At 39.8% G+C, this 60,948-nt stretch overlaps 1 protein-coding gene across 4 annotated transcripts; it reads left to right on the forward strand.

The window, feature by feature from the left end:
• Positions 1–18,117: 18,117 nt before the first annotated feature.
• Positions 18,118–60,370, forward strand: AFTPH (aftiphilin). 4 transcript variants are annotated; one of them, XM_030235515.2, is made up of 10 exons: positions 18,118–18,345; positions 26,975–28,751; positions 38,357–38,508; positions 39,015–39,141; positions 39,457–39,513; positions 41,076–41,198; positions 47,603–47,663; positions 49,319–49,402; positions 53,274–53,397; positions 59,154–60,370. In XM_030235515.2, the coding sequence occupies exons 2-10, from the start codon at positions 26,985–26,987 to the stop codon at positions 59,296–59,298; spliced, it is 2,640 nt and encodes an 879-aa protein (XP_030091375.2). In that variant the 5' UTR covers positions 18,118–18,345; positions 26,975–26,984; the 3' UTR covers positions 59,299–60,370. The 4 variants fall into 4 exon arrangements, 3 of the variants coding, with proteins under 3 accessions (XP_030091375.2, XP_030091376.2, XP_050828302.1); XM_030235516.2 differs by lacking the exon at positions 49,319–49,402; XR_003945665.2 differs by lacking the exons at positions 47,603–47,663; positions 49,319–49,402 and having other exon boundaries at positions 59,154–59,300.
• The last annotated feature ends 578 nt before the right edge of the window (positions 60,371–60,948 follow it).

Raw genomic sequence — 60,948 nt, forward strand, 5'->3', positions numbered from 1 at the left:
CCAGCTCTGCATGCTCCAAGAGGCAGCAAGGATTCTTTCCTGGCTGCTCTCTAAGAAGTTTTCTGATCAGTGGGAAAGATAATGGCTGTCTAAGAGAGATCCAGACCAAAACTAAGGACAGAATATGGCTCTAGGTAGAAAAAAACACTCTCGGGAAAGTAACAGATTACAACCAGACTACAACCTCTAGTGGAAAACAAAGTATTTCAATTTAAAAGTAAAAAGCCTGCAGCGAGGATAGAGGGGTTCCTTTTACACCCAGTTTTTGGAAGAAAGATACAATGAGCTTCAGTGATTATTAAACAGACTCTGAGGGGCAAAACTGGGAGCAGCTTTGGATTATTGTGTGAGTGCAGAACACAGATTCCACATGCATTCCCCTCTATTTCCATTGCCTTTTCTCAGGGATGGCCACTCCTCTCCCTGCAGGAGAACCGTGGCTGGAAACCCCACTGTCAGAAGAACTCTTCTGGGGCTTCAGGCCTTTATGTGTCTTCTAGCAGACACCAACCAAGGTGTACTTTATGTAGCACAGTTGTTCAGTGAGCTACACTTCATGTAGCTCACTGAACAACTTCAAAGTTGTCAGTTCTTTTGTCAGTGCTTCAAAGCACTGACAAAAATCTAAAATTAGCATTAATTCATGAATGCCCCTTGCCATTTCTAACATTATTGCTCTTATTCTATGGGCAGGGAGAGGGAAAAGCAGAGATGCAGCAGCCAGACTCAGCAGTCAGTGCTGTAATTTGGAATACACTGATTTCCATACAGTGTCTCATCACTGTGATCTTTGGCTACAACATTGAAATTCAGGATCCCAAGCCCCCTCCTTTGCTCACCTGGCAGACATTATTTGGACAAAACATACAATGGTAAGGTTGAGTAAGGCTATACACTGAGTAGCTCCTCTGGAATCAGAGGCACTATTTGTAATGCAAAATCCTTCCAAAATACAGCTTTTTATAATAGTAAAATGAATGGCATTCCGTCAGTTTTTTTTGCAGCCTCCACTGACTCACAGTGCTTTCAACTGCCATTTAAATAATGCAGAAGAGGAGATAGAACAAGATCAGGGAGTTTTCTGCACCTTAAATTTAAAAGATGGTGTGCACATGTGTTTCCCTAGACAAAATACAGCAATCACAACCTGAGTGATGCAAAATCTCTCTCAATTTAGTGGAAGTACACTGATAGCAACAGAATACCTGCTGGAGTAGGAGTTGGTCTAAGGTTCCCATAATAAACCTTACCACTTTGAGCTACTCCAAAGATGCTCTTAAGTAGAATAACAGGATTTTATCTAGCAATGGGAAGCCCATTATTGTTTTAATGCATTGTAAAGCTGAAGCTGTGATAATGCAGACTAGAAGATGATGTTTTTAAGTGAAAGGGAAATTAATTGTAATTATAATTTTTGTAGTCTTTCTGTATTGCCAGCTGTATTGATTTCCTTCTTCCTGTGTGTGACTGGCAAGTAGGGAACATGATCCATTACCTCATGCTTGTGTTGGAGAGCAGCAGAGATTGGTGTATTTTTAGAAACAAGATTCCCACTGTGTAATTGTAGCAACTGGGTGATCATACACATGCATATTAAAATACCAACAGATGAATTCCTGGACAGTACCGACAAACATTTCAGTGCTTGAGGTAGGAGGAAAGGGTGAGAATGCACAGCTCAGAAATTCAACAACTGCAAGCATAAGGGTTTTACCTCTGAGAGTGTACTCTGAGAGAAGCTGTGAAAAGGCTGAATCTTGTCTCTTTCCTTTCTAGGATGAAAAGATTTGAGGTCAGAGGGCCTATATGTCTCCTGTCTTACCTGGTCCGGTCATACATGAAATTATCTCTGTACCAGTGAAGAGAACTTATGGCCATCCCTAGGCATCCATCAAGGGCTCAGTCCTGGGTCTCAGCTACCAATGGACTGTGTTTGGGGTGCCCATGTTGCACAGCCAAGCATGGTGCAGAGGTCCCTGGCTCTCTAAACCTCACCAGGACTGCAAAAGTGCAAGGCTTATTCCTGGGAAGAAAACTGTACAGATGTGGGCAGACAGCTGGGAGGGCCAAGTTGACTGTAAGCGAAGCTGGTTGTGAGGCAAGCAGGAGCTGCCTGTGCAGGGCCAAAGTGTAGCAGGATCTGTCAGCAACTTCCAGGTCTCCAAAAGCATTTATATGTCGCATGTCAGAGAAGATGTTCCAGACTCTCTGGGAATTATATCAGCCAGGTTAACAGTCCTGACATTGTGCTGGTTTAGACAGGACTTGTACAGGACCAGAAGAGGTCTGAAACTTTCCACTGAGAGCCAACACAAGCATCTGTAAGTAGAGCAGAATATGAGTTCACTTGTGGAAGAAATAACTGAAGTACACTTAAAGCATTCAGCAGTCACTCAGTGTCAGAATGCCAGAATATCAGCAGACTGTTATTGTATCCAGTATAAATAAAGTGATGGTCACAGACCACCACAGGAGCATGGTGACTATTACACTTGATCAAAACAGGCAGAGCAAATAGCTTCCAGGCTTTGGATGAGTTAACTGGAATGTGTTTTGAAGGACAGTACATGGAATACTGTGAAAGACAGCTACAGCATAGCTGACCTCAGAAGCCCACTCAATAATCTTGAAATTTATATTTTTATCACTGCTATTGCAATTGTTCTTGGAGGCTATTTAATGCCTGACCTTTTGCAGGATCCTGTTACATTTATGCATGTGGATATTGTTCAGGAATGGGAGCATACTACATGCAAAGAAAATCCCTGTCTCCCTTCAATGTACCACTCTTTTGTCTCATTATATGCCCTTTCATCCTCTAATAGGTGGATGAATAAAGAGAAGACCATAACCTAACTTCTTAGTATCACTTAGCTTTCTTTACACTTTCATCATGTTTATTATCACCTTTTTAAAGGCACACAGACCTTTTCAACTTAATGACCAAATAACAAACTGGAAACTTTTCTAAAAGAAGTCTTCCATCCACACTGTAAGAATTAACAGTCACCAGAGTCAAAGTAAATTGCAAGTGGTGGTGAATTGCCTAACATCCTGATGTAAAGGTAAGATAAAGGCCAAATCTGGGGGTGTAGCGCAACACGAAATCCAAATGTACAGACTCTGCATATCAAGTTCTATCTTCATGTCAGAAAAGCCTCTAATTATGCTGAAATGTGTGCTTTCAAGCTTTCCTACACCTTGCCTTAAGAAAACTTTCTCCACCCCAAACTGACTGCAGTCATTGACTCCTTCCATGTCTTTCTCTCCCCACAAGGGACTTTAGACAGTGAATCTACATAGCCATGTCACCAGACCAAAAAGACCTCCACCTTCTCAGCCTGTTCCCACCTGCCTCTGGCCAGCCTCCAGATAATTTTATGTGTCCTCCTTTATGTAAAAGCCATCTTCTACCTGCAGTAGAAGGGAGCAGCCAGACCTGGACTTTCAGAGCATACTGCTCCACAGAGAACATCTTGTTCTGGAGAGGGCATGGCAGGAAGAACCATCCTTCATAACATTTGGGGTGATGTGAGCCAGGTTTCAAACAGGAGGTCACAGCTTTCACTGCCAGAGTCTGCCATCCATCTCGGGCACGGAGCAACTCCATTTGCCATCTTCTAAGCTGCTTAGTTTAGACCTCAAAGAGGGAGATCCTGGTAACCTTCACAGGTGAAATGCCATATAGGGCCATGAAGCCACATGCTGTGCTGGTTGGCTTGCAGGTCTAGATCAACGTGCCAACACCTCCACAGCAACGTGTAACCATAGACATAAATACAATTACAGACGCATTTCTTGGGAGAAGGTGGTAGAGTGACTTCAACATGTGTCAACAGCTTCCTGGGGAGAGGATTTAAAAGTGCTCTTTGGTGCAATAAAGACTGGTGCTTAATACACAACTTTCTGCAAAGAAGCACTTTTATAAATTTTTTTGCTTAGGTGAGCAGAGTGACTACATTAATGGGAAAACTGGAAGCCTTTCAAGCCTTTCAGTGGGTGAATAGTAGCTCAAACTGCAGGGGTATTTATGCCACCCTCTGCAGCATCTTATTTCAGCTGTGGTAATTCAGTCTGGTCTCTGTGGGTTCCCTATACAGGCAGTGGAAAGAGAGATGCTTCTCCAGAGGATGATTTAGCAGGGATGATTTTGATGTCCTGAATGGTTTTCCAGAGGCCTTAGCCCCAGTGATTATAAAAGAACCTGGAAGACACTAGCTTCCTTCCAAACACCTGAATGAAGATGCCTGATCTCCTTTTCACACACATACACATCCTGTGTTTGAAGTTAAAAAAGTAAATAAATCAGATATGGAAACAGTAGAACAGAGATAGGTGACTCCAGGTGTTTCCTTAAGTACCTATTAAGAAAGAAACCACAATCCTGAGAAAGTGAAAACCAGCAAAAGCATTCAGTGCTGAAGGCAGAGGGAAGGTTATGCATAACTAACAAAATAAAGAAGACACTTGCAATTTTGCTTCCAGAGGTTCACCTGTCCTGCTAGGCTTGGAAAAAGATCTGAATAAAAGGCTCTTGAAGAAGCCTAGGCACTTAGGGAGTGCCTGCACAACATTCCAGGCAGTGCAAGCATCTTCTACACACAGGAGTAATACACTCTATCAACTAAACATGCTAATGACGTGGGAAGGACTCTGTAAACATGTGACTTTTATTTACTTTCAATTCTTTTCCGTATTGCTGAGAGCAGAGTTTCTTATTGGCAAGATCCAAAGGAATTATTGGTTATGGGAACTTTGGGTGGCTTACCAGCAGGGCCTGCATTGCCAGAAACAAGTGGCAATAGGAAAGCACTGTGTGTCTCCCCTTCCACTGAAAGTAAAGCCAGATAAAGTAGAACTGTGTTTCAAGAGAATAGATGTATCACGTTTCTTAGACTGAATGGGGTAATTTTTTTTCACTGTCCTTTTTGAACTGTTCAGCACTGGCACGTGTAGGAAGACACAGAACATTACCTTCTTGGAATTCAAAATATGCTATAGCTCTTGGCTGAAGAGTTTATTTACAAACAGCACCAGAAATGACAAATGTCTCAGTATTGAGCCTTCATTCCTTGGTGGTCTCCTGCACTTGAATGTAGAGGAAACAATGCTGGTACTCCACAGATATTGAGGAGGTTACAGCAGCAAACAAATCTGATCTGAACTGTTTTGGGTTGCCAGTTTTGCATGTCACTTACCATTTTTTCATCAAACCATAGAATCATAGAATATGCTGAGTTGGAAGGAACACATCTGGATCATCAAATCCAGCTCCTGGCCCTGGACAGGTCATCCCAAGAGTCACATCCTGTGCTTGAGAGCATTGTACAAATACTTCTTGAACTCTGTCAGGCTTGGTGCTGTGACCACTGCCCTGGGGAGCCTGTTCAGTGCCCAGCCACTCTCTGGAAGAACCTTTTCCTGATATCCAAACCCGGCTTCATGCCATTTCCTCAAGTTCTGTCACTGGTCACTAGAGTGAAGAGATCAGTGCTTTCTTGCCCTTCCACTTCCCTTTGTGAGGATGTGGAAGACCCCAGCAGGGTCTCCCCTCAATCTCCTCTTCTCCAGGCTGAACAGACCAAACCACTTCAGCCATTTCTCATATGGCTTCCCCTCCAGGCCCTTCATCACTTTCACAGCCCTGCTTTGGACGCACTGTAATAGATTAATGTCTTTTTTATATTGTGGTGTCCCAAATTGCACACAGGGCTTGAGGTGAGGTCACACCAGTGCAGGGCAGAGCTGGACAATCCCCTCGATTCCAAAAGAGCTGAATGCCAGGCATGGGTGAATGATCACTACCCACACAAAGCCTGATTCAGCCTGATGGGTGTTCCAGAGTGCTTTGCCAGAATATACATATGTCAGAGATTAAGTGACGAGCTCTGGGGGAGTGGGACAGAAAGCACTTGTTGGGCTCAGTCTCAGGTCACACCAGTGCTGTGCATGCTCACCCCCCTGTAAGGCTGCAGCCTTTACAAAGGACAGGGAATGGGCAGAGTGCCTGCAAACAGAAAGGGACAGGCCTGTGGCTCTGCAGAGACAACACCCCTCCAGCTGTTTGTTTAGCTGTAGTCAGAATGCATCCTATTTTGTGAACCTGCCAGAAAAACAACAAGGGATTGAAACCCCTTGCTCAGCAGATGCAGGACACAGCCTTGTTACTTTCTAAGACAATATTATTTTTATATGCCGTCTTAGCTAGGCTTAGGAGTCCTGATATGTTCTAACCCACTCTAAGTTCCTTGTCCACTTCATCCAGGTAAAGACTGAGCAAAGATTTGGGACTGTGGACTCTCAACAGAGGGACAATGACATTTTGTTAAACCTGAAGACTTCAGACATACAACACTTAGTCTCTTCAAACATTTCTTTATTGCTAGTGGAGCTCTGGATGGTGAGGTCATTGGCACATAGAGAATCAGTGCTTGAATTTTTTTTTTCCTATTTTATAGTCTCCATATCAGGATAATTTGTTTTAATACTCCCTAGTGAAACAAGCAGAAAACCCTCAGATTCCTAATCAGGTTAGGGCTGTAGTAAACCATGGGCAAAGATCTAGGCAAGGGTGATCCTACTCATCCTACTCTGACAGAGTGGCAGCACTAAAGATGTAATTTAAAGATAATGGAAGTCAAAGAATTGGAAGTCAAAGGACTTGGACACGTTCTTCTCAGTTTTAATTGCAGCTGGCTGCTCTGCAGTATCCTTTGGAAGAATCCTCAAGGGGAGCAGCCCAGTAGCTGGGTGACAAATGACCATGCATCAAAGCCTCAGAGTAAACAATCTTCATGCAGACAAACAATATTACTCACCAAAAAACCAGGCACCTCTTTCCTTTTTGTCCTTGGCAAGAAAAATGTAAATACATACAGGCAGTCACACACAGCGTTATTCCTGATCTTCAAAATTTTTACACCAAAAGTTTTAACACCAAAGACTCCAAAGCCTATATGTGTGTAAGGTAGATATCAACACAGCTTGTTGCTTTCTACCAATAGAGCAACTTAGCACCTACAATCCCTTGGGAGATCCCTCTCATCTAGCAACCATTTTCTTGTTAAAAACAGTGATTCTGATTTTTCACAGCTGAGCAATATCAGTGCAACGAGAAGCACAATGAGAACCTTTGTGCACCAGTGAAAGTCCTGTGGTGGTCATGCTTGCTTCCTGGGAGGTGAGATGGTTGAATTCAACCTAGATCAGCCTAAAAGAATTCACAGGAATACAACTGGCACTCAATAGTTCACACAAATGCTGCAAGTTTCCCACACACTACCTGCCACAACTGCAGAGATTATTTCCTGTTCTTCATGAAACTCATTCATTCAATATCACAATTTTTGACTTCCAAGAGAAACTTGGAGACTCCTGCAGAGGCTCACCCAGGCCCAGCATTAGCCTGGGGTCCAATAAGCTCTGATCTACTCCCTCTCTTCCCAGTTCTAGTGCAGAAAAAGAAATGGCAAAATGCAGCTAGGGGTGTAACAGTCCACCCTATCCCACAAGGAACCTGACACTTTTCACACACGAAGCTTTCCCATGAGCCAGAATGAGCTTTGAAAACTATAGAGATGAGTTTATAATGCAGTGATGACTCCTTCCGTACAACCAAGAGAGCAAAACACAGACACTTAACTGCACCAGGCCCTGGGGCATGCTTGCAGCTGCGCAATGCGACCAGAACACTTTAGAAAGCAGAGTAATAACAAGGTAATAATTGTGAAAGGGGAAGAAACCTATCTGTTCCACTCTTAAAATGAATTAAAGGCACCGCAATAGTGTGCATATAACAGGGTCTGACTCAGAAGAAACTGGTCTGGCTCTGTAAAAGCAAACCAGCTCCAAGGCAAACCCGAGCATGCAGTGACTCTGTCATGTTTTGTAGGGGTTATCACCCTGGTTTTCTTCTACATAGTGCAGGGTTGTAGTTCTGTCTGCCTGCATCTCTGTCAGATCAAGAAATGGGGACTCTCCAGAGAAGTGGCCTAGCTAGTGAGGGTGTATAAATTGTCAGTCAAAACCAGAGATGTGTAACTAATCCAGGCCTCTCTGAAGGCATGGCCTGTAGGATAATTTAAGCATGTCTTGATAGCGTAGAACTACAGAGTGGAAAAAATCTTCTGAGCGCAACCTGCTGTCAAATTGCATCCAAAGACATTTATACTGAAAAAAGATCAAAGGCTCAGCAGCCACAAACACCAACCATCTCTGACTGGCTGGCCACAAGCATGAGAAGAATAGGCCAGTTTGTGACAGCTTCCTCAGCATGTTCAGTCTACATCTCCCTCACCCCTGAAGCAACTCTGCAAAGGGCCATCTGATAGTAATTGTTTTCCATCAGCACAATTCAGACAAAATGATCCCAGAAGGTACAAGAGGACATGTTGGAGGCAGTCAGGTGCTAAAACACTGACGTTGTTTTCAAACAAAAGCTGGTTCATATCCCACCACCTCCTTGAATAAGAGGAACAAGCATTTGACTGGTGGGAGATCTCTGCAGTGTTCCTGAAACTCCTTCCTGCTCCACGTGAGGATATGCACAGGAACCTTTGCTCCTCAAAAAACCTTAGTACAGGTTTTGTACCAGGATTTAATTGCTGCTCAAAGATCTGTGAGTGATCCCATAAACAGCAGCATTAGAGACAGGCTGCCAAGGAGCCAGGGGCCTGATTTTGGGACACAGCTGCATGCCTAGCAAGGGTCATGAGTCTCGGCCACTCCACAGAGGAGAAGTTGTTGCAAACTCCACCCAGCATGGAATAGGGGTATATATACCCAGTATAAGAACAGTGAGTTACTAAGGAGATGTTCTCTGCCCACAGGATGTCTTGCCAAAGAAGACAAGGCCATTTGCAGCAAAATATGGATAAATATGGATATAATATGGATTCTGGCCAAATTTGGAAATAATTATGTCTCCTTTGCTCCTACAACATTCCACAACTGGGCAATTGGCCCAATGCCATTTCCATGCAAACCAGTTGGAGGTTGCTATCAGTCATTTATTTGAATCCACTGAACTGCTGACCTACATCTGACCAAACAGACAGAAAAGACCCTGTGGCCTACATTATAAACAACTCAATAAATGCAGGGAAATTGAGACAAAAGATTCTCCATCAGAACATCAGTTTGGTGACCAGCCTGTGCTGGGAATCGAGGCTCCTTGCAAGAAGCACCAAACCCTATAAATAAATTTAAAAATTTATTATGTGTATTATACTTTTTTTCAGCTCAGTAGTTTAAAACTGAAAACTGTGAGCCAAATTCACTGCTGATGCACATCCATTGAGTTCAGTAACTTTAGAGACAGGGTAACTGCAGCTCACTGCTCCCTTGAAGTGCCACAGGCTGCCTTTACATTGCATGTTTGGTACAGAAATGCAGAGAATGGTGAGGAGACACATCCTGGCAAGGGCTCCTGCAGACCACATCAGTGACTCCACGTAAGTGTGATGAGGTTGTATTTGCTTCCCAGAACCAAGAAGCTGATTCAGAGGCATTCTTTTCCCACTGCTGAAACCCAGTTTGCCATGATTTAGAAAGAGGAGCCTAATGACCTTAAACAGATTGCTCAGGTACTTGGATTTACCTAATCTCATCTTTCCTAGCTCTTTTCATGCACACAGAGCTGGTTCAGCTGCTCTCCAGAGATCTCTGACTGATCCTGCATATAGAAAGGATGGAAGTTGGACTTTTCATCTCCTCATCTCCCCCACTGTCTGTGCTTGTCTTTGCCACCCTGCTGTTTTCCTCCCTCTTCTCCACACTCCTCTCTGCCTGCTCCTTCCCCCACTCAGCCTGTTCTTGGTACAAATGTCAGGTGTTCACTCTCTCTTCTTTCTGCTTGTGAGACAGCAATGGGATGACAGAGAGACCAACAGATTCCTCCATCTGAAGGTCTCATCCTGTCTGCTGGTGCAGCCAAAGGTTGTTGCATGCAGGACTCTGGCAGCTGGGGCTGACATTCTGTTAGCATTCAAACACATTTTATCTACTTGGAGCATGACATTTCTTCTCCTGAGTCTGTCTTCTTGTTTATGACAACAGCCTTGTCAGGTAGCTTAGGGTCAGGTACAGCCAGCTCTCACACATTTCTTGTGTAAGAGCTTTCAAGGAAGAAATGCTCTTTTTTCTGAGATCTAGCCTTCTCCTGTGCCTACATCCCAGATGCTTTGCATCTCAATGAATGTAGATCAAGAAAGCAAACCTATTACAGAAAAATATGACAGAGGATAAAATTGGAACATATGGCTCTGAAACAAGGCATCAGATATGAGCCTGAAAGACAATGAGAAGGGTTTTGACAAACAAACAAGGTAACAGATATGAGTGTGAAAGACAATGAGAAGGATTTTGATAAATACCGATAAAAGAAAGAACTTTCCTTGCATAGCAGTTGCATTTGAGACATAAGTTGTCATTAACCCAGAAAAACCTCTGCCATTTCCATTTTAAAACCTGGAACTGAATGCTACTATCACTTGTGTTTAATGGATATTTTGCCATTCACTGTAGAAAAGAAAGGACATGACCTTTGCAAAAAAAAAATCTCAAATTATTTTTATTGATAAGAATCACTGCCAGTCACACAACATTAGTTTATTAGGAAAACTTAATCAAAACATCTGAACCTGACACCTGAATTTCAGTGACTGTGTTGACATACAGAAGTGAAATGAACTTGTATGATTAAAACAGGATATTGCAGGATATTTATATCTTCTTAAATATATGGGGAAAAAAAAAAAAAAAACCAAAACCAAACAGTGGTAGAGGTAAGTTTCAGTGATCCTAAACCTCAAAAAAACCCAAACCAAACAAAATATCCCCAAACTCCAAAATGCCTTGGAAATTAAAATGTCTTCAAATAGATGTTAATGGAGAATACAGGAATGTACACTACTACCCTGCACAGGCTGCTATGCAAGAGACTGCTGTCATAGTGCCTATTACACACATATTTATTACACACATAGAGTGAATAGTTTGTACCTTGGAATTTCCTATCAGCTGATCTTCAAGGGTGTTGGAGGCTTTTGACTCCTCCCTCACAGAAAGGAACTGATGCAGCAGGGAGGAGGATGACTTTGGAAATCAGCTCACCTTTGCCCAATAAATGAATGAGACCATTAAAACAGAATAATGGTCTTAACCTCTTTTAAGCTCTTTTCATCTTAAATGTAAAAAGCTCACAAGCCATACCTCTTGAAGGCAAGGGACTGTCATGAAATGAATTGTTTTGATTTCTTTTCTTACGGGGTTTCTGCATTTAGAGCCTGCACTAAAAAAAACTCCAAAACAAAAACCAACAAGAACCAAACTAAAACAATTAGTTGCACTGGAAAGTTTTGCTGCTGTGGGCATGAGAAATCTTGCTTTCCTGCTGACAGCTGAGGTACTCAATATCATTTTATAGGAGAAGGGAGTATTGTCAAACCTGGGTTTGGTTACAGACTCTGCTGACAAGCCTCATCACCATTAATATGTATTAACAGACACTAAAATACACTTTTCACACCTTGCTGATGAGTTATGTATGCAAATATGTTGAGGCCAGGTGCACACATAGCATTGCCACACTGAAGTCATTAACTTGTGCCACTTGGAGGATGTGGTCTAGGTCACAGCAGGTAAAATGGGGCTCTTTAGACATTCCTGATCTGGTTAATCCACTGGGTAAGCCCTCAAATGGCAAGAATGTGAGTCTTCATCTTCATTAGATGCTCCCAATCAGCTGCAAATGTGGTCAAGACTCAGAAAGAACCTCTTCAAAAGAAACATACGACCAAACCAAGCCAAACCAAAAAGCCAATCCAAAACAAAACACACACACACACACACACACACACACACATACACACACAAAAAAAAAAAAGAAAGAAAGAAAGAAAGAAAGAAAGAAAGAAAGAAAGAAAGAAAGAAAGAAAAAGAAAAAAGAAAAAGAAAAAAGAAAAAAAGAAAAAAGAAAAAAACAAAAAAGAAAAAAGAAAAAAAGAAAAAAAGAAAAAAAGCACCACCTCACAAACCCCCCCACCACAAAAACCTCCCAACAAACACTGTTGAGTGTCAACAATTGCATTCTTGCCCAAATAAGCCTGAGTCAAACCCAAAAGAACCTACATTCAGATGTAAGAGACTTCTAAAACAACTGTTATTTCTGTTCTCTGTAACTACACTGGATTCTTTGTAGTTAATACATTCAGGTCTGTTTAGGGACATTTCTGAAAATTTTAATGGCTTGGTAATCACAAGAGAATGAGCTGCTGACATAGCAATGCCTTCTCACTTTTGTACTAGGACTCCAGCAAAGATATCCAGGGAGACTTGTGAAAAGTTACAACAAACTAGCAGTCCATCAAACAGAATACTTACGTGTTGCATCTAAAACATATGTTACAATAGTTTATATTTTATGCCATGGCAACTGGAACAGAATGGAAACAGTCCCTCGCTTGGGGAGCTGGAAAAAGCTAAACCACCTTTGCTGGATCCCCAAAACCAGAGAAACCAGTGCCTGGTCATTCTGCATGCCCAGAGGTCAGTGCTAAAGGGAGTAGTAGTGATGCAGAAGATGTGGGGAAGTTTGCAGACCCGGATGGGTTCTTCACAAGGGGTCTCTGATGTGTTTGGGTGGTGCCCTGGGGCCAAGAGAGGCACTCTTGGCTCCCTCAACGCTAACACAGGTGAGAGCCTGGCACTGCCCTGGGGAGGAGCCAGGCACTGTGCACTGTTTCAGGGTGGAGCTCAAAGCACCAACCACTCCCCAAAGAAACAAGTATCACTGCTCATAAATCTGTTTTATCACCTTTCCATGACAAAGGACAGTGGGGCTCAGCAACAGGCTGCTTTAGCAACAGTTCATTCTCTGCTCAGCTGCAGCTTTGTTTAACTCAGCTAGCAGTGACTGCAGAATTTTTCTTTTATTGACTGATGCCCATTTAGAAGCCAGCAGAAAGCACATATTATTCATTCAAGCAGCTTTCATAATGCCCACCTCATGAAACCACAGCCACAAAAAAACTTTCATATAAAGCTTTTGAGGCTGATTGGTGAATTCAGTCAGAAAAGACCTTTTTGCTTGATAATGCAGTTGTAGGGTTATTTCAGCTATAAGGGTCTAAAATAAATGCAGTTTTACTGAATTTAAAACATGTCAGAGAAATGTGCCAATTCAGTTTCATGTCAGAATGAGAAAAAGTCAAAACACTCTGGAAAGATGAATTGCAATGATTTCACAGAATATTAGAACCATAGAATATGCTGAGTTGGAAGGGACACATCAGGATCGTTGAGTTCCAGCTCCTGGCCCTGCACATGAAATCCCAACAACCACACAAAGTGCCTGAGAATCTTGTTCAAATCTTTCTTGAACTCTGCCAGGCTTGGTTCTGTGACCACTTTCCTGGGAGCTGTTCCAGTGCCCAACCATCCTCTGGGTGAAGAACGTTTTCCTGATATCCAACCTAAACTTCCCCCAGTTCAGTTTCAGGCTGTCTCCTCAACTCCTATTACTGGTCACCAGATTCATGTTGCCCCTGTGCTGCCCCCAGTGAGGATGTCAAAAACACCACTGAGGTATCCCTCAGGCTGAACAGACCAAGTGATCTCAGCCACTCCTCTCAGCTTCCCCTCCAGACTCTTCACCACCCTTGTGGCCTCCTTTGGACACTCTCTAATACCTCAATGTCTTTTTTATATCCTGGCACCCAAAGCTGCCCCCAGCACTGGAGGTGAGGCTGCCCCAGTGCAGAGCAGAGCAGGACAATCCCCTCCCTTGCCCAGCTGGCCATGCTGTGCCTGATGGCCCCAGGACACAGGTGGCCCTCCTGGTTGCCAGGGCATTGCTGGCTCATGTTCAGCTTGCCATGGACCAGGATCCCTATGTCCCTTTCCATGGCACTGCTCTCCACCCTCTCATTCCCCAGTCTGTACATCCAGGGCTGTACAATCCCAGGTGCAGAATCTGGAATTAGCCCTTGTTAAACTTCACATGGTTGGTGATTGCCCAGCTTTCTAATTCCTAAAGGTCTCTCTGCAGTGCCTCTCTGGCCTTGAGGGAGTCAACAGTTCATGTCAATTTAGTGACAGCAGCAAACTTAGTATTCCTTTGAGTCTTGCATCCAGGGTGTTAAAAAAGATGTTGAAGAGCACTTGGTGGAGGATGGAGCCAACAGCAGAAATGAAAATGTAAGGCATTAATGAAATTAAACCACTTGGTATCTTAAAAGACCATTTAAAGTTCATTCTATGGATAATAAAAAATCTTTAAACGTCTGATTTGACTGTGAATTAAAAAAAAAAAAAAGGAAAGCCAAGGATGATAATTTCTCAGGACACTGACTATCTAGTTTCTGATCAGCAGCGTCGCCAGACACAGCAGAGAGGGAAGAACACTGCCTGAATTTTGGAGACTTACCTAGCCTTTGATTCTAGCAAATTTCTTCCTCACTCAGTGGGGAAGCCAAAAAAGTTTGCACTGGCATGAGCCATGTTGCACTGTATGTAATTTTGAAATTAAAAAGAAAAAAAAGAAAAAAAACTGCACTATCCCCTACCAGCAGTACAACATCTTTCAGAAGATTTTCTGCATCACACTACACAATATATGGTACAGCTTATATAAATCTAAAATTTACTAAACTAAAATGCAGGAGCCATGTTGTAGTCTTCAAAATGAGAAATAAACCCTAAATTTCTTCTCTGTAAATACTACATACTCTTTTTTTTTTGAGAATTGTGAATGACGAAGTTTTATGAAAGACACGGATGCAGACCATAGCAGGCTCTTTCCGCTGGCCTCAATTCCCAAACCAGGAGGAGTGTCTGAGCCTCCAGACCACACAGGGTTTTGGGAGAACCTTTCTGAATCATTCTGACACGCCTGAGTACCTTTTTCCGTCTGAGACTTCTGGGAAGGCTGCGCCCTCTCCTGACAGTTCAGGACTCGGCAGCAGTGACTTATAAAGCCACTTAGCTGCAGTCAGCAAGTCAAGGCTCAGCGTTGGACCTACCAAGACAAGACGAGCTCGACTTAAAACCTCTGTTGCAGAAAGGCTTTACGTTGAGATGGATATATCAAAATTATAAATTTTATCACCATGCCATAGGAAAACAAATGGCTTGAAAGTATTTGCTTCAAAAACAGCTCACCATTTATTTGAAAATGAATAAAACACCATGCTAGAATCATCTCCAAATAAGACACAGTGTTTACAATCCAGGCAATTCTGTAAAGGAAACTTTCATATGTTAAAAATATAACCTTGAAATTACTGTTGTAACCCATGAATTCCATTTCACAGAGCTAATACACGATATGGCTAATGCTATTATAAAGAGTCAGTCTGCCTTCTCAAGCAAATGTAATCTCCTTCAACCAGCAAAGCTTATGCAGGAATGACTGAAGAAATCCCACACATGTTGTCAATCATTCACACTGTGCCTAAGTGAATATTAACTTCATTTTTTTGGTGTGACACGCTTACCTCTCATCTGATCTTGCATTCAAGTTAAGTGAATTTTATGGACTCACAACTGCAAACTGATTAACACTTAACACTGGTCCTGGAAACTTCTGAATTCCACCAAGAAAGAGAAGGAAATTTTCATCTCATCAGACTGGCAGGGAATATCTGGAGGAATTTTTTGCCTTTCTTTATAGCTTAAGATATGAGTCACTTCTTCAAAACATCTGAAATTTTACTTAACAAATTTCTTTCTAATCTAGAACCTGATTTCTGACACCATTTATTTTCCTGGATTTTCTTCTGAGGTACATGATTGTGTTGCAACTGTGGGCTTTTGCACAAGAAGGGCTTTACTATTTTGTTTTTCTTCAGGGTACCAGTGTTGCAAAATGTGTGACATGTACAATTTTCCTACGAAAGGGTGTTCTTTAATGTTTGGTCTTTATTTATTTTCAAGCCAAATCAATAAGAAAGGAGATTTAAACAGAGAGCAGCTAACAAGCTCTGACATACAGGTGTTAGAAAAACAAATTACTTGTGGGTAGAATTGCCTCATTAAGGTTTAGGGCTGGACTTGCTTCAATGATCTCAGACCCAGGGGGAGGTTAACCAGGCTTGGGAAGAAGGATGTACCACTGATAGTGGACACAAAGAATGCAGAATTTATGGGCCCCAAGGACATTGAGCAGAACTCCCAAGATAAGAAAGAAACCAACAAAGACAACTCAGCGACCATGCTGAATTAGCTGCGCCTGGGTAAAAGGTGATTCCAGCAGGGACCGCTCACAGTCACCAGCTGAGAGCCCACCTCAGAGCAAGAGACAGCCAGAGCATGCAGACTAATCAGCATGAGAAGTGAGAGAGTCATTAAACAACAGAGGAGAGAATACCAATTAGTGAGAGAACTCTGTAACTTGTAGCCAATGAACACGAATTCCTTTATTTGCTAAAATGTACAAATAGTAAAAAGTTTTTATAGTTGGTGTGCTTGATTTGTGGAATACCACAGAGGACCCAGGCTTGTGCAACTTCGAGATAAATAACCAATGTCTCTCTCGAGTGTGTAATTATTGGCTTCTTGCATTGGGTAAAAAATCTGATTTTTTTTTAGACAACACTGGGGCTTATGTTGCTGTCTGGGTAGTTTGCAGGCAGCATGTTTATTTCATGTATCATTGAAATGATTGGTAAGGCAGATGTAAAAGAGAAGGTAATTATTTTACCTCCTCCAATTCTATTATTCACAACAGGAAGATTAATAGTTATAGCAAATGACCACCAATTAAACACAGCTGGAATGGAAAATGAATCTTCACGAAGTAGCACCACACAATAAGGGATGCTTCGGGCCTCCGGAACTTCACGGCTACTGCCAGATGTTAGCGGGAGGGGGCGAGGAGGAAGATCTCATTTCTCTGTTGTTTTACAGCAAAGCATTTCACTGTTTTTACACGATCTTCTCTTTACCCTTAGAACTTGTAAATCACATTGTTGTACACGGGGTGAAGGTCGCTGAAGGCTAAATTACCCTATTTCCTGTTCCCTCAGGCCTCTCCTTCTGTCCTGCCGGGTCAGCACAAGCTTCACTCTGCGCTTCTGACTCTAAGCTGTAAAAAGAGAACAGCCACCAGGAGGCGAAGTAATAGAGCCTCATTAATAGTCATACAGACTCATTAATAGTCATCCATGATTATCTTCAGCTATTTTAACAGGATTCGGAACGTCACAGAAACGTTGCATTAACAATATAATTCCCCCCTGCTTCACAGAAGCCTTCTATTGCTGATTAAATTAGCAGATTAATTATAATTACCCTTAAATGCATTTGAGGTATTTTTATTCCACTAACCTATGTGAAATGTTCTGTTTTAAGCCTTTCTTATCCAAACTACTGCGTGTTTAAACATGGTGTGCCTGTATCTGGAGCCTCTGGAGGAGCACCGGCTCTGGGGTGACCTTATTGCTCCTAGACGAGGCTGCAGCCAGGTGGGGTCGGCCTCTCCTCCCAGGCCACCAGAGACAGGACAAGAGGCCATAGTTGTAAGCAAGAGAAGGTTTAGGTTGGACACTGGGAGGAATTTCTTCACAGAAAAGGTTATTAAGCCTTGGAATGAGCTGCCCGCAGAGGCGGTAGAGTCACCGTCCCGGGAGGCGTTCAAGGGAGGACGGGAAGCGGCGCTCGGTGTCCGACTGACACCGCGGGGCCGGGTCACAGGTTGGGCCCGCTGACCTCAGAGGTCTTTCCCAACCGAATTCATTCCGTGATTCCGTAACGAAGCTCTAATGTTACTCTTCGCTCGCTATTTTATTAACGCAATTCGTACCGCGTTGTGACCGCTGTACGGAGCTCAGTTAACCACGGCCCCAGGGCGAATGGCGGGCTTTGCACGCTACGTAAACGCTACTCTTTTAAACGCTATTCTTTACAATTTTAACACACACTCGCTTAGGCTTGGAACGAGCTGACGTTTAGGGTCCCTTCCAAGCCCAAGCGGCTCTAGGACGCTGGTTCCCACCGGCACAGCAGGACGCAACCGAACGCTCGGGACCGCCCTCAGCCATGAATCCGCAGGGCTGTGCACGGGGGGGAGCGGGCCAGGCCGGGCCGGACGTGACGCGCGCGGGGGCGGCGGCGCGGTGCGTGCCGGGAGCGCGGTGGGCGGTGGCGGGCGGGAGGCGGCGGCCGGAGGGGGCCGGGCCGCAGCGACGCGGTTCCTGTCGCCCACAGGGGCTCCCCTCCATGGCGGTTGCCGCGGGAGGCCGCAGATAACCGGCCGCAGCCCCTTTCCCCTTTCCCCTTCCTCCCTCCTTCCCTCCCCGCCCGCCGCCATGCCCGCCCGGGCCCCGCCGCCCCCCGCGCAGTCCGCAGGTAAGAGACGGCGGGGGGCGGCTCGTTCCCGCCGGGCCTGGCCGCGGAAGGGCGCCGGGCACCCCTCGGCGCTGCCCCCGGGGGGCGGCGGCGGTCGGGGCCTGTCGGGGCAGCGCCGTCCTTCCCGTTGGCCCGCGGGGGAGGGCGGCGGGGCCCGGGCGAGGCAGGGCAGGGGGGAAGCCCCGCGGCTCCCGGGCTCGTCCCGCCGCAGCCGGAGCGTGGGCTTCGGCTTTGTCCTGCGGCGGGGCCCGCGTTTTCCTGGGGTTCAGCGGCGCCGCGGCTGGGAGAGGGCTTAAGGATGTGGTGCAAGAAGTTAAGCTGTCCTGTGTGTTTGGCTTTTCCTGACAAGCTTTCTCTTTCGAGGGGCGTAAAGCGTATCTGTTGCTAAATGCGTCTGGACATGACAGGCTGAACAGAGTTGCGATATTTTAAGTATGGCATTTTTCTTTTTGTTTAAGAGGTAATGTCATTCTGAAATGAGGCGAAATTGCTCAAATGCTATTGGGTCCTGACGCTTCAGTTTGCTATGAGAAGTGTCTACTTGATGAACCAAAATATAATTTTTTCATAAGAGAAGACAGTGCCTTAAAAACAAAGGTTAAACCTTATGATTCCTTCAAAGTATCAGTAAATTGGCCTCTTAATAGTGACAGCCCTTCCTTCCATCTTCAGCACAGAAATGGAAACCGGCAGTTTAATGCTCCTTAAGCAAACATCTGTTCATAAATGACTGGAGTGAGTAGAGAAAGATTGCTGACAGGAGCTGCACTGGGTTGGTTTTACAAGTTTTGTTTCCATGCATGGTTTAGAGCCCAACATGCTTCATTAGAACTAATTTTTCAGCTGTTGAGCACATGGTAAAGTGAGTTTGATGGATGCTGCTTTTTAGCTGGATTGGTCCTTGGAGATTGAACAAAATTAAAAGTATTTCCTCCTTGTTTTATCCTCTGGACATATGAACTAGACTTGGAAAGGCAATTAGCCTACTTTAAAAATAAAAATGGTCTGTTGTATTGTCAGCACAGGCAGAGGTTTGCTCATGCAATGCACAGGTAGCAGTTTCTCCTCCAGAAGTTGGAGCTGTACCTGGAGGAATGTGACATTAATTATGGGAGCCTGGGAAAGACTTGGAGTACCTGTGACTACTAAGGACTTTTGTTTGTTTTAAACAGTCATGTCTGTAAGAGTAAATAGCATGAGTGTGAGAATGAGACTTAAAAATATGTAGAAAAGCTAATGGAGCTCTGGTGTTTTCATTCTGCATTGATAGTTGCATAAAGTACACATTGTATGACCTTTTAAGGTCATGTGAAAGTATGACCTCTTGTTTTTATTTCCTTAATTTGTTTATAAGTAAGCAGTTGAAGGATCTTGGCCTCATTTGTTTTTTAATGTACTTTGGTTTTGCTCAGATCGTATTTTTGTTTAGTAAGGGATTTAATAAACTGTAAAATCTAGAGTTCACACAGTGAATCATATTTGTGTTACATATTGCTGGTGATGAGGGCTCTATGTGGTCTCTACATTTCTACTTAAAAACTCCACCAGTAGATTACTAAGCTAACACAAGCCTTTTAATACCTTAATTACCCAAAGTTATATTCTGAAACTTTCAGTACTTTGAAAAGACTTGTCTTTCACAGTGGAAATAATAAAGATGGACCTCAGTCTACTCTGCCTTTTCCTCTTCAAATATTCATTGAGCTGTCCTTGCAGAGCTGTGGTATCAGTTGGAAATCCAGCGGTAAAGAAACTGATGCTCGATCGAGTTGTTTTCACTACACTCAGCAGCATAATTTTCTTGCAGATACCATTATCTATCTCGACAGAATGTTCATTCCTCTCTGTGCTATTGTGCTGTTTGACAACTTAAACTGCTTCTTTGTGAACATTTCAGTGCAATGACATGCTAACCCTTTCATGGGGATTCAAAATGCTTATAATTTTTCTGGATAGTCAGAGAAGTGCCTTAGATCCTACTCATTCCTAGGTGTTAGGAATTTTGTCTGTTAGATTTTCTCCTTTGTGCAAAAAAACCACTGAGTAAGCTGCTGCTATTGCACACACACAAACACACACACACAGAGAAGAAAAGCCTTGAAATGTGCCTTGTTTGAAAGCTGACAGTCTCATTTTCTGTAGACTTTCTTTCATGCTAATGTCTTTGGCAATTAAAGTTTTCAGTTGCAAGGAGTATTTCTGTATTGGTGCCACTTGCAAGGTAATCTAAGAAATCTGGTGTAAAGCAAGTAATTTGTTTCAAATCAAGGAGTCCTGTGTTGGGAGAACCACAGGGAAGAGCAAATCCTCTCTTCACTATAGTAGGGTGAAGGAAACATGAAACCTCAAGTTCATATGTCTGTTGATAAGCGATGGAAAATAGATTTTATTCTTTGGAGTATTAGGTGTCCCTCCTGTATTGTGTTTTCAAAATGAGGTAATGTCTGTAGGTGGGATAAATGGTGATAGGTGGGATAAGTGGTGAATAAGTAAGCCTGCTCACTGAAAAACAAGCAGTAAGTGCATTTATAGTAATGGGAAGGAGACCCATGGTTGTGTTCCTTGTGCAGCTGTATTTCCTCTGCCAGGCTGTGGGAGAAGCTGTCACAGCAGAGTGCAGCCCTGGGCAGTTCTGATCCGCTCTGTGCTGCAGTCTGTGTGAAGTTTGAAGTGTTTACATGTGATGGAGATCATACTGCTCTGTGAGGAGGTCTCTGAGAACACTTGACCCTAGGTAATCTTGTTCTAATACTTTCTAATCTAGCATCTTTTTATCCTAATTTAGAACACACTCCCAGCTAGTATGTTTGAAGGTAACATCCAGAAATAGATTTCTTGCTGAGTTAAGCACTGTTTTAAAAGGAACTTAAGAAATCAGAAGAATGAAAACATCTGTGTTATGTGTTACTTGTGACATCTGTCTTTACACATTGTGTGGCTGTGTGCTGTATGTTGGACACAAATGCTGCATTCCACAGAGCCAGATTGTAACCTGATTGACTGCCTCAGCCAGTTGTGTTTGCCCTTATGAATTTAAGATGGGCTTGTTCTTACAACATTTTCCCCACTTTCTGTTTACAGATTTATGTGCAGGCAGCATCTTCATCTGCAGCTGTTAAGGCACATCAGTAGACTTTGAGTTAAACACTTTTTTGCTTATAGTAACTTTGAGGATAACCTGGTCTTTAAGGTTTGGGGAGTAATGCTATTCTTGGTTAAAAAAGGAGTTTAATGAACCAACAGAATATTTAGATTCATATTTTCCTGCAGCTCTTCTGATTCTGCAGCTAAGCCAGAATGAAACAGGGAGAAGTGAAGCAGCACAATACTGAAAATACATGTTTGCTTCTTTATATAGTTTAACAACATTTAAAATGAAAATGCTTATATCCAATATCTGTTTAAATTTCACATTTGTGCCACCTAACTTGGTCTTCCTGCATTGTCACTGATGAAAGGAAGAGCAGCACTGTCAAAGAGGTTTGAATATTGAATAGGCTGGATTGTCAAGAGGTGCCTGGTGTTTAATGCCAGCCTGGGGAGCGCAGGAGAACAGGAAGAATGAGCTGCCTGAGATTAGTGCCAGATTCTCGGTGAAGTTGTCCTGAGTTCTGTTACTTTAACGTTCATTGTACATACAACACTTTGTAATAGAAAGTGTCCAGCAAATTTAGTGTTTGAAACCACAGTAATGTACGGTGGAATTGATTAATTCCAAATGTTTGGTAGTGAGAAATAAGGCTTAGATAGTTTGCCTTACTGGAACTGGAGAATATTGTTTTCCTCAACTCAAACATGTCCAAGAAAAGGTGCTCTGAAGCTCCTGCTTTGGGTAATGGGCCTTCTGGCTGTATAAGCATTATGTTCAAAATCGAAAACATTGATTTCTTGGAGGCTTTATGAAGTAAATATTTTCTTGCTGTATTTTGTTTGCTTGTAACTATTTCCAAAAATAAAAGTAAGCTTATAAAACCAGTTTAAGAACATACTGAGTTCAGCCTGGACAGACTCTCTCTAGAGTAGATTTGGGCTGCAGAAATGCTGTTCTAACAGACAGGCTCTCCTCATTTACAACTTCCATTCTAGAAATAGGTTCTCAGGTGCAGAAAGACTGGGAATCTGGTTTCCATTGTTCATAAGCCAAAGAAAAGGCAAAGAGATAATGGAAGAGGACAGCTTTTGCTACTGGAAGCCAACACTGTGCTGTAATAAGAAGTCTAAATCTGGTCCTTACTGTGATATTTTTGGCATTTGCTAGAGGAATTCCCTTGCAGTAAGAGTTAAATGTTCTTGGAACGATCAGATGCTAGCAGCTAATAATGACTTGAATCCATCTCCTTGCCATTGCAAGGCTTTTACTGTAAGGTATTTCAGTTGTGATTTCTGTCATGGAGATCTTGATTGTGCCATTTCTGATTATTGTGTTTCCTGTATGCTTTAAGGAGGTGGTTTGCTTAACTCAGCTTTTCTTTAGAATAATCCACAGCTGAGAGGTTATTCATTGCTTTGCTTCCTCTCAAGTTAAAGGAAACATTCTGCTTTACAAGGGGCTTCTTTTGAATTTACATGCCTCAAGTATTTCTTTAGAGATACTCTTTGAGACCTCCTGATTTTTTTAGGTCTTATGTAAGAGCCAAACATGCTGTTTCAAGTCTTGCTTTAGAAGATACACAGAGAAGGAACTATTTATACCTGCTTTTGTGTAGTGTAATTGCATTGTTCTCTATGCTGCCTAGTCTTTGTTAGGCTGTTGCTATTACTCTACAAAAAGGTAGTGAACAAGGATGTGATCTGTGTGTGAGGAAAGCACATATTGTTCCCTGTTTAGTGCAAACAAATAAGCAGATAGCCTGGTTTTGTTGTAAATGTTTTGAAAACCTAGTTAGTGATCAGAAAAGGAGGATTTGCATTTTCTCTTTCCAGTTCCTTGCCTATCAAAATTTTTCTAGCATTACTGATTTCTGTTTTCTCTCTTGTTTTAATGTTTCAAATTAACTTGAATTGCATTCTTAAATGCATGTGACTTGAGAAAAAAGGTTTGAACCTTGAATCTTAATTAATTAATCAGCCTTTTTTTTTTCCTTAGAGTACAATGTCAGTATGTTTTGCGAGTGTATTGGTGAATTGCATTTATAGTAGGACTCACACAGTGGTCTCCTGTTTGTGGTACTGAAATTTTTTGAGAAATTTCTTGATGGTGAACATTAGAATGTGAGTATGAAGCTCATGGAAGTAAAAACTAGCATTTCCAGTTAATAAAAACCCAACAAGTAAACAGGTAAAAGAAAGAAATATGGAAAATGGCATCTGAGAGAGAATACAATTCTTTATTTTTCCTAGAAAACCTTGGTACAACCACATGCCATGAGCAATTGATAGAAATCTATCTTCACTCTAATCTTAAGCTGTTGAGATCTGCAGAAGTTACTGGCATTTGTCAACATTATTCTGTGTTTGTGACTAAAGCAATCCACTAAACATGAACACTTTAAGTGTGTCAGATTCCTCACCTCAGGGTGTAAGGTCTGATGCCAGAAACCTGGGTTGTTACTTATTACAAATCACAGAAGTTAGGCAAGTTATGCTCTGTTACACAAGTAAAGACTGTTATAATTTCTTTCAAATCATAATCCTTATTATATAGTGTACTGAAGAATTGGTGGTTATTTTTAAGAAATACATGCTTAAAGAATCTATAAGTAAACAGAACATGTTAGCTTTATACTTGACTTTTAAATTTGGTCACCAATTGGCTCAAAATGTGATGATAAATAATCCATATTATTGGTCATAGAATTTGTTGAAATTCTACTTCGGGTTAAATTACATTGTAAACATCACTTGAAATACCAGGTTTATAAAATAATGTGGCAGAGTGTCTTGACCAAGAATATGTCTGAGTTGGGTAAAAGGACTACAAAAGATGAAGTCACAGTTCCAGCTGTATTTGAAATGCCAGACAAAGCAGGGATTAACTAAATGAAATAAGGAACAAAGTAGTTCTGTCAGACCTGTGGGTTTTCACCAGAAGTTTCAATGGACAATAACTAATTTGGTTTCTAGCTGGCAGATAGAACACTTTTGGAAGTTGTGAAAGAGGACCATAATGAAATTCTTTCTGAAGAAAACTGCATTAAGGCTATAAAATGCCCATGCTGTTTTATATTGTGAGGAGAATTGGGATTATGCCCAGTTTAAAAATTTATCACTGATTAGTCAAGAGGAGGGGGAATACTATTATGACTTTTTTCCTTTTCTTACAGTTTGAGTTCTCTCAACAACAATTAAATTGTGTCAGTTGTAATCTTACACTCATTTATAATGCAGATTCATACATTTTGGAGCTCTCAGTGTTTGGCTTTTAAAGTGCAGTAGTAGCATAACTGGAAATACCTGACATTTAAAAATAATTATACAGGAGTCCATACAGTTGGTTATGCAGTGGGTTCTTGTGGGTTAAACTGATAAAACACGTAGTAGACTATCAAACCTGTGATCAAATTTTTAAATGTACAGTTAATGTTCCTTGCAGATCCTGTTTTGGCAACTGTTACTGAAATGTAGCTGGAACATTGTGCTGCTGGACTGCTGCTTTGTAAATGGTCCCTGTGATGTTTTAAAAGTCCTTTGAAATGAAAAATTGAAGGAAGTTTCTTCTGCTCTATTTTCTGAAACTTGTTTTCTGAAACTGTATATTTGCGTTATTTTAGATCATCCTTGCCTCCAAGGATGTTCTCAACTCTATTGGGATTTATTTTTGGCTGAGGTTAAAATAGTCATACAGTAAATGGACAACCAAAAAATGGGTAGAGTTGTTATGATGGATAGTATATTAATTTTTCTTGGCATGTGTTGCCAAAATGAAATCCACTAATGTAAGGTGGTGTAGTTAGTAACACAGACCTGAATGTGATATTTCAAATTACTCCCGTGAAAACCAACCTATACAAGCCTATAAATCTGAAAAGATTTAAAAAACATGTTTTTTGATGACCCATACGGACAAATTTTTCTTTTAATGGGAAAGTTCAGAAGTTTAGAGTGAGTGAATCTCTTCTCTCAAATACCTTGTTAAGCAGCTGGTGCTGAGTAAGCCTATGTGGGAGCTTGTTGACAACTTAGGCTTTATTCTAAACAAAATTCCTTTGCAGTTCTCTTCAGTTTGCATGTTATGTTACAAATTACTTTATGCTTTCATCTGATAAGCATGATGTACTTTTGTAACTGCAAACTACCCTTTCAAAAAGAAATTTTTAAGTATGTTAGTCACTCGATGATGCCATTTTCCTGGCAAATATCAAGTATGTTGTTCTTGAGAAGAACTGCAGAGCTTCATTTGTTGCTTTTTTACCCTTTGTGTGCTGCTCTTAGGTACTTCTACAGAGTTGTTTGCTAAAGGCACTGGATATAAGGATCGTGTTTTGTCTGTGTTGCATAACTAGTGTTGTAAAGTCTGCACTTACTCTGGTGGTTAGAAGTTCAAATATTTGCCAATATGTATAGGTTGCTTCCACTCTTTTTCTGTAGGCGAGGCTTAGTGTTATTACAGTTCATTCATGTCAAGTGTTGTTTGAAATGGAGAGAGATTGCTGTGAGCTCTTCTTTGAAGGGTTTTAAGGTATGAACTAGTTCAGTGATGTGTACAACTGTGAATTTATACATACTAGTAGTTATTGTTTCATTAATTGCACACAGCATTGAAAAAGTCAAGATCATTCTTTAGGAAATTTTCAATGGTTTGCAATGTTAAGACAGAGAAAGTCCTTAATCTGTTTCTATCTAGGCCATGGGAATACTTTCTTCTTTTATCTTTTCCCCCTGTGGTTTAGTGATTTGTAGTTAAATATTTTATGAAAAATCGTGCTCAGCTCTCTTTTTGAGAATAAGTTTTGATGAAGTGTGTTTGGCTCTAGGCTTTACTGGTGGCATCATGATGGCATTTCTCAGCTGGCTCCTAAGACAGAAGCAGGCTGGTGGCAGCAGCAGTGGAGGCAGTGTGTTGGCTTGTGGGTAGGAAATCCAGAACACAGGGCAAGCAAACTGGTAGAAACCCATGGGCTGGTAGAAAGAGAGCAGGGCAGCAGATCATTGCTAGTGGTTCTAACAGCAGTTCCTTCCTCCACTCCTTCACAATTTCAGAGCTTATGGAAGCACTTTTTGAAGTCTTTGACAGTGATGAAGGTCCGTTATGTCTATGGTTGTTGTGGCATTGCCAATGGAGTGGCTTAATGCCTGTCACGCACCTGAGCACACAAGGAGTGTGGCAAAAAATGGACCAGGGTCACTGGCACTTTTGTGAACTGCTGGTGATGGGAGGTAGAGAACTGATGAGTTAAAACTGAATTTAGCTGTGCCAGTGTGTTGCAACAACAGCTCAAAATGATAATTTCAGCACTGTCTGCTGACAATTTGATCATATAGTAGTTTAGAAGAGACTTGAACTGTCCCAATAGATTCTTTGTGACTTGTAAAACACATGGGTTTGGGGGAGTGTTGCTTTCCGATGTCTAATACAGGTATTGACCTATGTACACACTTCAAAAGTGAGGCATGAAACTATAAAAATGAAATATGTGAGAACATGAAAGCTAGCCAAGTTCTAACATAGCTCTGTTTTTCCCTCGTACAGAAATACATTGATGTTGAAGCAGAACCAAACAATGGAACCAGACATTATTCGAATGTACTCCTCATCCCCTCCACCACTTGACAATGGAGCTGATGATGATGATGAAGATGAGTTTGGAGGATTTTCTGGTGTGAGCACTGCTGGTGTAGCTTTTGCTGATTTTGATACAGCGGACTACAGTCATCCAAAGGAAGAGTTTATACCCACAAATCATTTCATCCCACTCCATGATTATTCTGACAATGTAGCTAGCATTGCAACTTTCACATCTGTTAAAAATGGTAAAGATAAAGACTGCATTGCAGAGCTTCCTACTCATACTAAGGAGCTTTCTGATATGTCAGCTACTAGTACTATCAAAGAAAAATCTAAGTTTAGAACTTCAGGTACCACTTTAGAAGATGTAAACAGAAGGGGGGAACAACGAGACAACACTGGAAAATCAGAGGGCTTTTCTTCTCACGTGGTTAGAACTGATGTAACAGTTGAGAGGCAGGATGAGCAAATAGATGCTTGTAATGGTGAGAAACTTCCATGTCTAGAGATTCTAACAAACGGATTTGCAGCATCAGACCCTGTAAATCCTCAGGGAACAGAAGATCTAGACAGTATTGGTGACTCAAAGGGACTGAAAACTGTTAGCACCCATAGTACTGAGCAAAATTTGAACTCAATGCCTAGCTCAGGTGAAGATGTTGCAGATTTTGCTATCTTCTCAAACAAAACCCCAATCCATTTAGAGGGAACAGGGGCTACAATATGCAGTGTTCTTAATGAAAGAGACTCAGTGAGCATTCAGGAGAACAACAGAATAAACAGAGTAACTCATAGTGATGAAGAGGTTTGCATTTCAGAAATTAGTTGTGAACAGGGTCCCTCAGCACTGGAATTTGCAATTTCTAGTACATCTCAAACAACTGGAAGTTCAATATGCACTACAGAGAACGGAGAGCACAGTGGGAGGAGAAGACAGCATCACATAGAGAATGGCAAAGATTTTAGTAGGCCTGAGGAGTCATCAAATGCAGCAGACATCAAGGCTGATAAGATCCAAAGCCTCAGCTGTGATCCTGCAGGAGACAAGCTGGGTGGTGATGAAGATCTCAAGAATGGTGGAAGTAGCACTGAAGTTTTAGTTTGCAGTGACAAACATGATGATGAGTTTGGTGACTTTGGTTCAGTCAGCAGTGCGTCTCCCAGCTTCAGGAATACTCAAGACTCAATAAACGCTCTTGATTCAGAAAGAACTTCTGAACAGCCCGCACACACTAGCGAGCCTAACGGTGAATTCAGGGACACAAGTACTGTTTGTCAGCAGCCAGCAAGTTTGGACCAAGCTGAACTAAATCAGGCTGCTGACACTTTAGAATGTGATACTACCAGTAAAACTTCTGGGGTACACTTCCAGCATACTACTGAGGTAGAAAATGGTGATGATACTGAATTTGGAGACTTCGATTCAGTGCCAAAACCTCAAGATGAGAGTGTTGCTTTCCAGGACTCGGATGACTTTGCGGACTTCAGTTCAGCAGGCTGTAGCCAGGCTACAGACTGGAATGCTTTTGAAGATGAACAAAAAGACAGCTCTTCTTGGGCTGCCTTTGGAGATGAGCAGGCTGGTGAATCTCATCACAGAAAAGAGACGTGGCAGTCACATAGGACAGATGCGTCTGCCAGGAGTGATGGCCCAGTGTTACACAAGACTGACAGTGTTGCTCTAGCATCTTTCCAGGAGACTATCAGTAAGCAATCCCAAGAGCTATCACCTTCAGTTCAGGTAAGAGTTTGCTTTGTTTTCCTCAGTCTTGTTCATCTCTTATGCCTACAGTTCTTCCTGGTTCCTGCTTCTGCATACAACAAATATTTGAATAGTCCTTGTTTGCCTTTTAGGAGAGATTTAATGTGCTCTGTGAGATGGGCTGATATGAAACATTATGCTGTGTTTGGATCTTGCAGATCTTTGCAGCACTGTTACTTCCCACAGACAAATGAGCACGGTGTGCTGGAACTTGTAGGAATGTGTTTTGATGATTACATGTAATCATTTACATAAATTGATCAAAAGAATAAGCCAACATGAACATTTCAGAGCCTGTGATAGTTTTTCCTTTTGCTTCATTGTTTACGCCTTTTGGGGAGGACTCTGTTGCCTTTTTGTAAAGTAGTGGTTCCGGAAGCTGGGATTGCTGGTTCCCAAAATTTTCCATCACCATTCTCTAGCAATGTTTTCAAAACCTGATTAAAAATGATGATTTGATTTGTAAATAGCTGCACTAATTCACTTAAAGCAGACAGCATGATAAAACACAAGCTGTGGAATTCTGTCTTGGGTATTCAAACTCCTGGGAAGTTAACTCTTTAAAAGTTCTTTAAAAATAAGTCTCTGTTAGGTTTCAGTTGTGGGAAGCTGCACATTATAACAACATCACAGAGGACTGGTGATTTATTAAAGCTGCTGCTATTTCTAATTAGAAGTTTCCAGGAGAGGGAAGTAAATAGGTTTATTTCTTACCACCCCTCCTATGTTTTCTGCTTTCGTTGCTAAATATTCATTAATTCCTAATTAGTTACTTCCTAAGCCTTTTTAACAGTCTTTTTGAGATCTGTGGCTATTCATACAAAGACTTTTTCTTTAAGCATTTAATAATACTTTTACAAAATTCAGAACAAGAATTTTAGTTAAGAATTTTCTTCAAAGCTTCTTTTTATTCATGCCATTCCATGTGAGTAGTTTAGAGTATGCTCTGTCTTTTTGAAGCGTGAAGCAGCACCAGCAGTAAAGGATGTTAGTGGTAATATGTGTCTGAAAGGTTTGGGTCTTCTCTGGCAATAAAAGGAAATGAGGTAAGTCCTTTCTTTCAGGACCTTGCTCAGTGACAGTCCTGCCTCTTCCCATTTCCTACCAGTGACAGGTGAAATGGCTTTTCAGAAGGTTGTGCCAGCTGGAGCTCTGCCAGCATCAGCAAATGGAATGAAGCTTTTGGGACTTAGCACTGATTTCTTGTCACGTTAAAAGCTGTGAGCCTCAGGTCCTGACTCTTCCTGCTTGCTGTTCCATGCAGTGACTAACACTCCAAACCTCCAAGAGATTTCACAAGCCAAAAAAAAAGGTTCTTGAGTAAACCTGCAGGCAGATTTTTGTGTCTAAGACCTTGCTTATCACCTGAATGTGTTGGTCCATTTCTTAAGTTGAAAGCACAAATCTATTGTTACCTATTCACCCATAAAATTGGAGAATACTAAGATTATTGCAATTAATCTCAATTGTTTCTCTTGCCACTTGAAAGACTGTCCAGAATCTGAGAATGAAGTGGGGTGGGGAGAGGATTCTAGTAAATCATCCCTTTTTTCTAGTAATTAATTAATATTAAGGGATAGCCTGAAGGTTTCAAATATTTATATTCACTTAAAGTTTTCTGTAATTTTATGATAGATTTTCAATAAAAACCACTTCTGAATGTAGATGTTTATAAATACAGAGCCGTCAGAGGCTCTGTAATTAAGTTTTCCCTCCCCAAGCCTGCCTTAACAAAAGTCAAGTAAATTGGAAGTTCCTTACTTAAAGTCTGCCATGAAGTCTAATTGTAAAGCAAATATTAAGACTTCAAGGTTTTTCATTCCTTCTCTTTACGTCAGTTGTGACTGGATCTAAAGTGATGTTCTCCCTCCTCTGCCAGTGAGGAAGTACAGCTGAGAGAATGTTTTACACAAATAAACTGGAGAGGAAGTTGAGCTGGACATGTTTTCTCTGTTGCAATAGTTTCCTTAGCCTTGCAATGTCAATTGCTACATTTTTTTTTTCAGTTAACTCTTAAAAACAGTAGTTATTTTGTAAGTGCTTCGAGTTTCGGAAGGATCTACTAAAACTTTTTTTATATTAAAAAATACTTGTTTTAAGATTAAATAGTAATTCTGTTTATAATCCATTGAGCAACAGTTTGCTAAATTGCTGTTAGAAACAGAGGTTAACTAATGAGTCAGCATGAGCCAGCAGACAGCCCTGGTACTCTGAGTTTAGAATCTTAGTAACATTAAACTCAGATTTTGATCAGCTTCCTTGCTGTCATTTAAGAGGTTGTCACTGAGGTCAAAACACAAAATATGGCATTTTAAAGTAGTTGCCAGTCTTCTGTTGGGCATGTATTAAACTTGGTTCTGCAGCTGTGTGATGCAAGAGCAGAAATACTGGCAGGCAAGATAAATCTGGTGAGAGGGAAGAGAACAAAGTTTTTTATTACCCAGCCTAAAGAAGGATAGGGAGGAGGGGATTACTTGCATCAATGTATTGCTGGCAGATCTAAAAAGCATTTGCTGTAGCAACCCAAAGAGAGCAGGCTGTGTACAAATGCTGCATGTGTTAGACACTTGAGATAGATGGGAAAATTGAGATCTCAGCTTAGGCTAAAGGTGAGCTGGGATCATTTACAAGATACTGAATGCACTTGATCAGTGATGGTGAGGCTGGGACAGTCACTGTAATGTGGTGATGAAAGAATCCTAAATGGTTTGTAAACGGAATGATCCTAACTGAATTCTTTGCAAAAGCAGAGAATTGAAAAGGATACTTAGCCAGCAGCAGTGCTGTTTAAATGTGGAAATAATGTATACAGCAATTTTCATCCATCAGAATGCAGCATGAAAGCAAAGTTATTTATCAGTAGCTCAAGTTTCCATTGAAAAGGTCCCTGTGTATTTTCCTTTGTTTCTTAGTTTGTAGATTCTGAATGTGGAGATGGCAGTAAAATATTGTGCTTTCTGAATGCAGTCTTGATTGCATGATGTATGTATGATGGGCAAACTGTTTAAAGACTGTGAATTTAGTATAATCTTTAATTAAAAATAGGCTTTGCTTCAATTAAAGCATTTAATCCAGTTTTTATTAGAAAATATACAATATAAAGGATGAAACTAAGAGGCAGGGAGTTCACAAAAATGGCCTTATAGAGTCACATGTAGTGGCAAAAAGATCATGGTCTTTTCTTCCTTGCCTTTGGTCTCAGGCTCTCTGAATTCTGCACACAATTTGCAGTGCAGGATTTGTAACATGCTGACCTCTTCTGTTCAGTAGTTCTGTGTAGAAGGGAGAGGAGGAAGGGCATGGTGTGCACACAGACTACCATCTGAACCCATATTAATGCTACATATACCTTAATCCATTTGGTTTCTGTCTGCAGCTGAAAAGATCTGATGCTTGGTTTCAGTATGGCTGCACTTTGCATTACAGATGTGCCTTTGTGTTCAGTAACAGATTTAGGATGTAGTTGGGGTTGAACTGGTTGACCAACAAGTCTTGAGCTAATCTCCACAAGCATTAGTCCCCTCTATGAAATCTCATTGCACACTACCAAGTTTGGTTTATGATGAATATAAGGCTTGTAGTGCAGCTTTTTCCATGAGATAATGCTGAACATTAGTCAGCTGAGAGGGTTACTCTGCTGCATTAAGAATATATCTATGTGTATATATGTATATATATAGGATTCAGCAGTGAGGCAGAAGAGCAGTAATAATCCATGGTAATTGTGTGGGTGGGGAATATGGCTGTGCCTGCCTGTGTGCAGGGAGCATGGGCATCTCCAGAGCAATAGGAGCTAAAGAAGGGCTTGGTTGGAAGGCCAAATCTTACCTGATTTGCCTGAGACTTAAAAAATCCGGGCAAGGGATGAAGGAAAAGGTGAACAGTCCTCCAAGTGGATTTTAAGGTTCTTCACTTATTAGAGAGCCTGTGCTCCCAGGCTCTGCCTCTTTAGATTAATCAGTGTGGGCGAGGCATAGTTACTGAGCCATGAATAGGCAGCCAGACAAAGAAAACCCTGGATCACTGTCATTTGGAGTGTACTCTGTCTTGGGCAATGAGCATCTTTTTGGAGAAAAGCAATTATAACCATTAAGACTTCAGCTCCTCAGTTCAGTTAGGAAAAATTAAAATAATATTGGCTACTTCTGTAAATATACCCTTTTGGAAAGGTTTGAGGGTTTTAAGTCCATAGCACAGTTCTGAAGTATTTGTAGCTGTATAACAGTAAAAATCATACTATTAAAAGTAGCCAATAATTGCTGGTTTTCAGAACAGACTGGCTGAGGGGACTCTTACAAAAGAAAATAGTTTGAGAGGGGGGGGTTGTTTTAGCATTACTATTTATGGACAAAATTATTTTCCATTTTGTACACTTAAGTGTCATCTGCTGTACTTCCTCCCAGAGTCTGAATGAAAAGTTAGTATAACACCAGTAGATAACAACAACGTGACAAACTGAAATGGTCAGTGAGTTTTGTGTACTCACAATAAATAACTCACTTTGCTTGCATGGAAGATGCAATATTTGATGTATTCTTCGGCTGAGGGAGAATAAATGGTGAAGCTTCCATTGAAGCTCTCCATGGAAGGAGAGAGACAGCTTCATATTTCTAGCCTGAACTTCCCTGCAGTTTCTAACTCTCTCAGATCAAGCAGTAAAAAGAGCAGAGAAGTCTTTAACCTTTTTTTTTCCCTTAAGCCACTACATTTGCAGATTTGCTTTGCAGCTGAGCTCAAAACTTTTATAGTTACTCTTTTAAAATGGGTTTGGGATATATAGGACTAACATTTAATTCTTTAAATAATTGTTAAAAAAAATCTGATTCCTCATTTTATGTTGATGAAGGTTTTTTTAGCTCTTGTGACATCCTCTTTCTGCTTTGCAAATCTCAGTCTAGGATGAGTGTTTCCATTATAATTTTCCCATGTAAATAACAACATATTTCAATTCAGTTTTTTACATCTAAGAAATATATGGCACTGCCTTATATTAACCTGCTTTTAAAGTGGGGATGAAGACAAGCCATCACATTTGAAACATGAGAAGTTAAATTCATTTTCTTTGTAAGCTTTGCTTGTCTTCCTTACTCAGGAGTTTTCTGCCTGCAGCTGTTCTCCCATTGCTTCTGAGGAGGTGTTGCCTGTGCTTCAGACAAAGAAACAAATTGTTGCCGTGTGAAAAGGAAATGGATTCATAGTTTAAACAGTCCATAAGCTGTTTCAAAGAAAAAACTGTCCCCATTCAATTAAGAACTTAGAGATTTGTTAATTTGCTTGTGTAGTTTTGGTTAACCATTTAGTTTTGTTTAATGCTTGAGTCCAGAAAATTTTGAAGAAGTTGATTGGTGTGTTCCCCATGGCGAGTTGCATCCATTGAAATTGGTTCTTTGGGTCCCTTGTGTCCTGTAGGTCATGAAGTTTAGCTCTTAAAAAAATGCCCAAACCCACCCCCACAAAATACTCCAAGAACATCAGTAAAACTGACCAAAAACCCCAAGTGCACCCATCCCAGGCACACACATGGTGAAGGTAGAAGAGTAAATGGCTACTTAGCTCTTCAAATGTGTTGCTTGAAAATGTGGTTTGGTTGTTAAAAACCCCAGCAAAGGGAGTTTCTCATTTAACCTTTATTTTATTAAAATAATCACAAAAAGCTGTGCTAGGCACTCTGCAGAACAGTGAGTTCATGATTTAAGTTAAATCAATTCTCAGTGGTTAATAATTTTCTTTTATTGGCCCCTGAGCTTTGTTCTGTCATTTTTTGAGAGCTTTCATTCAGCTTTTGAGTTCCAACCAGAAGCCACTCATGTACATATGGACTTTATTCCTTTCCTGCTTTATATGTTTAGCATTTTGGATCTTTCATAGGCTCATTTCCATCTCCTTTAATATGTTTTTTCTTTTATTACTTTTCACATAAGCTTGAATATCTAAACATGCTCAACAATTTAACTATTACACTGATTTTATTTATCCTTAGATCTTCCAGTTTTGTGTTTGGTAGAGGCAAACAGCCCAGAGTTTGTGTTGCTTCCTCTGTGGCCTCTTGGCAGCAGGATGAGGAGGGCTGAAGGCATGCTCTGTTTTTGACTCTCCCCTTCTTGAAGCACCTCTGGAGGCTGCCAGAGCATAGATGCTGTGGGATACAAGAGATTTCCTAAGGGAAAATAAGGACTTGTGTTAAAAAATGGGGCTGTGCCCTCCAGTGGAAAGGGGAGAGGGTGGAAGGACAAAGTACCATTCCACTCTTTGAAGGGGAGTTCACCTAGATGAGTTCTTGTGTCTGCTCCACAGCTTCTATGGGACTAGAACTGTGGAGAGAAACAAGACTGGGTTTTTTCCACTCTTGCACACAGAGTTCCCCAGAACTTTACCCACAGCAGTTACGTAGTGAAAACTGCCATTTGTGTCCACTGTGTCCACTGTTTCTGTAGTGGGGCTCAAATGTATTGTTTTTAAGGCAAATTTTATTATCTCCTCTTTTCATAGCTCTGAAGAAGGTGGTGACCTGTCACTGTTGGGTTCATGTGGGGGCAGCTGGGGAGGATTTGGTGTGCTGGGTGGTCAGTGAAGAATTGCTGTGTTGAAGGAGTTCATGGATTCTGTGACCTTGTGGTGGAGAAGAAAAAACAAATTGTGTAGACCAAGTACTTTGGGCTTTCAGCTCTGAGGAATGGATCTTGACGCCTGTTTAATTGCCACAGAGATATATTCTAATCCTGTGGTTATGCTTATTTTTAAAAAGTATGTCTCATACTTTGGTTCTGGTGGTGATATCCGCGTGTCTTAAGTGTCTACCAAAAATGCATTTACAGAAACTATGAGGCTTTAAATTTATTAATAAATAAATTTATCTATTTATCAACTGTTTGGAGAATCACAGCTAATGTTTAATGGCATCTGTAGCCTTTTCACATCTTCTGTAAGTGCCTTCAAGAATTATTCTTCTCGAATGGCCATGGAGAACAATCATGTATCAAATACTTTTAGTGACATGAGAAGTGGATAAAAATTATTGGTTTCTGCCTTCTTTTTTTTTTTCTTTTTTTCAGAAAGACAGACATGACATTACTTCCGGTCATCCACAGTATTTTCTTGCAGTCTGACTTATGCAACAATAGATTAAAGTTTGTAGGAGGTGGACATTTACACCAGCTTTAAAACCTTGGTGATGCCCTTAATACCTGGAAGCTGTGACCACAGAATTTCATCACCAGTTACAAAAACAAGTTCAGCTGCTTCCATTGCCACTGTGTGGAGATGTGTGTTTGTGCACTCATCCCTTTGTCCATTTGCACATACAGAATTAATTATTCTGGTTTGCTATGGAAACCATTCTTTGTCATATAGAAATAAGGGCTAAGCATCGCTGGGAATTTAGAAAAGATGACAGGAAGTGTAAAGAATGCTATAGTTAAACTGTTCCTGAAATTTTGGCACAATTCTTAAACTCAAATTTGAAATGTGACACTGACTGAGATTTTGCTTGGTTCTTAGAGATGTTCTGTTAATTCTTTCATTACCTAAGCAAGCATATTTTTAGTCACTAGCGTGTTCTCAAATGTTGATCCTTTTCGAGAAATGTGATGCCTTGCTGTTTCCATGGTCCAATGCCATTCATCTGCCTCTTGCTTTTCACTGGGGATTTGTACTCTTGCTGTATTACAGAAATGAAGTAAGCATCACCTGTTAATGTAAGATAAGGGGAAGTGATATATTGTAGGCCAAGTTAAGGTTTAAAATTGAAACAGAATATGCTTTAGTGTGTTGAAGCATTAGGCTAGAATTCGGAACACTGTTTAGTTTTACTTCCTAAAAATGTGAGGTAGTGTCTTAGTTCTGGTCAACAAACAGGAAACAGCCTACAAGTATTGCAACTTAGTGTGTGGCCAGAATGACTGAGCATTGAGAGATCAAGAAAAGAAAAATTATTTACTGTAGAACATGGCTCATTATGGTCATAATTTACCAGAGACGTAATGAAGAAGAAAAGAAAAAAAAAAGGGGGAGGAGGGTGAGTCAGGTATGTTCTGAATTCAGATCTTTGCACATTTTTACATTATGGTTTGCAAGTGACCGTACCTGGTGGCTGTCCCTCTCAGGCATTTCTTTCACAGACAGTAAAACTGAAGAGCTGATGCTCTAAGCCAATTAATTTTCCTGTTTTTTGCAGTTAGTGGCTGAACAGAAAGAATAGTCTGAACAGACTCGATCCCAGTTCCTACTCATCATCCCAACTCCAATACAGAATCCAGATATTCTGATAACATGTTTACCTCTGTTATGTTTGCTGATGTACGTGGTCAGTGAGTTGCTTAGCTGAGATGAGAGACAAGGCAAGTTTTCAGCTAAATGTTCAAATAAGAAACGTTGCAGATAATTCTTGGAATTGTGAAGCAGATGTTTTGCTGCATGAAGGTTTGTCCTAGTTGTATTGATTGGCCTAAATAAAATAAGTAGGTTCCTCCTAAAGCCTTGCTTTTCTGAACTTTAAATCATCTCAGTTGTAACAAAACCCCTCTGTTTTGAGACTTGTGTGTAAATTCAACATTGTTGCTGGAATATGCTGCATCTCCACAGGAGGGCTCTGCTGGCACAGCTAAAACAGCACACGCCGTGGGATGCTCCTGGGATTTCCACCTACTCTGTTTCTTTTTCATTTCCCCAGTAGAAAAGCAGGTGCTGGAGCTGCTGGATGCTGCCCTGTGCGTGTTGCAGCAGAGCACTAGGAAAGTGGTTGTTGAGGAACGTAAACTAGAAAGATGGAAACACTCCACTGAATGCCAGGCTTGTGCCTCCTTCCATTAGCAAGAAAAGAGATTCAGGTGTTTCTGGTAAAAATGAGTACATTAAAAAGACTTTAATTTAATTTTTGCAAGCATACCTTGCAAAAAATACCATTGACATTGGTATTTTAATAAATAATAAAAGCTTGATGTTTACCTGTTTTTAATTGGTTGAAAAAAAATTCCGAATCATTAGTACATCTGATGTCCAAGACCAGTTAACAGAGGTACAAGAAGTTGAAATCCTGTCTATATGGAAATACTAAAGAGAAAAGAGAAACATAAGGGAAGAACTTGAAAAGAAGAAAGCATACTATGCTTATCAGAAAAAAAGGGGGGGATTTTTTTGTTTTTGTGAGGGCAGGAGTTTGTTTGACTTCTGTTTTGTTTTTCTTGTTAGATCCATCTGCAAAGGCCCAGTGCATGCTTTGGAATTAAAATGTCTGGAAACCATTAGTTCCAATATATGCTGTTCATATTGCTGAGACATTATCCTTATATAGCATAAATTTTGTTGCATACATTTTCTGCTAATTTCTACCAGAGTGACTTTGGATACTTCTGTTAGAACTCACTTTGCAGAGGGCAAGATCCCTACTGTTTACAGAAAGGATCTTGTGTGCAGGATCCTAGGCTGTATTTGCTGTTTAAAGAGTCTTGTGTTCCTCTGACAGTTAATATTTTGTGGTAAGTGAAATCTCATGTTAGCTATAAGTTGTTTTCCATCTTGCTGTAGTATTGGACTTACCTTTTTAGCAGTTAGCAAAACTTGACATAAATATTTTCTCTTTGGTATAGACAACATTGCTAAGTCGTCTGGAACGAATATTTGAAGCCTGTTTTCCTTCCATTCCTGTTGCTGAAATTGAAGAAGAAATAAGTTCCTTGAATAATTTACTGGAGGCAGGTGAAAAGCAGATAACAACTGAAGAGACCTTAGGAAGTACTGGGTAAGGAACCACAATGCAACAAATATAAGATGAACTTGAAACACATATGGCAGTAATTTAAAATGAGGTGTTTGCTTCAAGTATTTTGAGAAGCCATCAAGTGAAAATCAGCTATATATCAGAATTCTTATTTTCAGTGGCTACATACTCCAGGAGTACTTCACTTAGCAACTCAGCAGCCTATCATCTTCTTTTCAATTATGTCTCTGAATTAACCAAATATGTCTTAGTAGTTACACTTGCTATAAATTACTGTATTTATTCATGTGATGATGTAGTCTAAGCAGGCTTTGTCCTCTCTGCTGTGGACATCATTTTCCAGTAAGATGTCTGAACTATAATTATTCTGAGAACACTGTGCAGTTTTAGTTCCCCTGGGTATTGTGGTTGGGCATAAATTTAATTGGAATGTATAATAAGTCACTTGCATTAAAAAACAGAATAAATATTCAAGGCTGCTAAGCTGTTTTTCTGAATGATAACTTGATTTATGATGGGTTGTGCAGGGAACTGATGGACGTGTGGACAGAGCTGCAGGACATCCACGATGCATATGGACTGAGATACCAGTGGGGTGGCTCCCACAGCAACAAAAAGCTGCTGTGCTCCCTGGGAATTGACACAAGAAATATTGTGAGTCTGCCAGTAAAACTGCCTTTCTAAATAAGAAAGCTGCTTTATATGTAGAATCAGGTGGAATTGTTTTGTGTGACTGCCTTCTCCTAATTGCATAGTTGCACAGAACATGGTCGTTCATGACAGACCACCTGGCAACCTTTTACAAGCCTTATTAATATAAAAAGTTGCATTAGTTTTTAACCATTGTGTTATAATTAACATAGCATTTATTCTGTGATACTAACCTTACTCAAGTTATGTAGCATTGAAAAGCAGTTCCATTGCTGACATAGAAGAAACTCTTAAGTAAATTCTTTGTTGTTTTATCAGCTCTTTACAGGCAACAAGAAGCAGCCTGTTATAGTACCCATGTATGCAGCAGGACTGGTAAGCTTTTTTTAGTACTTTTTTTTTTGTTATAGTTCCAGCAACATCATATATTGAAATATATTAAATGACATTAAACACCAAGTGGGCTGAAAGGTATTTTTTCAAGTACAGTTATGGCTTAGGCATCAGTAAAAATGCTAGAAAAGAATTACCAAATAAATTATTTTAATTATGCGTGCAAGCAGATGCTTGATTTTAAGTGAAAGAAGTATTCGGTAAAAAACAGGGAGAAGATAAGGTTTGTGATTTTGGCTGGTCTGAGCAGAATAAATGTTCTTTTTTTCTCAAAAAACAGTGCATCTATATGTATACTCACAGACAAACACACCTATCCATCCACAAATGGAATGGTGAAAAAATCGTTTTCTTTCGTTTATATTAGACTGATTTAATTATGTAGGTTAATTTTATAGAGTGACTTCTGCAGTTTGCTGATGCATCACGATTAGTTTGTGTACTTCTTTGGATGTTGACATGATATTCTGATACAGATAGTTAAAACAACTCTGAGATACTGCTTTTTTCTTCCTGTTTGTGAACAGGACCATGTTTGCAACATGTGCAGTTATTTTTTGCCACAGATTGTTGTTGCTGATTAATTGTCTCCTAAATTTTTTATATGCTTTTGCACACAATAAGCTGGATAGCAGCAGGATTAGGACTAAAGTGGCTTGTTGTAAAATTCTGTTTCCACATTGCTTTCTGTGTTTCTCTTCTGTCAAAAGAAATTATTGAACTGGTGGGTAAATTCAAAACTCCCTTAATATAGTGTAGAAACGTTTGTGGGACAGTTGATCCTGGCAAGTGACTTCCTGTAAATTGTTTAAAATGTCGTATTTGCTTTTATTTGGGGGTTTCTCATTGTTCTTGGGTGGTTGGCATGTCTCAGTGCAAACTTTGGGCTTTCTGTAAATCTTCTCACCCCCAGTTTTTTTCAAGATAAGATTTCAGACTTTTTTCTTTTTTCTTAATACTATCTATATTTGAAATGTTTGCTTAAAATTAAAAATGTGAGTTTATTTTCTTAATGCTTCTTAATGCATTTATTGCCATCTCAGTAATTACGTTCTTGGTATCATTCTGAAAAGTGATAATTTGGTTTGTTTCTTTTGGATTACTTAATTGTTGAAATGGAATGAATGCAGTTGTACTTTTATGATGGGTCATTTGATATTTCTGGAATAGTCTACACATAGTTGGGAGAAGACATCACCTTATCAAGTAACTGTTTTCTCCAGCTTAAATTACCTTACTGAAATTTGAAAGCAAGCTCCAGCTCAACACTTGGGTTTTTGTTACTAGCTCTAAAATGTTTCTTAGGCCTAAGGACCCACAGTGATTTTCCCCTGCTCCATCTTGTCCTGCCCCTCTTACCACAGTGAGTGTCCCAGAGATAACATGGTTACCCCCAAGCCCTTAGTTGAGGGTAGTACTACCTAGTAGTGTGTTCTAGTTTTTGGCATCTGCAGTTCTTGAAATGTCTGTAAACGTGTGTGTCTGCATGTGGAAGTCATTTTTAAAAATCAGATTATATATTTATTTGTTGTTTGTTTATTCAGGGTATGTTAGAACCTACCAAGGAACCTCTAAAACCAATATCTGCAGCAGAAAAAATAGCTTCAATAGGACAGACACCTCCTGTATCACCAGAGATGAACACATGTGCATCTGATCAGTTCCAGGTAAAAAAAAAGGGGGAGGAGGATGACGAGAGGCAAAGAAGAATGAGGGAAATAATGGGATGCCTTGTCTCGTTCTTTATGTTTAAAATATCTGGATGGTATATTCAAAGACACCTACATGTAAAAGGCAGGTGTTGGTTGTGTCAGATTGAAGTCCTGCTCTTGGATCTGCTTTTCATATGTGGCTGGGAGTGCCTATGATGACACTGTAGCAGTTGGTGGCCACCATTTCAGAGTCCTGATGATCCTTATTGTTACACAGCAGTTTGCTCTCAAAGACAGTGGGCAGATAGACAGATTTTATATGTAATGTTAGATTCATCTGACCTCTGGCTAAGATTCTTCATCTTTGCTTATTCTGGAGCTTATTGTTAGAGCTTGTTCTACGTGTTGGTTAGCACTCAGTATTCTGAGTTATCCTATTTACATTTATACTGTTCATATTCATTTCCTTTTGCCCTTTCTTGCTTCTTCAGAGTGTCATGAAAAGCAGCCCAGCTGCCTCAAGAGAGATTTTTGGTGTGGTCATTACAAGCATATGTGTCTGACTTTTTGGTTGTATGAATTCTCTTGGCCCTTTGTGCCAGATTGTATTGAATTATCTGTTACACACAGTTGCTTTGCTGGCTTCTCTATCTTTAAAGTCTGATACAAAATGAATTCAGAGGAGTTTAGGAGTGAGCTTTTGAATTTCATAAGTTCTTTGTTGCTGTTATTTTGATGTAAGGATATTAGAAGAGCACTTGAATGCCACGCATGTTGCAGTGTGTGTGGTTGTCAACAAGCTAATGGGATATGCAGAGATATTTCATTTTCAGTGTCATTACAGTGGTGCTCAGTACATATTCAGAGACTCAGCTGTGTCCCTCCTTAGTGCAGGTCTTGTTTAATCCACCCAACATCTTCAGTTACCTGCTATACTCATGACTTCTGATTGAAGACATTCCAGAAAGAATTATTCTTGGGCTACACTTAACCTTAACACTAGGTACTTGTGACTATAGTGATGTTTTGCAGTCCTTGCTCTGCCACACTGCAGAGCTCTAAGTGTGACGTGCTTGTAGCAGAGGAGAATTCTTTCTCATTGTTGAGCAGCAGTTTGTCAATGGGCTCAGAGCTCACATTGTTTTATACAGCAATACACATTTGGTGCTTCCTGTGCTGCTCCTCATTGCTGCAAACAGTCTGACCTGAAGAAATCTGCTGTGTGGTAAGAAAATAGGAAAATTTCACAGTCTTTTTGCAACATCCAAAGTACCCTTTTTTACAGAGGAGGAAACGTAAATTAAGCCATACACTAAACAGTGTAGAGAGCTGCGAGAGCCTGAATTAACATCTCTGACAAGTGCCATTTTCTCAGTTGCTTGACAGTCATAGTGCTGAAAACAAGAACCACTACTTACCAAAGTCTCTCTTTTTCTGTAATTATGAATTCCTGCTACAGAATTTCCTATTACTTGTCACAATGTGATAATCTTGACCTACAGTTTGTTCTGATAAGGTCATCTCTGTTCAATAGTTGTGGTCTGTGAATACGTCTGAGAAGCTTCTGTGCTGTCTGTCTGCACTGTTGACATTATGTTCGCTTTTCCAAAAAGACAAACACGAAAATAAGCTTTTGGGGAAGAGATTGATTAGAGATTGTAACCGTTCAGAACTCTAGGAGGCTACAGTTAGATGACATTCTGAAAGTTTTAGGACATGAACAATCAATTCTCTGCCTCAGAGACCTCCTTTCTTTCTTGGTCTCATCTTCTGTCAGTGATTGGTGGCTTCTCTTTGCTTTGTGGAAAATCCAGTTTCACATCACATTGTGCAAATGGCTCTTTCAGAATATTCTAGATTGTCGTGGTAAAAAGATGATGTGCCTGAACATTTCGTTAGGAGCTATGTTACAAACATTGTTAAACTATTCAGTAGAAATACAGGCAGTTTTAGTGGACTCTAAATCTGAAACTTCTTATTCTAAAATATTCTAAGTGCAAGTTATTTAGGTGCAGCAATTCAAGTATCTCTTTAGTGTACCTGGTTAATGTGTAATTATTTAGTTAAGCTTCTAAATTCCTCCATTTTCAGAATGAAGATTTATCCACATTTTCAGAAACTTCAGAATATTGACCTTCTCTTTGGAAGGAGAGGCTCTGGTTGATAGATTCATGTTCTTGGCTCAGGGAAAAGCTCTCCTTTGAGGGCTGGCATTTATGGCACTTGTATACAGATCAGTGTCTGTGCATCTTTGTGTATGACTTCCTGCTAAGGGAATAAGACTTTGAAAGACTGATGAGACGAAAGCAATAGTGGAAAGCACATTTGTAGAAACACAGGAATACCTCCTAAATGTTTTTGTTGTAGGCAAACAGACAAAAGCATGCAGGGATTTGAAATGGAGAACTTTAGAACTAATAGACTGAGGTAAAAAGCAGAAAACGAGCTGCAATGTTTCTTCCTAGTTATGATATAAACTCTGAATGTTTTGCCTTTATTCCTTTCAGTGGGTCTTGCTGAGTTAGGCTGGGGAAATAGAGTGGACAAATTTCCATCTAAGCCCTTTAAGCTATAGGGACAAGAGTTTTGAAATTGAGTTCTCAAGCAAGTCTGACTGACTGGATTGTCGCATTAGTTTATTGTATAAAGATGATTTTTGTATAGTCATTCTCTTTTATATTTGAAGGTAGAATCTAAATTCTTCTTTGATCTATTGTTTATCTTGACAATTGAGGGGTTTATTTCTCTCTTCCTCTGTGCTCATAACTGTAAGGCAGTAAACAGAATATGAAATAATCCCCTGATTACTGTTGCCTTGATCTAAGCATGGTGTCTCAAAGACTTCACAGGGCTGAGGTAAAAGGCTTTGTCAAGGCACATCAGGTGTGAGGAGTGGCTGGTAGAATAGGCACCCTTTGATTGTGGGACCCAAGACAGGTGCCTTTCTCTTAGTTTTTGTACAGCTCTAGTGGGCTTCTAAATCACAGCCAAGTCTTCAGGCAGTGCATGCAAAATATATTCCAGTGTTTGTCTAAAGGGTTGCTGTCTGGACTTAATGATGACTGCTTTCTCTTGGTTTGATACTGTTTTCTGGTTAATGTTGTTAAGTTTATTTGTCTGCTTCTCTTTGGATTTTTTGAAGAAAGTTGTCCAGATATTTCTGCTCTTCTGCTATTGCTTCAAAGCATTCTCTTCTCTCCGTCTGGGACTATGTTTCTTTTGTAGGGTTACCAGCCAAGTTTTACTTAGTAACTTTTATATTGGAATAAAATTCTGCAGTGATCCAGAACCTTTGTAGAAGAAAATTACCAGTGCTTCTTTTCTGCAGGTGCCCATTACAGCACATCTGCTTGCATGTAAGCCACTGAATTAGGGATCAGGTTATAATAGAAATATACATCTTATACTTGGTGGCTGTTAGGGACTGAACCTTAATTAAACCCCGTGGGGTGACAGTCTCTAAAAACACTTTTAATTACATAAGAGACCATCAGGACTTCTAACAATGACAGATGCAAACTACCATATTATTGGCCACCAGCCAAAGGCTCCATCAGGAACTGCTCTCCAGTTATACGTGTGAGAAAGATCCAAGAGTGTGAGAGTGTGTGTAGCTTTGATGACAGAGTAAGAAAGAAAGATTTGCAGGTAAGAGATACTACAGAACTTGCTGTTCTCTCAGATGTGACAGATGTGTAAATGGGTTGTCTGAAAAGAGCAGTTTTCAGAACTGATAAAATTTTGCTAATGAATACACACAATGAAAGGTATGAATTACTTGCATGTAAAGCTTTTTCTGGAGTGCTGGAATGTGTATGATGCTCATTTTTGGGATCCATCTGAATATTGACATTTGTATTACAAGTCCTTTTATTCTTTTTGCCCAGCTTTAAGACAGCAAAATGCTTCCTTTTTTTTTTTTTTTTTTTGTTTAATTTTCCTTGAGTAATTATTGGCACAGATGCAAACATTTACATTTTACGCTTTTGGATTATGAGAGCTCTTACATAATACCTTCTAGAATTGCTGTGTGAAAACATCTCTCACTTGTATCAAAGTGAAATATGATGCAGTAAAACAGGCAGGCATTCTAATTTCCTCTTTCTTACTTCCTTAATATTCAGAGTAGTACTCTGACAGCTAAGTATACTTTTTCATTTCTGTACTGTGTCCTGTAATCTAAGATGGAGGTCTTGAGGAGTGAAAGCAATGTGCTCCATTTCTCAGTATTCTCATAGATTGGGCACTTTTCCTTAAAGCATATTACTAAAATAATAATTGCAGAAACCTAACAACCTTGCAGTTGCAGAAAGGCTGAACATTATATTCCCATTTGCTGGATATGTTCCCGCTGGCTGAGGTTTCAGTGCCTGTGTTCAGGTGTTTCTTAGGGCTGAGGTAATGAGAAACAGAAAACTTTCTGTTTAATTTTGCTTTTTCCTCTGCCTTTTCCTTTCACTTGGTTTGCTACTGTATAGACTGGGACTTGCCAGCATCTGTGTAGGTGAGGGCTGCTTTACTTGCCCTCTCTTTTGCAAAGTAGTTGAAGTCAGCAGGGTGGCCTCATCCCACAGAGCAGACTAATATACTTGGTATATTCTTATAGATTTGGAGTCAGACTCATTTTTTCCCATTTTAGGAAGAATTCATCACATCTTTTGTCCTTTCCTTGTCAAATCTGAGAGTCAGGCCATCATTAAAGGCAAACACTTGGCAAAGCATTGCTGCCACTTTTTCCATGCAGCTCTGCCAGTCATCAGTCCTGACTCAGGCCTTTGACACAAAATCTACTGTGTGTTTTTCTCAGTAAAAGTTGGTAGGAAGCCACTTTACTTCAATTTGAGTTCATTTTGCTCAGGGCAGAAAGCTACTAAATTGTTATACTCAGTACCTTTTTCTTTTCCTACAAACTCCTTTTAATGTTAATATATTTTACATGTGACAAAGTTTAAACAATCTACTGATAATAGTGATCATTACTTCATCAGGTGGAGCTTCCACACTGCTGACATTATAGCTAAATGCAAATCATTTCAATGCAAGTAATATCATTCCCAAAGCAAAGTAAAAAGTGAAGAATCAGTTTATTGACCTCCATGGAGAGAATATTGTTCAAGCTGTGCTCAGTACTGAAAGTATTTTTAAGACATTAAATAGTAAATGTCTTGCTTAGAAAAATCTTTCCTGTAAGTAAATAGAGAAATCTCCAGCTCCCTTTGTTTTGCTTCCTGCAAACATCTAGCACTGAGGAAATGCCTATAACAGTGAGCTCAATTGTGCTAAAGCTACTTCGGCTTGCTACAGTCTCAGTTAGTGAATCTGCATTTTTCTTCAGTGTCAGATGGTTGGAAGTTTTAAAATTAAAAATGAAGGCTGATTTTCTACAAAAGCAAAGAGAAGGTATGGCTCAGCCACTGGAAGCTTAACAAGAACGTATGTGTTTTAAAGAATATTGCAGAAAACATCCGTTGTTTTTCTTCCATACTGTGATTGTTTCTTTAGGAGTTGAGGGCACATCCTTTCCCAGTGCCTCCCAACAGTTGGCTTCACTGGGGAGAGAGCAGAGTGTAATGCACAAAAGTAGAAAGGTTCAGCTTCTTTCAGACATTTCTGCTACTGTCCCATCAGTTTGTGTCCTGAGAGTACAGGAAGACAGTGCTTGCAAGTCACACTGCGCCTGAACATACCTTCCCTGTAGAGCATGATCCCTGATGCTTGTGTCCAAAAGGCTTAACAAGAGGAAATCAAAAGGCAAGGATGGGCTCCCAGAAGGAATCAGTGTTTCCATGCTCCTCTTGTTCAAGCATTGCTGCCAATGGTTTGTATATAGATCAGGATGAATTGACTGTGAAAGGATAGTAACTCGCAGGACTTTTATTTTTAAAGGGGGTGGAGACGAGACGGTGTTGATAGTTTGTCCCTCATATGTGGGGATTGTGTTTCTTAAGAGCGAAACAAACCAATAGAATGATTGGTTGTTGGATGATAAATAATATATATGATCAAGACAAAGAATGGATGCACATTCAGCTTTCACTGTTCTGAATTTGCCCTGTAATTGTGTATACATAACTATTTATGCTAAGTGCCTCATCTTCCATGAAAGTAATAGTTTTATTTTCAATGATGCCTTAAGGTTTGTTATTCAATTCATGTTTTAGTTAATTTGCAAATCCTGTGTGAGTTAGAAGTTACCTAATCTGTGCTGATCAGAATTTAATGGACTTCCTGTGGTAGAACAAATCTACTCTGAATCTCTAGTGCATATTATGAAATGACACACCTCCCAAAAGTTGGGGCTTGATCATTTAGTTGTCTTTTTTAGTGTTTAGACGCTAAAGAATCTGTTGTTTGAACTGCTTTGCATTGTTGTAACCTGAACTGACTATAAAATCTGATTTCTGACTTTTCAACTCTAGGAATCTCTACCACCTGTCCAGTTTGACTGGAGTAGCAGTGGCCTTACTAACCCTTTAGATGGTACGTCTCTCCGTAGAGCCTCTAGCACCAGAGCTAGAGATAAGAAAGCTACAAAGTTCAGACAAACATCTATCTGCTGATTATTTTTTTAAAATATATATACACACACACATATATTAAAAATATATATAATACTTATTTCTTACTCCTAACTTTGGAAATTCAGGCTTTCTTTCTGATTAACAGTTCCCCTGTGTGAAGAATTACATAGTTTGAAAAATACAAAGTTAATTATTATTTTAGATTCCTGTCATATGCTAGTGACACAGTGGCAATATTAGCACTTCATTACGTATAACTGCAGATTATAATGAAACTCTGAACAAATGAGCATTTTAGGTTGATGAGTTTTACTTCCTAAAAGTATTTTTCACAGTCAGCTATCTCTTTAGACATCCTCTGAATGACAAACTTCTGTAAAGTGGCTACTTCAAAGCACAATATTTTAACCGCAAACTGTTTGCAAAATAAATACTTACTTCCTGAGCTGAAAGTTTTCAGATCTAAAGATAATTTTATATTTCAAAAATGTGATTTCATTCATTATCACTTTTGCTTACACTAAAGAGCTAGTTATAGCTAATACATTAAAGAGGTAGCTACGAACTTATTTGTATCTGTAAATGTATATAGTTATCACCTAAAAGATCCTTCACCTATGTCTATTTAATAGCAAAGTGAGTTGTGCCACTGCCTCCAGTGTCAGAAACGTAAGTGCATGCAAAGGAAATAAAACAAGTTCTGGAAACTTCAATCTGATTGACAGACTAGAAACCTATTAAGAAACTCCTTTACAAGGAGCCTTCTGACAGCAACTGATTGATGACACATAAGTTCAAAGGCAGGCTCAGATAAAGTGCATCTCTTACTGCATTGTGTTGCCACACTGTGTTGTTGCAGAATGTGTGGGGTGTAAGAGTTTGGATAGCAATATCATGGTGCTGAAGGAAAGCCTGGATGGACCCTTTTGCTGTTGTCTGGTGTCTTACTACTTCAGTCAATCATCATGCTTTCTTTTTAACAAACAACTTTAAAATGTATCTTGGTTTGATTTCTGTTTTAGTACTAAAGGGGAACAGTATAATTTGCCAGTGAGGAACTGGACATAAGAGTGGCCTTTGTTACCCAGCGGTCACACTGCTTTAAGATAATGATAATTAATAGCTTAAAGCCGCTAAATAAAATTTTGAATTTTTTTTTCTCTTTTTGTTTCTTGCTATTTGAGGATCTGCTAAGTTTTCCTGATGAAAGAATGGCTTTCAATTTCTGTGAGGGGAGAAAAAGCCCATTATATTTTAAACTGTCAACTGACCTATATATTGTTTCCCTTTAACTGGTCACATCTCTCTCTCTGGGTCGTGCTGGTTCTCTTTCATTTTTAGATTGAAATAAATATTTCTATTTTAAAGTTACTAGTGTTGATTTCCTTGCTGCATTGTACATGAGGAAATGTGCATTGAATTAAGTTGTTAACAATTTAGAAGGTACAAACTAATACTGTAAGCATTGTTTTCATGTCGATTTTTAAATTGTGTACTGAGTACTAATTATAACTTGCATGTTCAAGTGTGTGTCTTACCCCTTTTTACACATAAACCCCTCCCTTGGCTTACCTTCTATATGGCTGCCTACCAACACGGTCACTGAATTTCAAGCTAGTGGAGGTTCCACTCTTCTGAACCTTGATTTCTTTGGGCCCGTGGATGACAGTAGCTCTAGCAGCACCACCACAATCCCAGGTCAGCAGAGTGTTCAAACCACAACTGTAAGAATATAACGACTTACTAAAAGCATGAGCACATCACTTGACTTTCCTACAAACAAGGAGAAGTTTTACATTGCCTTTCTCTAAAATGTCTCTCTACTGCATTTTTCCTTTAATCTGTGTTCTGTTTTCTGATGTTTTGTATCGAGTACGAAGTATTTAAAAGGTACTGTCAGCTCTGTATTTGTCACCTGCTGAAGGAATGAATGGCTTTTATGCTCTTGCAAATAAGATGTTAAAACACTTGTTTCAAATGAGAAATTCTAGAAGTTAACTCTTCTAAGCACTTAAGGAAATTTGAAAAATGGTGTAGATGTGGCAATTCCTAAAAGATGAGGCTTGCTCTCTTCTCTGAGTGCCTCCAAATTACAGGATTATGATGATATTTAGAAGCCATGTGTGAATATTAATTCATTAGCCTTGATACATGACAGCTCAGGAGGTCATGTACTACTACTAATAATACAGTGAAAAAGGTGTTTTAACAGCCTTTATAATAGAAAAGAAGGATAGTTGCATGTTTGTGGGATATTAGAAGTTCATGAATGTTAATTTTGAAACCAAAGCATTTTATCTGCAACTTATTCCCTTAAAAAGGAGATGAAAACACCACTCTCTCATTGAATAATGTGTGAAAGTAATTGAATTCATTTTTCACATGGTTTTTACATGTTCTGAGTATTTTCCACGAGCTTGTGAAAACCTACATTTTGAATAAATTCCTGCAGGAATTTTAGGGAACACTTCGGGGATTTGTTCCAGTGTATAGGTCAAATTGATGATGCAAGTACTCCTTCAATACAATGCCTGAAGCCATGATAAGCAATTTCTTCACAGGAAAGATATTTTTCCTCTTAGTGATTTTAATTTTTAAAACCCGTTCATAAGATGTTTGGGGTCCTCCCACATTTCAAATAAATTATTATAATTATTATTGTATTTTTTTCTTTTTAGAAACACACTTTTTTAGTTTTAAAGTCTAATCACTGAAAGCAATTTTATGGCATGGCAATCTTAATGACTTTTTATTCCACCCTTGAGAAATACCATTATCAAATGAAAGAGGGCAGATTTGTCATGGAAGTGACAGCTAGCAAAGTCAAGGTGCTGGAGTCCTACAGATTCTTTTGTAAGTGTGTGCCAAGTCCACTGACATAAGTCACCAGTGCCCATTACACCTCTTATTGCTTGTGTAGTTGGGTACATGCATTATTACTTGTGCAGAAGAAGTGCACACTGGAAGGTGTTACTGGAGGAATACTCTGTTAGTCTTTTATTGCATTTTATTTTTTATCTTGTTTCATGAAGTTACAGGTATCACCTTCTATGGTATGCCCTGTAGCGCTTTTTTTCCCCCTTCATTTCTTTTCGTTTGGCTTTGGGTTTTTTTTCTTACTGACTTGTTTCTGGGAAAGTCATTTGTTTCATGGCTTGCAGCTTGTGTGTTTGTGTGTGTGTTTAGGAGCTTTGTGTGGGGTTTGGTTGGCTAACTTTCCTTCAATATCTCATTAAGGTTTTGCAGTGGTTTCCTTAAATACTCTCTCATCATGTGAATAAAATGGAGAATATGCAACTCTTAAAAAATACATAAAATAATTGAAAGACAAATTGCTAGATTTTTTTTGCTTAAAGATACTTTTATCAGTAGAAGTTTATTCTTTCTTTGGAGACTTAGTTTTACTTGCTATAGATTGACACAGAATTCTCCTCAGTCTGATTTCATCAGTACTCAAAATAACTTTTTAATAAAATTTTTCATTCCACATTATGAATAGGGAGTTACTAATTTCTGGTATTTTCCCACAGAGTTAGTGTATTGTTTTATTTTTCATGTTAATAGTTTAACATAAATGCAGCTGAGTAAGAGGTGCCTAAAGAACAGTAAATTGAGCAGTGACATCCCAAGACAGGACTGTAAATGGGAATATCTAAATGATGTAACTTACAAGGTTGCATTTAATGTTTGTTGCAGAGTTGCATGTCAAAGGGCTTCTTCCTTCAATTAGCTTTCCAATTTGTACCTTAATGGGATTTCGCAGGCTTCTGCAAGTCAAAGTGTATTTCTTCAAGGCTTCCTCTCCCTGATTGAAATTGGATATTTTATGGAATAGTCGGGCTTTTTCCTGTTTCTAAGTTCTGTAAACATCTGACATTTCTAAAAGTCTTGGTATACAGGTCTCAGAACAGTACATATTTTGATAGTTTGCATGGAACTGGATCAAATCAACAGTGAAAATCCATACATAAAACACCATGTCTGTTAAAGGGACAGCTGATCAATTTTTAATCAGTTCATACTATGTGGAACAAATGTTTCACGTCCTGCAACTTAACCAGATTATTTTCTTTATTTCACATTTTGGTCGGCTAAGTTGCCTCACAATAAAAGAAGAATTAACTTTTCCCAAAAGGATAAATGGTCAATAGACTGCTTGTAGAGAGCTCATGCCAAGCAGGTCTGAGGATGATTAACATCATCTGTTAGCACACATAGTGCTGCAGTTACTTGTGGTAAAGGCAGGACAATAGGCACTGGCATTTATTTTTAGTAATCTTTTGGTACTTCAGGAATACTTCTAAAAGCATCTTGATCCTGAGAAGTAAACTGGATGCAATCATCAGCAAATACTAATAAATGCTGGGTTTGTATCAGGGAGCTGCATGTGACCACCAGGTCCCAGGATTTGCAGTGTTTGTTCTGCAGTAGGATGAAATGCTTTTGTACTGTCCACACCAACAGGCACAAGTGTGACATGGAGGTGTTTAGCACAGAGGTGTCTGTGAATAAACACAGTGCTTATGAACAGAAATTCTGTGCTGTCTTTGAAAAACACCTTGTGAATGGCGCATACGCAAGCTTCATGAAACCTGTGAAGCATAAAATATCTGAAACTGTAACTGGAGAAGTATCAGCAATTTCAAATGCAACAAAACTTGCTGTAACAGACTTTCCTCTTGATTTATCTTGGTAATTCTAATTCCTAGAAGTTTTTTTTTTTAAGAAATAGTATGTTTAATAATATAATATTTGCAAATAAAAATCCTAGAGCTACTTCCTACTGAGATGTGATGCTTGATACTAAACAGATAGAATTTAGCTCATACATATATATTTTTTGCATACAGGTTTCCATTGTTTGCAGTGTTTTTAGCATGAGCTCTGCTGCTAAAATTTGAAATCCATTTGCAGCAAAAGTGATGTCAAAATTGAGCATCTGACCTCAGATACCTAAAGCTAGAAATTCAAGGCTGAAACATTCAGATTCTTAATGCATTAGAAATACTTGAAAGTTAAAAAGGAAGCACAGACTAAAAGTTTTGGTGGTGCTGTGCATATCAGTATGTAACTTTTTTTTTTAATGCCATTCCCCTTCTATGTTTCATAAAAGCACCAGATACTAAATGCATTCTATTGCATGCTGGTGTTGTTTGTATTCTCTAGGTGAAGAATTGGTCCCTGTTAACATGGAGTGTTCTTTTAATACAGGCAGTTGAGTTGAAATAATTGAAACAATCCATTTTTGACACTGCTGACATTTTTATAGAGGTTTCACTCTGAAAAGTCAATCAGACTGTTTTTTTTTACTCACAGACTGAGACCTTGTATGCCAGACTTGATCCAAGGCATGTGTTTTGTACTACAGCTAAAAAAGCTGCTGAAAAAGGATGGGGAGAGAGGATGATGCTTCAGAAATGCAAACATATTCTGTCATGTTCTTTTCATGTATCTTGAAATTATAAATGATTCAGATGTTTACAGAAAACAGTCTCTAGCAAGTTGGTCTGTGACTAATTATGACTTTACTTGCCTCCAACCATCACTGATTATTGTTTTATACTATAAGGTGTGGATCCTGAGTTGTATGAATTGACAACCTCAAAACTGGAAACTTCCAATGCAAGCAGCAGAGTGACTGATGCTTTTGCAAGGCTCATGTCCACAGTGGAGAAGGCAAGCACGTCCACAAGGTAAATGCTCTTCATTGCACATTATTTTTGTGTTTCTAAGGGTGGTGTGAAATGTGAGGTGAATGTATGGCAGTTTTGGGGCGAAGTTCCTGAATGATCGAAAGGCTTTACATTTTAAATCTGAAGTTCATTGTACGGTAGTTCTTATTTTAAATTATCTCAGAAGTCTAAAATGAGGTGGGTGGGTAAGAGATTATGAGCTGAAGGAAAAGGATCACCAGGATTTATATTGAAAGAGCCAAAGACTGAACTGGAGGAAGCAACTTTCTTAACACCAGAGCTCGTTCCTGAGAGTGGCAGGGTAAACTGAATCAGCTCAGTGACCTAGGGCTGAGACAGAAGACTCTTCTTGGACTCTGTATAATCTACGTTTTTTTTATATTTATATATTTTATGTTATATAATTTATATTATCAAACAAATACAGAATGTTGCACAAGTAAAATGATAACAGACTATAATAATTATAAATAGAAATATGACTGTATTTGTCCCTTCACAAATATTTCTAACACCTGTCAAAACTTCAGTGAGCAAACATCAGTTTAATTTTGCTGTTGCAGGTTGAGGATTGAGTATGTAGTTGGTTTAGGATGTCATTTCTGCCTCTGTGGAGCACATTTGAAGTAGTTTTGTGCTTTTTTTATAGGCAGTATCTGTAGAAAGGCTTTAGACATCAAATGGCTTGCTTGAAGTCTGGACTTTGATTAGGTCCAGAATCATCTCTCCATTTATAAGCTTGTATTCTTTGGGTTTATTTTTTATGTGTGTCTCAGCAGTGGGATCCTAGACTGTCTTAACATATAATTAATGTCTGCCCTTTAAAAGAAATGCTGAGGAATCTTTACCAAGTAAACCATTGGTTTTTTGGAAGTATGTGCTTCAACGTGCAACAAGTACATGATAACTTCACTCCCAAGTGAGCTTTAGGGTTTATTCAGCACTCATAAACTAGATGTGTTTTCATGCAACAGCCCTTAGGTGGGGGCACAGTAATGGTGGGGTGGAGCTGGCTTGCTTAAAATGACTAATTTGTAATTTTCAAGAGTTCTTTTCAAACATGCTCTTTTACTGAGAAAACTATCTTCCTAGTTTTCCTGCAGTGATAATTTTAAAAGTGAACATGAAATCAACAAGCCATGAAATTTCAAGGGAGAACCAGTAGAGGGAACTCCCCACTTTGATGCTGATTTCTGAGTCTTTTGGATTGCCTCTTTTTCTATCCATGGAGTGCACATATTCTTTCTGGAGATACTGTAGTGGAAGTTTGGCTTTCAGGAGTTAGAAAACATAGTTACAGTTGAAATACTTTTGTATTATATTCTAGGCCTAACTTAAAAGTAACCACAGTAGGACATGTAAACTCTAAATGTATCTTTGTTGTGTCTGCAACCTTAGATTTGTACCTTCCTTTAAGATGTCTTAGCTTTTTGTTTACAAAAGAACTTTGCTTAAAGGGGTGTTGACCCTCATTTTTCTGTACTGTATTTTTGATGTGAGGGATTTGGTTTGTTTTCCTAGTGCTTCCACAAAGCACTTGAAAGCTCTTACTTGTGCTCTTAAAGCTCTTTATCCAAATGTCAGAGCTCTTCCCCTTTTCTGGAGAGCATTGTTTACCAGCAGGAATTGGTTCTAGATCTGTGATGTAGCATTATATCAGGCTGGGACCTCAGAGTTGGAGGCGAAGTTCAGACATGCACAAGGATTAGCTGTTTTCACAGTTTAATACATTTTACATGTTCTTATCAACTCTGAATTAAAAAAAAAAAAAATTCAAGTGCTTTTTCTTCTTGATTTCATGCTCCCCAAAAGAAAAGCAGTCTGTTTTTTCAGGCTAGAAGCCTTCTGAGAAATAAGAAGGTATAGCCTCAGCAGTATGCCAACTAGTGTGGCACAATGTTAGCTTTTTGTAATAAATTTGGTTTTCTTTTCAGTTTTTAAAATTCTTTTGTAATGAACTGGAGACTTTAAAATAGGAGTGGCTGGGTACAGTCAGGTCAATGAGAATGAGGTTCATGCACCAGCCTGGGAATGTTAACTATTAGACATCAATGATAACTGACTGCAGAAGTGGATTAGGATCAGTGGATTAGGATCACTTTGATGGCAGCTTCAGTTGGCCGAGGCTCTCCCATGTCTGTTGGCTGAGCTCAGGATCTTTAGGGTAAAGTTTAGAGTGAAAACACCACTGTTCAGCTGTGGGATACCATGTGAACAGTTGTCTTTGTCTGAAGTAGCCCTGTCTTTAGTTGCAAAGCCCTCTCTTGAACCAGAAAGTCTGTTTCTCAGCAGGAAAGTATTGGGAGAGGAGGGAAACTTCTCCCTCAGCTTGAGCCCAAAACTTTGACTGCAGCAGTAAGTGTTGAAGGTCAGGGATCCAGAGCAGCATTCCACAGAGTCTCCAGCCTTGCCTAGTTCCATAGAATTGGCAGAGATCAAAAGTTTATCTGCCGTCTTTTTGAAGGAAAGCAGAGCACTGATACCTTTCCAAGAAATGGCCAAAACCCTCATTTAAACTGGAAATACTCCTTGGGGATGGTGTTGGATGGAGCAAGCTAACTCTTTAATTACGGAGTGTTTTTAAAGTGCATTTCTCTAATCAGCTCATTGTTGCTGATAAAGCCTGGTCTTGCTGGTGCTATCCTAAAAACCCTTTGCAAACATGAGAAGTGACTGAAGCCCTGAAAGACTTGAATGTTGCAGGGAAGGGGTTGGAATGCAAAACAGAACAGTGACATGCAAGTGATGGATGGACAAAGCATTCCCTCTTTCTTGCCTGATTTTCTTCCAACAACTTTCCTGCCTGTAAGTCTGGTTCATTTCTTGTGGCTTAGTGTTAACATGTCTTTGAAAAGGAAATTTAGTGCCTACAGATAGAGGGGCTGGTACAAATGCCTGAGTAGGGGTATCCCTCCTGTCCTTCTTGGTGGGGAATGTAACCTAGTGTAAGAAAAGAGATGGATAGGAGCAAAGTGTCTGTAGAGGATTATTTTGAAATGTCAATGAGACAGAGATTTTGTTTTGATCCAGGGATGGGTCCTTTCATGGTTTTGTAATCAAAAGTTCTGATTGCAAAGCAGACAGAAATAGGAGAGCTGCCACTGACAGTCCACTCACTCAGGTGGCTGTTCTTTAAGCCATGGCACCTAGAAATGAGGAATGCTTGAGCCAGAGAAGCTCTGCAAGACTCCTCTCCACTGATCAGGGCCCAGCAAAAGAAGCTCTTGGCAATGGAAAATCTTCAGCAAAAGTGGTGCCTGAAGTTAATGCACAGTTACTTCTCTTGCCTCTATTAATGGATATCACACTTAGTAGGTAGTTTGCTACCTTTAGAAGGTAAAAACGTGTCTGCAGTGATGATGCTACTTTGTCTTTTAAAATTAGAGTTAATGAGTAACTCTTTAGGGTTGCCCTGGTGATATTTGCTACCAGAAGTGTTGATTGTTACCCAAAAATGGTGCTTGCAGTGTCCAGTTTTGTTGTATTGCAGAGGAACCTGCCTCTCTCCATGGAGAATGTAGAATTTTGGCTATCTCCTCCCTTTCTGCGCTGAGATGATTTCAAAAAAGGGTTTGAGTCTCATTACCAAGTGATTATATCTGTAGGTCTATCTTGGTCACAGTTAAGCAGTGGTTGTTGTGTTAGTGCATTAGCTTCTCCTGCTTTAGAGATATTTTTACAGTGCATTGGAGTAGATAAATTATTGCAAAGAGGAATATTCCAGGCAGAAGGGGAGCAGTGGGTAACTGGGTGAGATTGACACCTCACTGGTGCGCCTGTTCTGCAGAGAGCATCTGGCACAGCAGGAGTGATGGCACTGTCCTGGGACAAAGGTGCTGCATGTGACCACAGAGTGAAAGGCAGCGCTGCCTCTGGGACCCAGCAGTGCCATTTCTTAGCATGCTGTAGTTCAGCAGAGGAGGAAGAGGAATATAAATAGCAAGGAGTGTGTGAGCTCCATCTAGCCTGATGAACAATTGCAGGAACATCTCCAAGGCAGCCCTCTTCCCTTGGCTTCCTCTGCCAAACACTCCTTTGTTAGCTCTAAGTCCTTGATCATCAGGAGTTGGTACCGTTAAGGGGCTTGTGGTGATTATTAATAGTGGCACCAGATACTGATAACACAGTGGTGGGTGAGAACCACATTTCAACAGCTCAGAGATTGTCCTTTGAGTGCAAACAGAGCTGACTGTGAAGTTGTTAGAGCAGGCACATATTGGCTCTCTGCTTCTTCCTTCAGTGAAACCAGCACACAGCTTTGTTTATCCTCCAGAATTTGGTAATCTGCCTAGTCAGTAGCTCGTGAAATTCCACTGCAGCAGAGAAAAAAATATTGCTGTTCTGTGAAGGTAAGTCAGATTTAGTATTTAGGCTGCCTCATCTAGAGAACTTTCATCGAGTGGGATATCAAGTAGCAAACAGAAGTGATAGTTCAGTGTCAGCACAATGATCAGTGGTGATGGTCACCACAATCATCTGATGTCAAGGATGCATTTGACTCCAGCTCTTTTTTACTTCTAGCTAAGGAATTCTGAGGCTTCTGTGGAAGCAAACATGTGGCCCCCTGCTTTCCACTGGTCTCTGCTCAGCTGAGGAAGCAATCCTCATGGGGTCTGACTAAAAGTATATGCTGCTTCATGACTGGAGTGGACATTGCCCTCTCATAGGCTTGGTTTAAAGTTTATAAATAAGACCAGATACAGAAAGGAGATTTCTGAAGTGTTCTAGGGAAAGAAGTTTCTTTGGTTCAAGCATTTTGTCTCAGCTTTTTTTCCCACAAAGGTGAGGGAGCTTATTCAGTTGCAATTTCTTACATCATTACAGGATTTAGAAGGTGGCTTTTTGAAACTGGAATAATGTTTGATGGAAAACTGAGTAATTCTAGTAGTACTCGGTGTTCTTCAAAGATAAGCCAGGTATGTGTAAAGTATGGATGTTTGGGCAAAGGGGCAGGTCTGTAGCAGTTTGAGCCAGGCTTCATTTTACTTGGGAAGTGTGAATTTTTTGCATAATAGTGAGAACCAAGTGACATGGGATTCAGACTTCTTTATTCATTTGTGCTCAGCAATTCTTGTGAATAATGCAAAAGGCAGAGTAAACCCTAGTGATTCCCCAAGTGCTGTATGCATCATGGCTGCTCATACTTCTGCACTTCAAAGCAAGAAGATACACTTATTTGTGAGGCACCTTCTGCTGCTGCTGAATCCTGAGGGGAAAAAAGGTTTTGGGATCACAGTGTAGAGTGGCGTGATGGGCAGTCTGAGAACAGTTATGTTGAAAACACAGCATAAATGCTTTTTTATTTTGAAATTACTGAGAAGTAGCTTAGGCGTTTTTTAATGTCCTTTTCCATTTTAATTTTGAAGAATTGTACCAGATTTAGGTAGTTTAGAACTAATGCTCCAACTGTTTTTATCTCTAGAATATGGGCAGTCTCTTCAAGTGAGTCTCTTGACTCTTAAAGCTACTAAAAAAAAAAAGAAAAAAATCTGTAAAAATTGTCATTTGAATAGGACTTTTTTTCCTTATTGCAACAATATACACAGGAACCAGGAACATTTTGCTGACTCTCCCTGTTAACACATTATTGGTAGGCAGGTAGGTATTATAACATTAGACTACCTTCAAGTAGCTTACAGAAGTGCCTGTCAGTGTGAGACAAGCTGACAGAACATTGCTTCAATCAGTGATTGTTTCAGTGATCCCAGGGTTATTAGGTACTGGATTAATGCACTTTGTTCTTTTCTTCCCAACAGGAAGCCTAAAAAAGAAGAACATCTTAGTGAAGAGGCTGCCAAGGTGATTTCTAGCCTTCCTGACTTAACTTTCATGCATGCCAAGGTGTTGATGTTCCCAGCCACATTAACACCTTCAACAAGCTGCCAAGAAAAGGTAGACTAAAGTGATGTGAATTGGACGTTTTCTATTGATTTTTTTTTCTTCCCTCTGCGGGTCATAAAAAGCAATCTTGCTTTAATTAAAAAAATATCAAGTTCAGATGATTTGTTGGTAAGCAGCACTAGAAAGGTATACATAGTAATGTATATTTATTTACATACTGGAGTCCTAAATTTATATTAGAGAAAAATGTAAATAATTGGGGGTAAATCTTTTTGAAGATCTATTCTTTTTGTTGTGCTGGGCTGTATACATTTATGTCTTTGTGAAATACACTGGTGGTGTCCTTCTTAAAAAACGTTTAAAAGTTAAAAAAAAAATCCTATAAACACATAATGAAAACTTCAGTCTTCACAATCCGTGAAGTTCCCCCTTAAGACTTTCAGATTGCATTGAGCAACTTTTTATTTCCTGCATATATTAAAATACTTCTTGCTGGAAAAAAAATCAAAAGGTAATGTTGTCCCTTTTGTGGGTTTTTCAGTTATTGTTTCTTTAAAACCCAGTAATTTCTTTTGTGTTTTAACAAGCTTAAGATGTGTTTTTCCTTTTCTTTTCCCCCATTCCTTCCCCCTGTTTGATTGGTTGGCTGATCAGTTTTTATGTTCTTGAACTTCAGTAGTATGGCTCTGTCACTATATAGCCTTTTGAAAGGTATGCTGTCAGTAATTTCTTGTTCCAGTTATGGATTACTGTCTAAACACTTGATTTTTTTTTTTTTTTGGTCATTAGAAGGTTGTCTGCTCTTAATCAGTTTGATTTGGAAAAGAAGGACCAAAACAATATGAATGTCTTACAATGAAACTTACCTGTTAAAATTTTTATGTTCTGTTGTACCACTATTCCTGTTTGATTTTGCACAGTGTAAAATGACATAATCATAGATTGCTATGGTTTTAGGCTGTATATACAGTAAAAAACTATGGGTTGTAAATGTCTGGGGAAATTCCTATGGAAAAAAGAGAGCTATGTCAAAGAACCTCTAAAAAGGTCAATATGCATGCCCAAGGTCTTTTGAGATTTAAGTGTGTAAATTTCCTTTTAGCTTACACAAAATAAAATAATTTAAAAGATACATATGTATGCAGCTTGCTGTCTTTTTTTACAGAATGTGTGCATTGCTCACTTTTCCATTAGTAGTAAAATTGATGTGCTGTAGGACCTTCTGCTTTGTGTTGCTCACTCCCACAAACCACAGCTGGCAGGGCCCTGCAGATTTTCCTTCAATTCTCCTGTCTCTTTATCATGTTGGGCATCAGTCTTTTACTTCTGTCTCCAATTTCCCTTCTGGCTTGTAGGGAAATGTGGCTCATAATATTTAGGGTTAGAGACTTCTTCAAAGCATTTGGCAAGATTCAGCCATAAGAAACACCAGCTATAGTGAGGTGAGAAAGGACAACTGGGTTTGCTGATTTCTTAGCTACAGAAAACCAGAAACACAGCACTCACAGAATTCTCCTCTCATGTTAGCTTGCACTGTAACTCTCTGAGTAACATCACATCAGAGGGTCTCAGTGGAGGTGAGGCATGGAGCTCTCAGGGTCTCTACTGCTGCAGGTAGGGCATGTTCTGGGTGCTGCTGTTTCTTGATGGTGCATGGACATAGACTTTTCCATGTCTTTATTATGTGCACGTCCCTTTAAGTGCTCAGTA

Source organism: Serinus canaria, chromosome 3, assembly GCF_022539315.1.
Source record: "Serinus canaria isolate serCan28SL12 chromosome 3, serCan2020, whole genome shotgun sequence".
In the NCBI taxonomy this organism is placed as follows: domain Eukaryota; kingdom Metazoa; phylum Chordata; class Aves; order Passeriformes; family Fringillidae; genus Serinus; species Serinus canaria.

Coding starts and splice junctions, on each gene's coding strand:
- AFTPH (XM_030235515.2), top strand. CDS start 26,985: ATGTTGAAGCAGAACCAAACAATGGAACCAGACATTATTCGAATGTAC. Junction 39,142..39,456: donor GAATTGACACAAGAAATATT/GTGAGTCTGCCA, acceptor TTGTTTTATCAG/CTCTTTACAGGCAACAAGAA. Junction 39,514..41,075: donor CCATGTATGCAGCAGGACTG/GTAAGCTTTTTT, acceptor TTGTTTATTCAG/GGTATGTTAGAACCTACCAA.